This window comes from Lactuca serriola, chromosome 2 (genome assembly GCF_051521515.1).
Source record: "Lactuca serriola cultivar US96UC23 chromosome 2, Lser_US96UC23_V15, whole genome shotgun sequence".
NCBI classification, from domain to species: domain Eukaryota; kingdom Viridiplantae; phylum Streptophyta; class Magnoliopsida; order Asterales; family Asteraceae; genus Lactuca; species Lactuca serriola.
In genome coordinates this window covers 41,173,095-41,245,183 of record NC_136409.1, presented here as the reverse complement: position 1 = coordinate 41,245,183, position 72,089 = coordinate 41,173,095, and the positions used below count along the sequence as shown (strand labels likewise).

General features: G+C 37.4%; 1 non-coding gene and 1 pseudogene across 1 annotated transcript; one reads left to right on the top strand and one right to left on the bottom strand.

The window, feature by feature from the left end:
• The first annotated feature begins 12,397 nt into the window (after positions 1-12,397).
• On the top strand, positions 12,398-12,504 carry LOC145090906 (small nucleolar RNA R71). Its single transcript, XR_013701828.1, has one exon. It is a non-coding gene; the product is annotated as a small nucleolar RNA R71 (small nucleolar RNA).
• Positions 12,505-20,251: 7,747 nt separating this feature from the next.
• On the bottom strand, positions 20,252-45,933 carry LOC145089182 (putative serine/threonine protein kinase IREH1; annotated as a pseudogene).
• Between the last annotated feature and the right edge of the window lie 26,156 nt (positions 45,934-72,089).

The window sequence follows — 72,089 nt, the reverse complement described above, 5'->3', positions numbered from 1 at the left end:
AAATCCGCACACTTCTTACCAATAAAGGAAACCGACAAGATGGAGAAGCTAGCTCGAACATACATCCGAGAGATTGTACGACTGCATGGTGTACTAATATCCATTATCTTCGACAGAGATAGTAGGTTGACCTCGCGATTATGGCAGTCGCTGCAAAAATCTCTAGGGAGGAGACTAGACGTGAGTATCACTTACCATCCACAAACCGGAGGTCAAAGTGAGAGGACCATACAAACCTTGGAAGATATGCTAAGAGCTTGTGTAATCGATTTTGGTAAAGCATGGGATACCCATTTACCACTAGTCAAATTCTCATACAATAATAGCTATCACTCGAGCATTAAAGTTGCTCCATTTGAATCCCTCTATCGCAGCAAGTGCAACTCACCACTGTGTTGGGCCGAAGTGGGTGACACACAACTAGCTAAGGGACAAGTACCCGACACCGCTCTCACAGGCCCGAAAATTATAAGAGAAACAACTGAGAAGATTGTACAAATTTAGGAACGACTAAAGGCTTCAAGAGACAGACAAAAGAGTTATGCGGACAAAAGACGGAAACCCTTAGAATTTCAGGTTGGGGACCGAGTGCTATTGAAGGTCTTGCTCTGGAAAGGGTTAATACATTTTCGAAAACATGGGAAACTATACCCAAGGTATATCGGACCATTTATTATCCTTTCAAGGATCGGCCCGGTAGCATACAAAGTTCGATTACCGCAGGAACTCAATAACGTACATCCTACCTTTCATGTGTCAAACTTGAAGAAATGTTTGTCTGATGATACCCTCGTCGTCCCTCTAGACGAAATCAAAATCAATGAGAGTCTCCACTTTATAGAGGAACCAATTGAGATCATGGATAGGGAAATTAATAGAACAAAACAAAGTCGCATACCCATTGTGAAGGTCCGCTGGAATGCAAAGCGGGGACCTAAATAGACTTGGGAGCATGAATATCAAATGAAACAAAAGTACCCGCATCTCTTTTCCTAACGGGGGGATGATGTGACAACCTGATATTTCAAATCAATGTAATGACCTAAAAAGTCAAAAATTGTAACCTCTTTTGATATAATGAAATTATTGTCAAAAATAAAATGTTCAAAAGTCATCTGCTGGATTTCATAAATGATAGATATCGTGTCCAGGGTTTCATAAATATAAAGAACACTAAAATCCGAGTTATAACGAAGAAGTTATGACCAACCCAAGATTCACAGCAAAAACCATCAGTACGGTTAAACGTAAAACGAGAAATTACAAATAAAATACTTATTAGCCTTAGGCATCTAAATAAAAGTCATAGATATCATTAAACCGTGAACATACATAAAAAGAACTCCCAAATCTGACTTCGTATGAGGAAGTTATGATTTTTCGAAGTTTCGGGGTAGCGGTAGACAGCGAATAACCCGAAATAGAGATCGAGCGATTTTTAGCCGAAACAACCTAAACGAGAATCAGAGATCTCGTCAATAGTAGTACAACGGTAAAAAGACAGACAAAAACGGACGTCGGATGAAGAAGTTACAGATTTTTGAAGTTGGAAAAATCACATTACGCTCCGCGTACCAGAGGATAGGAGCCTCGTCCCATCGGCCAACAGGCTCACCCATCGGACCTCCCATCCGAAGTGCGTCATGCATGATGTCCGGTACGCCTAACATAACCTAGAGGTATGCCACGCGTACCGATGGTTTCCAGCCCCTATATAAAGGGTAAGAGGGTTCCGGGCATAATTGCTCATTTTCTCTCCTTCTCTTGCGTTTTTACCCCGTTTTGGTGGCAAGGAATATCCCGAAGTCCCAGTTTTCATACCCATGTCCTGAAAGAAGTTTTTACGCTCCTGAGATTCCCGAGAATCCTGAGAAATCTACTTTCTCCTGTCGAAGTTTTGCTCGGTTTTCGTCTCACCTTCTTCAATCTATCAAGTGAGTTCATACCCCTATAACTACGTTTTCAAATGTTTTGTAAATGCTTTTATACAATTTTAAGGGGGGGGGGGGGAATAAAAGTACACACACGGTTATCCTCGTGTGAAAACATCAATCCATTGCTATACTTTTGTTATATAATAAATCATATGTGATTTATAACTATCATACGAAAACATTCTCATACAACATATCATGATAACACTTTGTCTTTTCGGAATGAAACATGTTGTTATATAAATATCAAACACTTTATTTATATTTTGAGTATAAATGTCCAATAATGTTATTACAAATGTTATACTTTACATACAAAGTCGACACTACACTAGGGTTTATCATACAAACGAATCACACATTTGGAAAAACTATAATAGGTATAGTTTACTAGATATTCATGAGATTTTACATACTATAAGTACTATATCAAGGAAATACTTTCATATACAAGAATAATTGGACTTTTCATACGTAAATCTATTTGATACTAAGTTTTGTGAGACATTCAACATCATGTACTATCAATTATGCAGTTAAAGTCCTGTATTATATACTATACTCTCTTGTAGGGAGAGTGTGATACTTATGTATAGATTTATATGGGATTGACAATCCTGTACCTAAACTGTTAGCTACAGTTAGACCGGCAGGTCTGGGGTGACAAACGTCATAACATTCCAACGCCTGAAGAACGTTGTTACAAGCAGTATGGGTCAATAGCATGGTTATAAAACTCATATGCAGTATTAATAACACGTTGATTTACGGGGTTATCAAATGCCTTAGTGATTTTATACATACATAAATCAACTATTCTAGGCATGAAAAACACTATTACATTACAGTTTTGGAAGTTTTAAACTACCACACACTTATGGAAAAATATTGGATTTCTAGAAGCAAACATTCAAAAACAGTCTGGTCTTGGTAGAAGACTACTATTATACTAGTAGGAAATATGGAATTTTCTAGGAGTTTTCAAACAACTGCAAACAATTTCATTCGATTTTATACAAACATTGACATTAAATACTTATGAACTCACCAACTTAAATGCTGATATACCCTTTCAAATCTACTTGTATTTCTCAGAGATTTAGTAATACAGGTAAACTTCAACTTTTGGAGAAGTGACGCTAAGGCGTCAGCTTAAACTCATTTTGTCATCATATTGTAATTTGTTTTGAAAAAAGTATCATTTAACAATGTAACTTTTAAATTGTATATATGATGGTTGTTTTACTTTCTTTACTATGTATTCAACCGTTATGATACTACATGAAGTCATCCGCCCTCGAACGATTCCGCTGTTCTGGTTTGGGGGTGTGAGATTAACCGCAAGCCCGAGGTGGTGGGTCACCCACCCCTATAAATATGAGGAGACCCCTGTCATTCATTATTTTCTTCTTTTGGCTGCACACCGCTGCTCTCTCTCTCTAGAATCTTCATCCAAGAACACTCCAAAGGCATAAAAAACATAAGTGATTCCTCCCCTAGCATGTTATACTTGAAAGATTTCCTTGATTCTTCATGTTTTAGGCCTAGTTCTTCATCCTTTGAAGGTGTACGGCCGCACACCTTCATAAGGTCGGCCATACACACCTTAAAGCCCCTCCAAAGTGAGAATTTGGCCTCTATCTTGTAGTTTGAAATGACCATAGCCTTGATTTTGAAAATCAACATTTTCGGCAAGGATGATGAGTATACGACTGCACACTCCTCTGAACGGCCATACACCCCTTGTAACGCTGGACACAGCTCCCAGAATCATAAACACCCACTTTGATGTTCATATTTGGCCTTAAACTTGAAAAACCACTAAGTATGGGACCTAGAACACTCCTTGGATGCTTGTAGAACCTTGGAAACGCCACAAAAGCACACCTCATCATGAGTATACAGCCATACATTCTTGCACCATACACCCATGGCCGCACACACCCTTAGGGTGGCCATACAGCTCCTTTACTCAAACACATAAGGTTTTAACACTTAGTTCAAGTGTTTCCCAAGTCCTTAGAGTGGTTTCCCGTTATATCTAGTCGTGAAATACACTAATTTTTACTACATGTATGTGTTATTACATGTTAAATAGGATCTAATTGTCTTCAAGGCTTCTCTAAGCACTCAGCATCTCATACCGATCATTGTTTCAGACCATCCACTCAAGGTGAGTTCACACCCCTACGTTTTTCCAAGTTTTTCATGTTTTAAGGGGGGGGGGGGAATGCACGTAAAAGTACAAGGAAACTTGTGCTCAAAATATATTATTTTGTTTAAGATAACTATATTTTCAGTATGCTTTTAACATGGAAAACAAGTTTTACCAAATGTTTAAGAAATCAACTTGTAGAAACAGTTTTCAAAACTAGGGTAACTAACTTATGAATCATGTCATAAAAAAATATTATTTTATAAGGGATTCATATTAATCATAAAAGGATTTTCTATATTATTACTTGTAAATTTGTTAGTCTAATGTTGGAGACACGTCCTTGGTAACACTCCCCCGAAATCCGAGTGTAGGACTAGCACTTATGACCATAATATCTTGTAGGGAGAGCGTGACTGTTATGTATAGATCAATATGGAACTGACTATCCTGCACCTGAACTGCTAGCTACAGTTAGGCAGACATGTCTGGGGTGTCAAAGTCATAAAGGATACTGGCCCCGTTACATGCCATATCAATTTAATGTATGGTTATAAAATTTGCAACCTAGATAACATAGGTTTACGTTTGTAATAATGAGTCAACTGAACTAACCTCAAAGTAATAACCGATTTGATTACTAGAGGGTTGATGTGTGTTATACCAACTAATTTTATTCCTACTTCTAAATTGTAAGTTAATCACACAAAAGGTAGTGGACCTATGAATTGGTGGTATAGATCTAATAAGCATGGTATCGAACTCAGGGAACGGCAATTAAAATAATTACTAAAATTATCTAAAAAATCAAAATCACAAATAATAAAAGTGGGGTTTTCTCTAGTTTTACAAGACTAGAAACTTACTAACAGTTAAACTAAATAACTAACTAACAACTAAGCAAGCAAAGACCAACTAAATTCAATATCTAAAGGGACTTTTGTTCAGGTTCGACTCAATTGATCCTATGGTTGATTTAATGGTAATAGTGCAATGGATTAACATTTCAATGGCTACTGATTCAGGTGATTAGGTTCACATTCACTATCGCTAATCCTTAGAAAATAAACTAATTCATGCAATGGCTAGTTGTCTAAATTAATTAATTCTCTAGGTTATTTATTCAGGTTAAATAAGACTTGTAATGGTTAATCAAATTAAAAATTCAATTAGCCTCTTGTTGTTGGTTAATCAAACAAGCTCACACATTAACTTACCCATTCTCTAATTAATCCTAGTTTGACATTCGCTAATCCTAGGCACGTAATAAAGTGTTCACATAAATCACATGAGGTAAAAAATTAAGAGATGTTCATGCAAACTAATTGCCTTCCTATTAACAGAAAACAGTTATGGTTAATGTGTAAGGATCTTTAACAAGCTTAATTGAACAAAATCTCCAATTCAAAGTTAATCCTACCATTAATCAAACCAAAGACTTAAAATTGTCTTGCCCAAACAGAAGCTAAAAAGTTTAGCTCATGATTAAGGCGGTAGAAAACTAAAAAGCGAAATTTAATAACATGAACATGGTTTAGGTACTTAATCTAGTTAACAGAAATCGAATTATGCCTTAATTATCCTTCAAAATTGGACTTAGGTTGGATCTTCACTCTTCCAGATGCCTCTCTTTGTTCTAAATCGCAGCTCCTCTCTCTAAGGTTCTCAGAATTTTCGTGTATCGATCTGGAAGGCTCCTTTTATAGATTCTACTCGACTCGTTGAGTCCCTCATTAAATCCTCGTGTACGGCAAGGCAAGGACTCTTCTGCTTCGCGAATCTTTGTGGGAACTCGTCGAGTCAACGTCAGACTCACCGAGTCCTTTGTGGTTTTTGGTCCTTTCTTCTTTTGTTCACTCCAAAGTTTCTCGATAGCAACTCCTACTTCCTTTTGCATCCGAGCACTTCTTTTGGACTGAAAATATAATTCAAACATAATTAAGTATCTTTTTTCCATAATATACAATTAATTAGCTAATAAATGATAAAAAAAATATACTAAATATAGGGCTAAACATGCACATATCAAAATACCCCACACTTGACTTTTGCTTGCCCCCAAGCAAAACTGAATTTTAAACATACTAGCATCACAGAAGACAATCCCAATCGAACCCAGCCATCATGCCAAGACCGAACGCATGCATTTGTGTCTAAAATTTTCCTAAGGATCCCCCTTAATTCTAAATACTAACAATCCTCATAAACACTCGCCCACTTCTTTTGACAATGCTCATTTTATGCATCCCTCCGAATCCATCCGCAGAAAACCTCCTAACCTCATGGTATTTTTGGTTGAGCAACCCAAGCGTACATAAAGTAGAAAATTACAATTCTTGATACCCTCATACAACTTTTTGGAATTCTTCACTCTTGATAATTTGACTTTAATTTCCTTGAATTCACCATCTTTTGATTTTTCGGTATCTTTAACTTTTGAACTTTTGAGATTTTGATTTTTGATCCTCATACTTTAATCTTCATAACTCCAAAAATTCTAGCAAATTTTTATTGTAATTCCCTCTTTTTTTTCATGTACTCACTTTTTTTAATCAATACCTACATGCTTAAGCAGGGGCGCTCAACTTCAACCCTTATTGGTTAAAAATAATAATTTTCCTGGATACATTTCAAGTACACGATGCTAAACATTTTGCATCCCTCAAACCAAGCGAGGTTGTGTTTTTGTCCCATGATTTCACTAGAGTAAAGGAGGCCACAAATGCATTATAAAGTATATTGGCTCAACTAAACATTTGGGTCTTCAATGAATCATCAAACACAATACCAGCATGATTCCTAATTGCTTGTACCAATATTTCCTAATTTAACCCTAGCAATTTTAATGCAAAAATTTCAAAAATTTCAAAATTTAACTAAAATTTAAAGTAATGTAACCAACCCCTACCTCCCACTTAATTTATACAATGTCCGCATCGCATGGTGTGCATGACAACTTAAAAGTAAAGAGAGAATTGGAACAAAATCCCCTGGGATAGTATTTACGAGGTTGATTTTCTTCTTTAAAAGCTCCATATTCAATTGACTTTAAACATGGGAACAACTCATCCATGTTTTGGGTGTCAAATCTTGTGTGTTATGGCTCCAAATATGCAGGAAAATAGTCTTGAAAAATCTTCGGGAAATAGCTTTGAAAGAAAATGAGTAAACCTATATCAAATATGGTCAAAATCCAAATGATGATAGTGAAATATTGAGTGACTCGCCGAGTAAATACGGCTGCTCGATGAGCATAATGGCTTTAGCAGAAAAGTTATGGTTTCGTAAGCGGACTCGCTGAGCCCAAAATATGCACTCGGCGAGTACATCGCTGAGTGATAAATATGCCTTCTATGTTCGAATCCGTTACTGTTGTGGTTGGGTATAATAATTTAGTGTATTTCCTTCATTTTTATTTAATAAGCAACCCTCTTAAACCCTCTGTTGACAAAGGACTCAACCTTAAACTCAAAAATAGCTCATTTTCTTCCAGAACCGACCCTTACTCTCGCCTTCACACTTGAAACTCTTGCATGCATCCTAGCCTCAATCTGAAAATAAGAACAACCACAAGTGATAAAAAAAATCCTACTTAACGTCCTAAAAGTTAGAGTTCCAAACAACCAAAAGAAGAACAAACAAAACAAATTGTTTTTAAGCATCCAAATTGAACACAAAATCAAACTTCAATCTTCAACTTCCTCTTCATCTCCTTTCAGCCCACTCCCTCCAGCTTGGTTTCTCCTTGCTTGCATTCTTTCGTCCCAACTTGACACATATGGGATAATGGGAATCCGGGTCCCGGCCTTGATGCGAAATTCATTTGTTAAAATAAATAAACAAATAACGCGTTAATATAATTCACGCCTCTCCCAAGGTCATCTTGGTACCTTCTCAACTCAATGTTGTACCAATCCATGGGTAACTCTTCATCCACCAGAATAACCGGTGGGTCTTCCCAGACTCACTTCTCTCCTTTGTCTCACCCTTCTTCCCGGTTCCTCCGGCACTAGTGGTCCATCATCATTAGGGATAGAAATATGCCCCCACCAAAATCCTCAATAATCCTAGCTCTCATGAATAATGTTGTGGTAAAGGGAGGACTAGGAATCACTGTTAAGGCTCATGCCCCTTGTTGGTCCAAAATACCTTAAATCCTTGCAAGCCTCGTAAAAAACATGCCCCTGTTAATCTTTGAAGTGACCCGCTCCTTAAATGCCCCTTTTGCTAAATATTTTTCCATACAATATGGAAAATTACAAAAGACATTAGGAGTGATAATACTCCACCTGTAGAAAATGTCAAGAGTAGGGACTTTATCGTCATCCTTTCACATGTTAATAGAACTTGCGATCAGACGATGTATCAAGCGATGAATCGGGGAACAGATGCTCCCCTCTTGGGCGGATGAAGGAAAGTAAACCCGGTTTGCAATTGTGGTCCACCAAGTTGATGCAACCACCTCTTCAGGCAAGTCTTTATGGCACTGTTCCAAGAATGATTCAAAAGTCTCAGACATTATCACATGTTGATCGTAAATACCAAGCCTCCATGCCAGCTCTGCAATGCTGCACTAACGCAGCTCTCCTCCAAGACAGAATGAAATAACATTCAGATTGTAGTAGTCATTACCACCCCGGAAGGAGATGGTGGCAAAGAACTCCCAGCACAGCTCTTGATACATGGGTTCTTGAACCTTGAATAATCGAATCCACCCGTCACAAATTATTTTTACCCCATTAACCTCAACAGATTTAACCAAATAATAGTTCAACTCTTCCTCCAACCCAGCTTGTCCTATCCATGCCCAATCTAATTCATTAGGAACGTAAATCTCTTTGCGCTTCAATGCCTCCAGCTTGTTTTTTACAAGTGCAAGTGAAGACTTTGAAGTTATTTGAGCAAAATTAAGACACTGAATGTCCCCATGGCTGCCTTCTCTTGAAGTTTGTCCCCTCCTGGACATGTTTTGTGCACAGCACAACCAAGAAAACCATAAAGAAAGAATAGGAAAATAAAAATTGTCAGATTCTGGACATCAACAGCATGGACTCGCCGAGTCCACGAACAGACTCGGCGAGTAGGACGAACATCACGACTCCAAATCTGTTGGATGGAATTAACCAACCAAACCTATAAATTACTCCAGGGGTTTGCTTCAGTATGTCCTAGGAGCATAAATATTCAAGTAATTTTTGTCTAAAATGTCCTAATTTAACAAGAACTCAAAACCCTAAAATCCAAGTTCAGTCAAAATTGGGATTTTGTAGATATTAAAGCTGTAAATCTACCAAAGGTTGCAGCTTTTACAAGATTAAGGGTGAAAAAGATTACCTTTGAGTCTAAATGGCAAGAAACTAGAAGAAATCAAGATGGAAACTTGAGAGGAACTTGCTCGTCATGTAAGGGTGGCGGCTTGATGAATTGTTGAAAGTGTTTTACAATTAGGGTAAAACCCCTTTTACATAATGTAAAAATGAAAGTTTTTTTTTGAGTATATACGTGGACTCGCCGAGTAGTAACGCGATTCCGTGTATAATCGAGACTTAACAAATGGACTCGCCGAGTAAGTTGAGGGAATCGACAAGTTTTTCATTCTGTTAAAGTTTTGAGTGTAAATTTTAAAACTAAATGCCAGCAACCCCACACTTGGGCATTGCTTGCCCTCAAGCAATCATTTATGGATAAAAATGAAGATTGAAATAGGAAAATCCTAAATAAAACTTAAAAAAATGAAAACTAAAATGGAAAAAGAAAAGAAAAGCAAACTCTTTTGTCGGGTTGCCTCCCGTTAAGTGCTTCTTTTTGAGGAGTCGTTAGTTGGACTCCTTCCCGCTCTATGTTTCTTCATTTTCCTTCATCGGGAATTCATGCTTAATCTTTTGTTGTTTATACTTTGTCTTGTAACGTGTATCTTTGTCTTATATGCTCGTCGCAATTCTTCTTTCCTTTTCCTTGTGGCATCGTCTTCAATTGCATACTTGATCTGTTTCCCAACCTTCTTCTTCTTCACCCCTTTCTTTGGACCCATCTTTTGTACTTCTTCTTTGTCAATCTTGATTTCCCGTACAGTTGCCACTTCATCATCACTTGATATGAAGGATTCTTCCTCACTTTCGTCACCTACTAAAGAATCTGGTAGTTCAAATGTAAATACTTCATAATTAGTAGAAACTCGGGCTCGAGTTTTGGTTCTTTTGATTGTAGTTGACTCAATCTCTTACTTAACTATGTATGACTCAATGGATGAGTTATTCATGTCATCATTCCAAGCCTTTGCATTCTCCTTTTCTCCTAAGATTACCTTCTTGTCAAGTTGAATTGCTTCCTCTTTTTGCATCATCGTGTCAAGGTAAGCCAATTGTGCGTGTTGGAAGTCACAAAAATTTTCAACAATTTCACTCTCTTCTATTGGACTTTCCAAAGGATCAGGAAAAGTGTGCCTGTTAAGGCCAGAAAGGGGATTTGTAAGTAGCAGGACAAGATCTTCATCATTTTTGAAGTTGTCGTTTGGACTCGTCGAGTCAGTCGATGCTACTCGGTGAGTCGGGGATGTTTCCATAATTTTTATTGTTTCTTTTGAATCAGCTTCCTCTAGCAACCTTTTTATCTCTTTTAAATCTTTTCCAGCATCAAAATTCCCTCCAGAAGGTAATAGAAATTGATTTGGATTTTCTTCTTATAAAAGCGCAAACTCTCTTTCTAACACTTCATCATCCAAATCTTTTGAGGAAACTTTTCCGTCTTTTGTCCTTTCATGCTTTTTCTCTTGTTCTACTTTAAACACAACTAAATCGTTCTCCACCCTTAGTGTTAGAGTAGATTCGCACACATCGACTAATGCACAAGCGGTATTCAAGAATGGTCTCCCAAGAATGATTGAAACTTTAGGGTCTTCTTCCATGTCAAGCACTACAAAGTCCACGGGGAACACAAATTTATCGACTTTGATGAGAAGATCTTTGCATGCTCCTTTTGGATGTATTATTGTCTTATTGGCTAGATGGATCTTCATATGAATCGTCTTTGGCTCCGGTAAATTTAGCTTCTTTAAGAAAGAATATGGCATTAGATTAATACTTGCAGCCGAATCGGTCAACGCATGAGTAGCAATTATGTTCCCAAATTGACAAGGTATAGAGATGCTTCCCGGATCACCCCTCTTTACTGGCAGCTCATTCAACACTATTTCAGCTACTTCTGCCATATGTTTTTTAGATGAATAGAGACTCTTCAACAAGCTTGCATATTTAATTGTTTGAAGTATCGTTTCAACAAATGGAATGTTGACTTGAAGGGCCTTTACATGCTCCAAAAACTTCCTATACTCTTTAACTTGATCATTAGGTATGGCTCGAATCGAAAATGGCAAAGGTGGCCTAGAAGGATTTAAAGAATAAATAGTTTTGTCATCAGGCCTTGGACTCGTCGAGTCCATGACTGGGACTCGACGAGTCGAGTTAGGTTTTGCTGAATTCGAATTCCCTGTTTCTTCTGCTTGCACCTTTATTAAGGCCTTTTGGGTAGGGGTCAGAGGAGTGAAATTTTTTTCAGAACTAGTTATTATAGCATTCAAATGCTCCATTCATGGATTCTTTTCGGCATTTCTTGGAAGATCACCTGGTTTCCTTTGATTTATTTGTTGGGCCAGCTGCCCTAGCTGTTTCTCATTGTTATGAATAGATGCTTGCTCATTCCTTAGTATTGTTCTTGTATCTTGTATTGTAGCATCATGGTCATTGTGTCTTTTCTCAGATGCAGCTACGAATTTAGTGAGCATTTCTTCCAAGATTGGTTTCCTTTCTTGCACCGGCTCCTCCATTTGGTAAAAACCCCTTGCTTGTTGTCTAAACTTTTCCCCCTTCGCCTTTTTGTACTCATCATATGGTAGCCATTCTTTCTTCGGTTTTCGCCAATCATTATCAAATTTATCTCCGCTTGAATAGAAAACTTGAGCTTTCTTGTTTCCATTCTCATCCAAATCGCAATCTCTAGTAAGATGAGGTCTGTTACAATTCTCACATCCAACCCGAATAGGATGGATTGTTTGATCCATCTTATCCATCCTCCTATCCATGCTTTTCAACATTGCCATCATTGCCGCCATGTCCTCAGAAACAGAATTCACCTCCCCTCTAATTGGATTATTCCTAAAATTATATATTTTCTAGAATGCTTAGAGAATTCTTCAATTAACTCCTTGATTTCCGAGGGTGGCTTCTTTATGAGAGGTCCTTGCAAATCAAGAAGCTGCCTTGTGGTTAAATTCACACCATCATAGAAAATGGAGACTTCTTGTTGACTATTTAGATCATGATGCGGGCAGTTTCTTAGCAAGCCTTTGTATCTCTCCCACGCCTTGTATAATGACTCTCCAACTTGTTGTTCAATGTTGGCAATAACTTTCTTTAGTTTGGCTATCTTTGAGGGAGGGCAAAATTGATCTATAAATTCTTCTTTCATCTTAGCACATGTAGTGATGGGTCCTGGAGTGAGTGACTTGAGCCAATCCTTTGCAGCACCTTTGAACGTGACGGGAAGCATACGAAGCAAAACGGTATCGCAGGCCACATTAGGAAAATTAAAGTAGTCTGCTATTGCGCTGACCTCTTCTAGGTTCTTGTACGCGTCTTCGTGATCTTTTCCACAGAATGTAATCTCCTTAAGTTGGGTGAGTATATGTCTTTTGAGTTCAAAATTGGCGTTTGCGGGAATCGCGGGTTGCACGAGCCCCGGACCGGTGTCTTCATGCATCTTCTTCTTCCATTCGCCCATGGGAACTTCATCGATGTTAGCCATGGTTGTGTCGAATCCGCCTTCTAAATCGCTTCCTTCAAATTCGCTTTCTTCAAGTTCGAATTCGTACTCGATGTCCTCCTTGAATGGATCTTCATTCGCCAAGGAAATGTTGGATCCTCCTAATTTACTGCTCTTCTTCTTGTTGAAAACAAAACTGATATTCTTCAAAGGTGAGTTCTTTGAAGATGTGGATTCTCCAACGGTTTTGCCTTTGTTCTTCTTTAAAGTACCTTCCAGGTCTTCAAGTGGTGGAATTAAAGGTGTATTTCCTCCTCTGCTCATAAAAGTACTGCAAATCAACAGAAAACCACGAGTACAAGGAACAAAAAAGAACTAAAAATGAAAATAGTTGTTCAGCGATTGACTCGTCGAGTCTGGTCGTAGGGACTCAGCGAGTTCAATGCAAAAATAGCAAAAATTGTAAACAAACTTCCTAAAAGCTAAAAACTGAAATTCAATTCTAATCCTAAATCTACTAAAAGCAGTAACTTTGTGCAAGAGAAATCTCACACAAATGATAGATAGCAAGAGTAATCAATATAAATTTAGAACCGTTCCCCGGCAACGGCGCCAAAAACTTGATGTGTGTTAAACCAACTAGTTTTATTCCTACTTCTAAATTGTAAATTAATCACACAAAATACAGTGGACCTATCAATTGGTGGTATAGATCTAGTAGCAGGGTATCTAACTCAGGGAACGACAATTAAAATAAATACTAAAATTATCTAAAAAACAAAATCATAAATAATAAAAGAGGGGTTTTCTCTAACTTTACAAGACTAGAAACTTACTAACAGTGAAACTAAATAACTAACTAACAACTAAGCAAGCAAAGACCAACTAAATTCAATATCTAAATGGACTTCTGTTCAGGTTTGACTCAATTGATCCTATGGTTGATTTAATGGTAATAGTGCAATGGATTAACCTTTTAATAGCTACTGATTCATATGATTAGCTTCACATTCGCTATCGCTAATCCTTAGAAAATAAACTAATTCAGGCAGTGGCCAGTTGTTTAAATTAAATAATTCTCTAGGTTATTTATTCGGGTTAAATAAGACTTGTAATGGTTAATAAAATTAATAATTCAATTAGTCTCTTGTTGTTTGTATATCAAACAGTCTCACACATTAACTTTCCCATTCTCTAATTAATCCTAGTTTGACACTCGCTAATCCTAGGCTCATAATAAAGTGTTCACATAAATCACATGAGGTAAAAAATTAAGAGATGTTCATGCAGCCTAATTTCCTTCCTATTAACAAAAAATAGTTATGGTTAATGCATAAGGATCTTTAACAAGCTTAATTTAACAACATCACCAATTTAAAGTTAATCCTACCATTAATCAAACCATAGTCTCAAAATTGTCTTATCCAAACAGAAGCTAAAAAGTTTAGCTCATGATTAAGGCAGTAGAAAACTCAAAAACGAAATTCAATAACATAAACATGGTTTAGGAACTAAATCTAGTTGAGAGAAATCGAATTATGCCTTAATTTTCCTTCAAAATTGGACTTGGGTTGGATCTTCACTCTTCCAGATGCCTCTCTTCGTTCTAAATCACAGCTCCTCTCTCTAGGTTTCTTAGAATTTTCGTGTATCGTTCTAGAAGGCTCCTTTTAAAGATTCATCTGTCGAGTCCCAGACCGAATCATCGAGTCCCTCATTAAATACCCGTGTACAGCAAGGCAAGGACTCTTCTGCTTAGTGAATCTTCGTGGGAACTCGTCGAGTCAATGTCAGACTCACTGAGTCCTTTGTGGTTTTTGGTCCTTTCTTCTTTTGTTACTCCAAAGTTTCCCGATAGCTGCTCCTACTTCATTTTGCTTCCGAGCACTTCTTTTGGACTGAAAATACAATATTCAAACTTAATTAAGTACCTTTTGTCCATAATATGCAATTAATTAGGTAATAAATGATAAAAATCTATATTAAATATAGGGTTAAACATGCACATATCAAGGGTATTAATAATACCTTCAGGAATTCGTTCACCATAAGTTTATTAGTTTTATATATGTAATAAGGCTAATCTACTTCAAGTAACCAGGGTGTTTCTGGGAAACTATGTTTAATCTATATAAGTATGGTAGATACTTATTCTTTCTGATTTAAATCGAGTAATTCAATAGTTTTCACTTAAGGGAAATGTAGGATTTCCCGGGGTAATCACCAGTATTTTATAAATAGATGGTTTATAAATCAACTAATAAACATTCATTAATAATTCCATGATTTCTTAGTTTATATATCCAGGTTATGTATGAAGAATATTTGATAGACTGTGGAATGTGTGGTTTCCGCCTCATCTCTTGTTCCTTGTTTGGTTGTGGGTTTAGGGTAGATCCACACAATTAATTGTCTATCCGATGTTGGTTTATACATAACTACTATGAACTAAGAAGTCATAGAAGGAATTGGTTAATCATACCTTTAATAAGAAAATAAAGGATTTTCTTGAGGATCAATAGCATCAGATCAATACTGGATAACATTGTATGTACCTAGTGAATACTTCAGGATTATGTACATGATAATCTGACAACCAGTGGAATGTGTGGTCGCCACCTCTTTTCCTGTTCCTTGTTTGGTTGTGGGCTTGGGGCAGAACCACACAGTCGATTGTTTGTTCGATTTGGATTGTATATGATTTGTATACACTAAGTGCTCGCAAGATGAACTAGCAAAAATCATGTTTACCTAACTTTTACCATATCAGAATATGTAACGTTTTCTGGCGAAAACTAATGTACCTTTCGAAAGAATAAAGAATTGTTTTTCCAAAACAAAATGCTTATCAACTCACCAGCTTGACGCTAATACTCTTTCAAAATCTACTTGTATTTTCAGGGCTCAAATAGACAGGTACACCCTCGAAGTTCTGAGAAGAACGCTTAGTACTGGACTACGACTCCTGTTTCCTTTTGTATTTCGTTGATGTTAGAATATGTAATATTTAAAACACTTATGTAAAACATATACCTATTAATGCAATGGTTGGATGTACTATGATTACTATAATGCATGTGTTGTGATACTTACATGATGTCATCCACCCCCGAACGCTTCCGCCATTTTGGTTTGGGGGTGTGACACATTTCAGATCTAGAAGGTGCGTGACGAGGCTACGAAGGGATAAGTTCTAAGCTCACGACGTGAGCAAGGATATCTCATGACGTGAGGAGTCACATAGCCACCTTTCGAAGCTAGAGACGCAAATGGCAAGTCTACGGGGTTATCAGCCATAGCTGACGATGTGAGACTATAAGGCTCACAACGTGAGAGGCCAAAATCCTTCCTATAAATAGCAGGTCCGACTTCAGCCATTCTTACACCTAAATTTATTTCTCCTCTCTACTTTGCTGAAGCCATCTTGCATCTCGAGCCCCGACGACCACGTACCACAGACCGTTTCTGCTTAGATTACATAAAAAGACGCTACTAGGGTGAGTTTAATGGCCTTACTTTCTAATATTTTCGGGGGAAACGCATGCTAAATATTGTATACACGATAATATTATGTCTATATGATAGTGTATTAATATCAACATAGGCAGTTATATTAACCGGGATATAGTTGTTCTAAATATAATATCTTGAATATATAAAACTATTATCAAATTATTAACATGTTAGTATACAAATATAGATCTTAAGTTATACTTAGGATTCTATATATATGTTGTGTGCGATATAGTTCCGAACTTATATTTGGAAGTTCTATACGTTAATTTACAATGTATGTTGCTATTATTGGTTTTATGTCAAGATAAAACTTGGTATGATATATGTTGTTATCGTTATTTTTATGATAAGATAAAAATTGATATGTTATATGTTGTTGTTGTCGTTGGTTTTATGTCAAGATAAAACCTGGTTTTACTTCAAGTTATAGTCGTTATACTTCCTAAATGATATATGAAGTTAGGAGTAATGTTTAAAAGCATAGTCTAGTAAATTAGGGTTTTAGACATGAAAATGTTTTTGTTGTTAGAGCTATAGGAAGTCGTCGAAGTCTACATGAGTAATTGTATTCATCAACTAAGATTGGGGATCTTAGTGGAAATCCTCTGAACTGTAACCATTAATCCCGTGTGAGCGAGGAAGTTGTGTATATTTAGTATATGGGTTGACCACCCCACTTGTGATTGTTAGCTACAGTCAACCATAAGCAAGTGTTGTTCTCATGGAAATCATGAGTGTATTGTTTGTCATGGAAATCATGAGTGTATTGTTTTAACGGAAATCATGAGTGTGTTTTATCACAGTTTTTGTGTCGTAGCAACGGTTACAGGCTCATGGTAGCAATTTGTTAGAAACATTATACTTTGTCGTATACAAGTATTCATCTTAAGTATAAGTTTCCCCCTACTTATACCCTAGGTTCAAGAAACGTTTAGGTATAATACTTATTTGATAAGTAGAATATTAAACATGATATATATACTAAACGTTCGAGAGTCAAAATGCTACTTTCAAAACTATACTTTTGAACTTAGAAAATGTATTATTTTTATATAGAGTCAAAACATGTGGACTCACCAACTTTATATTGACGTATTTTAAAATTCATGTGTTTTCAAGAACATGAAAAGTTGGTATGTATTCGAACAGGAGAAGTTTTACTATTACCTTTCTGTTCATTAAGAAGTATGTTATAGTCGGATATTAGGTAATAGGTTCTAGAAAAACAGTTATGTAACTTTCAATTATCAATAAAGGTATGTATTTTCTTTAGTACTGTTCAATGTATGTTATATAACTGCGATACAAAGAATGACGTTACACCACCTGGTGTTTCCGCCGACGGTCGGGGTGTCACCCATTTGGTATTAGAGCAATTAACTATAGTGAACTAGTACTTTCTTAGGAAATCACATCTTAGTTTTGGGCCTACTCTATTAGGTTTAGGTATGTCACTTAGCCTATATTAAAAATTATTATTAAGTATTCTACTTAAGGACTACTTACGGGAGCGGTGACAGGGTAGACATGTCGATTTGGGTTGTTGGATTCTAGAACGACTATATGCTAAAATGATCCTGCCCTTTCGACTGTCTTGACTAGTTAGTGCCTTATCAGATAGACCTGGAGTAACAAACAATAATTAAAGCGTTAATACAATAAATAATAATATAGAGTCATACATAAAGACTCGGACCCGCGATGAGAATACACCTTAATACTCGGAATGTTTTTCATCTCAAGGATTTAGATCAAATATTCCAACTAAAGTTTATATGTGTATAGATCCTATCACAAGTAGGTGTAGGTGCGAAACTACATTTTATTATGATCAGATCATATGAATTATTTAATTTGGGAGTAATACTTAATAGACTACACTCTTGGTGATCCAAAATGTATAGGAATTCGACATTGCACATTCACGAGAATGGACAATCATCGAGGATACAGATGAATAAGAGGAAGTTTCATTCCCCATGATGGTAGGCGATCCTTACTACCCTATGTATCCAACCACCTTTCATCCAATACCTTCTGACGATGGAGCACCTTTACCTTCCAGGGAATGGGAAGAGAGTGAACCAATAGAAGAGAGCGAACCAATGGAGGAGAAAGAATCAGTGGCATCATCTTTACCACCAATGAACACTCTTTAGCGTCAAGTTCTATGAGGAGCAAAGATGAAATGTACAGCTCGCAAATCGATACCAAGATGGATAAAGATTATAAAGAATCAGAACGCGACATCTTAATGAAGTCATAGAGTTCAAGATGAACCTGCATGGATAACCCAAACCATCGATAGGTGGGTAGCAGAAGAAAGAGCTGCTAAGATGTATGAGACTGGTCAATCATCTCGACCACATCCCCCACATTGTTCTGAAGTGAACACCTTATCTCAATTGTTTGAGAAAAGTTTGAAAATTGAAGATAAGATGGAAATTGTTGAAGGAAGGGCTACTCATCTCTCCGGAAGAGTGCGAAGGCTAGAAGGACAAAGGAAACGAGATCAAGAATCGGTGATGGATGTCCATCATTGTATAAATCTCGCTTATAACGATATGATTACTCACGATGCAAGGATTGCAGAGTTAGAGATATACAATCAAACCTCGAGAAATGAGGAGCACATAGGAGGTCTTGAGCAGAGAACTCAAGCACTTAAGGAGCAAGTGGTTAATGTCACTGACGTGCTAGGTAATCACTTGGGTTTCTGGTAGATAAGCTAAAACTAATGGTTGTGTAAATATAGTAAATCAGTTAAGGCAAGAAGAGTAAATTTTATAGCAAGGATGTAGAAAACCTTGCAAATTTTGCAATGTTTATAGAAACTTTTCTCTTATAAGCCTAAATAAACTGATGTAACCACCAATAATAATATGAAGCATATATTACAGTAATCATTGTGTTATCCTTTATGTTTTACACTTTGAAGAATAATTGAAGTATTTAGTACTTGTGTATTAACTGACTAACAAAATTCATTAAATTCTTATTATTTATAATAGGAACTAAAACAAAATGCCTAGAAGGAGTAGTGTTCGGCTAAACCCTAACCAACGATCAGCACCACAACAACAACTAGAACCAAACCCCCCAAGAAGTACAGCAAAACTTGAAAAAATCATAGCTCAAATAATTGTTGCGGCTCTATCTAATGTCACAAGAGGTGGAGTTAAAAATGAAGGCAATGTAGAGACCGCTAGAACGTGTACCTACAAAGACTTTATGAATTGCAGACCAAAGAGCTTTCATGGAAATGAAGGGGCTGTCAATTTGACTAGGTGGATAGAAAAGACAGAATCTGTCTTTCAAATAAGCTTCTGTCCAGGCGACTGTAAAATACGATTTGCAGCATGTACATTCGCTGATGCAACACTTACATGGTGGAACAGCTATGTGAATACAATGGGAATTGATACTACTAATTCCATGAAATGGGAAGAGCTAAAAATGATGCTAGTTGAGGAGTATTGTTCTAGGGAGGAAATACATAAGTTGGCACAAGAATTGTGGACCCTAACCATGAAGGGTTCAGAGATAAAAGCTTATTCCGGTAGATTTATTGATCTTGTGGTAATGTGTCGAACACTTGTAACCCTAAATATAAGAAAATTTAGCGATATATCTAGGGTTTAGCATCGCAAATCAAAGTCATGGTGATTGCGTCAAAGCCTACAACCTATGACAGCACCAAGAGAATAGCTCATCATCTAACCATCAGAAAGATCCAAGGAAAAGTAGTTGTCTCAAAGGCTGAGTCTCCCAAATCCGGAACAAACAAGCGCATGTTTAATGGGAAGAATCCCAGACAATGATATTAGAAAAGGCAAGAAGTTGCAACCAATTAGCAGCCATGACAGCAGTACCCACGCAACCAAAATCTTCATGGTGCAATCAATGCAACCGTCATCACCCAGGTGACTGTTTTGTTTGCACGAAGTGCAAGAAGAAGGGGCATATTGCCAGTTACTGCAGGAGCACAACACCTACAACAGTCAATCAAAAAACAAATACTGAAACAAGCCACGGTGAAGGAGGAAAGTTTTATGAGTGTTGAAAGGTTGGACATATCAAGAGAGAATGTCCAAAGTTAAGGAGTCAAGGAGGCATAGGATGTGGCAGGGCATTCGTGATCGGAAGCAGAGAAGCTATCCAGGACCCTTCGGTCGTATCTGGTACGTTTCTCATAGTAAATTGATATGCTACCGTACTCTTCGACTCCAGAGCAGATAAAGGTTTTATAACTCTGACATTTAGAAAATTATTAACTCATGAGTCTAGCAAATTAAAAGAAATCTATGAAGTAGAAATCGCTAATGGTCAAACCGAGAGAACACATGAAATCCTAGAAACCTGTCTGTTAACTCTTAATAACTACCTTTTTCACGTCAACCTCATGCCAATGCCTATCGGTAGTTTTGATTTCATAATTGGCATGGATTGGTTATCTTCACACCACCGAAATTCTATGTTATGAGAAAGCCATAAGACTACCCTTACCAAATGGCGAAGCCCTGATTATCTGGTACGTTTCTCATAGAAAATTGATATGCTACCATACTCTTCGACTCCAGAGCAGATAAAGGTTTTATAACTCCGACATTTAGAAAATTATTAAGTCATGAGTCTAGCAAATTAAAAGAAATCTATGAAGTAGAAATCGCTAATGGTCAAACCGAGAGAACACATGAAATCCTAGAAACCTGTCTGTTAACTCTTAATAACTACCTTTTTCACGTCAACCTCATGCCAATGCCTATCGGTAGTTTTGATTTCATAATTGGCATGGATTGGTTATCTTCACACCACCGAAATTCTATGTTATGAGAAAGCCATAAGACTACCCTTACCAAACGGCGAAGCCCTGATTATCTATGGTGATAAATATGGGAAGAACCTGAAAGTCATCTCTTGGACAAAGACCCAGAAATATCTACATAACAAATGTAGCACATTCTTAGCTCACATTGTAGATAAGAAGATAAATACAAAAAGAAATCAAGGGCATACCTCAAGTATGTGATTTACCTGACGTGTGTCCTGATGATCTACGTGGAATACCTCCAGTCCAACAAGTCGAGTTTTGAATCGACTTAATTCCAGGAGCAGCACCAGTAGTGAAATCTCCTTATCGGTTGGCTCCATTCGAAATGCAAGAATGATCTAGCCAACTACAAGAACTTCTTGACAAATGCTTTATTAGGCCAAGTTCCTCACGTTGGGGAGCACGAATCATGTTTGTCAAGAAGAAGGACGGATCCTTTTGAATGTGTATTGATTATTTGGAGCTAAACAAGCTAACAATCAATAATCGTTATCCGCTTCCATGAATTGATGATCTATTCGATCAACTGTAAGGATCCAACTACTACTCATAGATAGATCTTAGATCAGGATACCATCAACTTAGAGTACAAGAAGACGACATTCCAAAAACAATATTTAGAACTCGTTATGGGCATTATGAGTTCTTAGTTATGTCTTTTGGATTGACCAATGCCCCAACAGTGTTTATGGATCTCGTGAACCGTGTTTGCAAACCATACTTGGATAAATTTGTGATAGTATTTATCGATGATATATTGATATATTCACAAACCAAGGAAGAACATGGTCAACACTTGCAAACAATCTTGGAACTACTCAGAAAAGAAAAGTTGTACGGCAAATTCTCCAAATGTGAGTTTTTGATTAGAGAAGTAAAATTTTTAGGTCATGTAGTTATCAACGAAGGATTTCATGTTGACCCATCGAAAGTTGAAGCAATCAGGATTGGGAAGCACTAAAGACGCTAACAGAAGTGTGTCAATTCCTATGACTTGCTGGCTATTACCATAGATTCATAGAGAATTTCTCCAAAAATAGCCAAGCCGCTTACAACACTAACCCAGAAGGATATGAAGTTCAACTGGGAAGACAAACAAGAAGCTGCTTTTCAAAAACTGAAGCAAATGGTTTGTAGTACACCAATCCTATCCCTTCCAGGGGGGACAGAAGATTTCATCATATACTGTGACACATCAAATCAAGGATTGGGATGTGTGTTGATGCAAAGAGGAAATGTTATCCCCTACGCATCATGACAACTTAAGGTGCATGAGAATAATTAGACTACCCATGATCATGAATTGGGAGCTATAGTTTTTGCACTAAAAACCTGGAGACATTACTTATACGGTACTATGTGTACTTTATTTACCAACCACAAGAGTCTCCAGCACATCTTCGACCAAAAAGACCTTAATATGAGACAACGAAGATGGGTCAAATTGTTGAATGATTACGAATGTGAGATTCGTTATCATCCCGATAAGGAAAACGTGGTAGCAGATGCCTTGAGCCGGAAATAATATATTAAACCCCATCGAGTATGAGCATTAAACATAACTATCCATTCTAACTTTGCCTCGCAAATTAAAGAAGCTCAACTTGAGGCTCTGAAAGAAGAAAACATTAAGAATGAAGCTTTGCGAGGAATAGAAAAGCAACTTATAAAAAAAGATGACGGAACACGACACTTTATGAACCGACTTTGAACGCCTAAGTTCGGTGGAGTTAGGGACTTGGTCTTAGAAGATGACCATAAGTCCAGATATTTCGTGCATCCAGGCTCTAACAAAATGTACTTAGATTTAAAAGTACATTATTGGTGGCCAAACATGAAGTCTGGAATTGCTACTTATGTGTGTTGGATTAGTGTCTAAGTCCATAACTATAATTGGTATATACTTGACCCGACTTGGCATGCTCCATTTGGGTTGCATGGCATCATACATTTGGATAGACTAAAATGAAAAAATTACACTTAAGGTTTATTAATATATTATAAGTTCTAATATATTAATAAGATTATTTAAATATTATTGATCAAGAATTAATCTAGCATTAATTAAGTGATCAAAAGAAGACTAATTAAATATATGGGTTGATTGTGTAAATCATCCATACTTGTATAGTGGGCTAAGACTCCATGGATTATCAAGTTGGGCTAAACCCCATAGGATGCTCCATGGTGTATTTGAACCCATGGATCCAAGGAAATGGAAAGCCATGACAATTAGGATTTACCCTAATTGTGACACTATAGAAAGATCATATTCTTGGGAAAAAATCGGCCACTATGATTGATAGAAAGGGCTAGCCGATTTTTCATTAAGTGTGGATTTCTCTCTAATCTATTCCATGTGCATTTGGTGTTGTGTGAACCATTTGAGGGGTCATACTTGAGGCACTAGGCACTCAAGCTTCATGAAGACATTCTACATTAAAGAGGTATGTAATTCTAACTTGATATATTCATATGAATCATTGTTATTATACTGGTTAGGATGAATACCCTGGAAAGTTCATATTTTCATGTATAATAGAGAAAACATAAATCCAAGGTATTTAGGGTTGCATGTACACTTAGGAGTGTTAGAATGCTCAAAACCCAACAGTGGTATCAGAGACTAGGCTTGTTTTCTTGTTATACTTGCAAAATTGGCTGAAAAATCCAATTTTTGTGCTGTCTGCTCAGCAGACTCACCAAATCCATGGAGGGAATCGACGAGTCCAAGGCAAAATGCATCGAACTTGCCGAGTTGGTTCATGCACTCGACGAGTTGGACCCCCAGACATCATACATTCGACTGTTTTGGCTGGAATTGGACTAGGAACATTATTGTAAGTTGTTTTTGAGCATATAAACTTGTTTTTGATGTGGTAATGTTCATGCTAATCCAATTTCAAAGTTAATTGAAATAGATTCATGTTTTTTGTTAGTTTAAAAGTTATTCTAATTACATGAAAAAGTTTTATGTGAATTATCTTTGTTCATATGAGTTACTTAGATTAATAGAAAAAGATAATTGATTTTTTGTCTTTAATCCATTTTAATCTAAGAGTTGATTCTAAAATATGTTTGCGTTACTTGTCCTCAAGTTACATGAAAGGTCACATTTAAGTTTCTTAAAAACTCATAAAATTTTGCAAAGGTTACAAAATGAAGAGTCTTGTCCTCATTAAATGGTTTTATGACTCCATAACTTGTCCTCAAGTTATGGAGGTTCAAGAGTCACTTCATTAAATAATAAAAATGTGTAACCTTAATTAGTTCCATAAGTTACAAAAGAAGATGAGTTACATTCTTTAATACTTTGAAGTCTTCCATAACTTGTCCTCAAGTTATGGAACTTGAAGAGTTTTTAATTAAAAACTACTTTAAACACATAAGTTATGGAGTTGACAAGTTTTTGAATAGTTTCAAAACTTGCCCTCAAGTTTTTGAATTTGAAAAGTTTTCTTTCATGAATACTTTAATTCCAAATTAAGCCCGTAGGATTTTAAAAGTTAAAATTCAACCCTTATACTTTATAATGTTATAAGTTAATAATATATATATATATATATATATATATATATATATATATATATATATATATATATATATAAGAGCAAGTCAGTCTTACCGTTAGTAGGCCTCATTCACGAAGTCGGTCTATAAGGGGGGTATAAGGTTACTGCCTATAAAATGGCAGTTTAATGGGTGTACACTCTCACCCACCGCTTACTTGACTGGTGGAGGGTCGTTAGCTGAACGGGTAGAATAAGCACTATAACTCTCCCTTCATTAAAAGTATTAATGATAAATACTAAGTAACTAAACCTTTTATAAATACCCAATATTAGTTACTTAGGAAAATGTGAATAAGGTGCTAATCCAGGAAATTACACTTTGCACTTTGTTTAACTCGGTTAGTGGAGCGTGTGTGGTTAACCAACACACTAACTCGTATTTAACAAGGTAGGCAAAGGGTAACTTAATGTTTATCATAGTATCGATGGAGCCTGTGTGGTTAACCGGCACATCGATTGAGGGGTAAACACTTAAGAGTACTAAGTAATTTTCATGGTTACTTCACACCTTGTTTTGTGATCCTTGGCATCCCAGTCACAAAACCTGAAGGGCACACTTGAGATTGAAACATGCAATTGATGGTTCAATGAATCTCAAAGATCTAGGAGTTTCAAATCCAATTAAAACCTAATAAATTATTTCCTTTTTCATGGTGGAAATTGGTGAATCATCATTTACCTACCTTCAAATATTCAATAGCTTGGATTACGACATTCCTCTTCCAAGTTATAAAATAGTTTGTTGGGTCCTAGCCTTAATATTTCATATTGCGTGTTATATTAAGGACTTTAGATCAACTATCTTGAATATGTCCAAAAAGATGTCTAGTTTAGACATCAATGATCTTCCCAAATCTCTGGGAACTTCACTTCCTCTACCTCCTCCAATTATTCTCCCTAACCTACAAGTTCAAGGTCACACAATCCCTATTGGCAAGGCCAGGTCTAGGTGTGATCACATCTTGGAGATGAAGTTACATATTGACAAGCCGGGAGAGTTTGGTGTCAAAGTCTTGAGAAATATAGTGGTTCAGTCACTTTATAAGTCACATAGTGAGTTCCTTTGGGAATCCTACGAAATAGATGTAACAACACGAAGTTCGTACATCAATTGTAACCCTTTTCGTAACCCTTTTGTATTAATCCATTCGCCGTTTTCTTTTCGTTTCCGTTTACGTCATTTAATTAAGTCTTTAATTTGAAATTATTAATATGACTTAATGGGTGTCCCAATGCCTTTAGAACTTATTTTATCACCCCATTCTAGTAATCGGAATATTTTTTTAGAATCGACCATATCGGGTTACGGCAACTTAATCGGGTGCGACCAAAAGCCACGTCTAACGTCGGTATCGGGTAGAATTCCACCATGTCCAAATCTTAGACACTATTTAAAGATGATTAAGATTCCATTTGAAGCTTTTTCCCTCTCTCACTACTCTCACTCTAACCTCTCTCCTCAATCCATATTTAAGGTCCAAAATAATTGATTTAAGGCTCCAAATCCTTGAGGTAACTTCCCTAACTTGTTATTCAACCTCCTTAGCCTTCAAATCCGAATTTAAAATTTGATTTTGGACCTCAAACATGAGTTTATGGCCAAGGAGAATGCTTGCTCCGTAAACACCTAATAAGAGGGTTTTTATGCCTTTAAACCCCTCCAAACCAATTTTGGGACTTAGATACGACTATATGGGTTACCATTCTGGACTTGGAACACCTTAAACATGATTTTTGAGGAGTAAACATGAGTTTATTGCCCAAGAACATGCTTGGGCCATAAACTCATCATTCATGGGTAGTAAACTCAAAAACAAGTGTTTAAAAGCCATGTAAACACACCATTAGGCTTGGCATAAATCCTAGAACCAACCAAAATCAATTTAGGGGCCTTAAACATGATGAAATCCTTTCATTTGGGTGTTTACGACCATAACTCCCCAAGAATAAGTTCCAGGGCCATAAACTCATTATCATAAGTCAAATGGTACCCTAAACTCATTCTAAGGCTTGTAAAAATTGTTTGAATCACATGTGATTGTCCTAGCATCATCAAATAAATTAAGGAATGAGTATGGGGGATTTTACGGCCGTAAAATCCATGTTTACTGCCATAAACTCCAATAAATGGTCCTTAAGTGAGTTTAATCCATTCCAAGGCCCTAGATTTAATCCTAGCTAATTTTCCCAAGTGTCATCTTGTCGTTTAGCACCATAAAACCATCAACCATGAGTTCACGGCCGTGAAATCATGCGGTTAAAGTGGTTAGGGCCGAAAACTCCATAAGGAGTTTACTCTTGAAGAGTAAACTCATTTCCCAAGTCCCACACATTCGTAGATGTCACCTGGGTCACTCCAAACACTTGATTTGAAGTGTTTTCGCTCATTGGAGTGTATTATCATATCTAATTAGTGGTTTAAAATATAATTAGATACATTTGGATATTATTTCATATTACATAGGAACCTCGCGTGTTAACAAGCCCCAAACCAACGTTTAGCATCCAATCAGTCGCGTTTTCTCGTCTGGTGAGTTCATACCCCTACCCTTTTTCAATGTTTTTCACTGTTTTCAGGGGGAGAATACAAGCAAACTACAAGAGATACTTGTACTTAAAACTTTTTTTTACATGTGTGTGTTTCATAATTCATATGCTTTTAACACTAATAGTCATAACAGATAACCGTTTGAACATGCAGAACACGTAAACATATTATTTGTGAAACATGTTATAAAATGTTGTATTTTATATTTTCACAAATAGTTTTTCACATTTTATCAATTAAAAGCATGACATTTGAACCTTTAACATAAAGTTTAGTACACTGTTTTGTCCTTGGTAACACTCCACAGAGATACGCGAGTGGGGGATTATTGTATTAATACTAGTAAATTTGTTAATCCTATATAATTGGAGACATGTCCTCGGTGAACACTCCACAGAGATACGCGAGTGGAGGACCGCATCTATAACCAGAATCTCTTAGATAAGGAGGGTGACTTGAGTGTATAGATCTATACGGGGCTGACTACCCCGCACCTGGCTGCTAGCTACAACCGAACCGAAATGGTTCAAGGGTGACGAAAGTCATAAGATGATGTGGACTACTTATTGCCATATCTAGTCTATTGTATGGTTATGGAACTCGCAATTAGGATAACAGAGATTTACTTAATAGTAATAATGAATAAAGTAATTAATTTACTTTGTAAATATTAGTTTTATATATGTGTTAAAACTAATACATCTTTCACAGTTGATAACTAACATTTAGGAAAATATGGGATTTTCTTGGGGAACATTTATACATAACCAGAATAGTGTAACAAACCAGATAACTAAACTTTACATTTCACAAGGGTAAACATGTTTTCAGTGTACATCTTTACATTACATTTTGGGATTCAATAACCAACTTTTAAGAAAATATGGGATTTTCTTGGTGTGTAACATTTTCAGAAACGGAAAGGAACTTGTACATTTTTCACAAAACAAAACCGCTTATGAACTCACCAGCATTATGCTGATTTTTAAACTGCTTGTATTCTCAGGTCTGCATTAGATAGGTACCCGATGATTCCTTTTGGCAAAGACAGAGTGCGCAGAAGGCTCGTCTCACTTTTGTTTATATATACTATGTATCACACTTGTACAACTTTACTTTTGAAACAAATGTAAACTTTTATATGTGTAATGTAATGGTTGTTTACTTTACTTACTATGTGCATTGGATTTGATACTCAATGTGGAGTCAACCCCGGAAATGTTTCGGCCTTCGGTTTTCGGGGTGTGACAAATTGATATCAGAGCCCTTGTTTATAGTGAATAAATTATGCCAAACTTTACATGGTATAAGACTATAAACATTAAGGGGCTTAAGTGCTCTGAACAAAAAGTATCCTTCAAAATATAAGTATTTTAAAAAGTATACAAGTATACCGAACCGTCGAGATCCGTAACTACAAGTAGATCAAAACAAAAGTAAATGGGTGTTGTGTACTGCGGTTAAACCTGGGCAGTTATGTAGTCGTGTCTAGGATCAATATAGCCTGGCCAACTATATTCATTCGAGACACGGCCAACATGTGCTTGGGAGTGACTGTGGTATACGGCATGCCTAAAACTTACCCTAATACCACAAACATCGAGCCAGTGTCGTAGCGAATCATGAAATACTATGAGAGTATTTCTCGAGCCAATCCCTTGTAGAAATCTCCGTTTACGCGTTATTCCTTGATCATTCCTTTAGCGACAATTTACCTGCTTCGATAACTCTTTCCCGCTTTATCGCTTATTCAGAATATATATATATATATATATATATATATATATATATATATATATATATATATATATATATACCTGTCATATCTCTTAATTCAATTCAGAGGACTTACCATCCTCTCTCTTTCTTGATCTTATTAGATCAAGATGCCTCCAAGAAAGAGACGCAGCTCAAATACCAACAACCCTCCGCCACCACCTCCTCCTCAAATAGACCTTGTAACGCTTCAGGCAGCTGTTACTGTCACAGTGACAGCCGCCATGTCACAAATGAACCCCAGTGGTTCAGGAAGTGGTCCCCAGCCTTAAAATCAGGAAAATAGCCAGGGACACCGGAAAGAGGGTTCCTATAAAGACTTCATGAATGCAAAACCTACCTTCATTAATAAAGCTCTGACTTGGTGGAATGGCCGAGTCAAATCCATCTTTGAAATCTGTGCCTGTTCAGAATCCGATAAAGTAAAATTTCAGCCTGTACCTTCATTGATAAAGCTCTGACTTGGTGGAATGGCCAAGTCAAATCCTTGACCCTACCTGTAGCCAATGCCATGGGTTGGGAAGCCATGAAAGAACTCATGTTAGTTGAGTACTACCCTCGGGGTGAAATGCAGAAATTAGAGCACGAGCTCTGGAACCTGAAGATGAAAGGTTCCGATATTGCTGCATACTCTTCTAGATTCGATGATCTTGCACTCCTCTACCCGGGAATGGTTACCCCGGAAAGTAAGAAGATAGAGAGGTTCATTTGGGGGCTGACCCAGCCAACCAAGGGAAATGTCTTAGCTGCATGGCCGGATACGTATGTCAGTGCCCAGAGTTTAGCCCAGACCCTAATTGACCACAGTGATGATGTCGAGGAAACCACCGCCACCCCTAAATCGACCAAGAGGAGTAGTGAGAAAAGGAAGTTCTGGAAGAAGAAGAAGGGTCAATCTTCCTAGGGATCCTCAATGAAACAGCAGACTGTAGCGGTCCATGGTGCTACTATCCCCGTTGTTGCTGCTTCTGTTGTGGGATCTACAACTCAAACTCCTACTAGAAGATATGCTGGTAACTTTCCCCTGTGTGAAAAGTGCAAATACCACCACAACCCCGGCCCCTGCCGTGAGCTATCATGTACCAATTGTGGTAAAAAGGGACACACGATCCGATTCTACAAGGCACCAGCCCAATCTGCAAATAAATCTTCAGGAGCAGGTGTTGGTCAAACCTCCTATAATTGTGGAGAGGTCGGGCACTTCAAAAGGAACTTCCCCAATAAGACGACAGCTGATAACACTGGGATAGTCCTAGCCATGGGACGGGAGGAGGCAGTCGCCGATCCAACTATTGTTTCTGGTACGTTCCTTCTCGACAACTTTTATGCTAGTATTCTTTTCGATTCGGGTGATGAAGAAGCTTTGTTAGTCATACGTTCAAACATAATGTAAAACCTAATCCCCAACCATTAACCGGAACGTTTACCGTCAAGATGGCTAACGGTGAGAAGCAGAGCGCTAGAGATGTATTCATAGGTTGTACCCTTACCCTGAATGACCATTCATTTTCCATCGATCTTATGCCAGTTTCTATAAAGAGCTTTGATGTCATTATTGGCATGGATTGGATGAGTCCCAATCATGCTGATATTCTCTGTTTCGAAAAATCCATCCGTCTCAACCTTCCTGCGGGTCAGACTATCATAATCTATTGTGATAAACTCAGCTCCAACCTCCGCATCATTTCCTGCATCAAAGCTCAAAAACTCCTGCGTAAGGAGTGTCAAACATTCCTAACCCATGTAATCAATGAGAATCAGGAAGTTAGAGACCTCGCGAGCATCCCCGAAGTCTGTAACTTTCCCGATGTGTTTCCCGAAGAGCTTCCAGGAATCCCTCTCGAACGTCAGGTCGAGTTCCGCATTGACCTAATTCCTGGAGCCACCCCCGTAGCGAAATCTTCATAACGCTTAGCTCCAACAGAAATGCAGGAGTTATCCAGTCAACTCAATGAGTTGCTCAGTAAAAGATTCATTACACCGAGTTCCTCGCCCTGGGGAGCTCCGGTATTGTTTGTTAAGAAGAAAGATGGATCCTTTCGAATGTGTATCGACTATCGTGAGCTGAACAAGTTGACCGTCAAAAACCGATATCCCCTTCCGCGAATAGATGACCTCTTTGATCAACTCCAGGGAGCCAGTTACTTCTCCAAGATAGACCTTCGGTCAGGGTACCATCAGCTACGAGATCATGAGAGTGATGTTTCTAAAACAGCTTTCTGGACTCGGTATAGACACTACGAGTTTGTAGTGATGCCCTTCGGTCTAACCAACACACCGGCAGTGTTCATGGACCTGATGAACCGGGTGTGTCGTCCTTATCTGGACAAGTTCATCATTGTGTTTATTGATGACATACTTGTCTACTCCAGAAGCGAAGAAGATCACAAACAGCACTTGAGGCTAGTGTTGGAAACCCTTAGATCCGAGAAGTTATACGTGAAATTTTCCAAGTGTGAATTCTCGATTCGGAAGGTAACTTTCCTCGGTCACATGGTAAGCGAAGAGGGTATTCACGTGAATCCATCCAAGATAAAAGCGATAGAGAATTGTTCGGCACCGCAGACACCCACAGAAATTCATCAATTCCTGGGTCTCGCCGGCTATTATCGGAGATTCATCCAAAACTTTTTCAAAATCGCCAAACCCTTAACCACTATGACACAGAAAGGTGTACCCTTTTGTTGGGGTGAAAAGAAATAAAACACATTTCAAACATTAAAGCGAGCCTTGTGTAGCGCGCCGGTCCTGTCCTTGCCCGAAGGAACAGAGGACTTCGTTGTTTTCTGCGATGCGTCTAATGAAGGCTTAGGTTGTGTCCTTATGCAAAGAGGAAAGGTGATTATATATGCCTCAAGATAGCTGAAAGCACACAAGGTAAAATATACCACACACGACTTGGAGTTAGGAGTTGTAGTCTTTGCACTGAAGATTTGGAGACATTATCTCTACGGAACTAAGTGTACGATCTTCACAGACCATAAGAGCCTGCAACACATCTTTGATCAGAAAGACTTGAACATGAGGCAACGGCGATGGGTAGAACTACTCAGCGATTATGAGTGTGAAATTTACCATCCCGGCAAGGCCAATGTGGTAGCAGATGCCCTTAGCCGAAAGGAGAGTTCAAGCCGAAAGGTGAAGACCCTGACGATGACTATCCATTCCCACTTATCCATGCAAATCCGAGAAGCCCAGTTAGAAGCCCTCAAACCCGAGAATGTGTCAATCGAAGCCTTGAGAGGAATGGATAAGAAACTTGAGATCAGAGGTGACGAAGTCTATTGTTTCATGGACCGAATCTGGATTCCAAAATCCGGAGGATTCAGGGAAATTGTCATGGAGGAAGCACACAAGACCAGATACTCTGTTCACCCAGGTTCGGACAAGATGTACTTAGACCTCAAGAGACAGTACTGGTGGCCCAACATGAAAGCTAAGATCGCTACATTTGTGGGCAAGTGCTTGACTTGCGCCAAGATGAAAGTTGAGTACCAGAAACCCTCGGGTCTGCTCCAGCAGCCCGAGATACCCGAATGGAAATGGGAGATGATTACCATGGATTTCATCACCAAGTTATCCAAGTGTCCGAGTGGGTACGACACCATTTGTGTAATTGTCGATCGTTTGACAAAGTCCGCTCACTTCATTCCGATCAAAGAATCATTCAAGAGGGAAAGACTCGCGCGAATTTACATCCAAGAGGTAGTCTGACTGCACGGTGTACCTGCATCCATTATCTCTGATCGAGATAGCAGGTTTACCTCCAGATTTTGGCAGTCTCTCCAGAAGGCTCTTGGAACCAAATTAGACATCAGCATGGCTTATCATCCTCATACCGATAGACAGAGTGAGAGAACTATCCAGACCTTGGAGGACATGCTTAGAGCATGTTTTATCGATTTCGGAAAGTCGTGGGACACACATCTGCCTTTGATCGAGTTCTCGTACAACAACAGTTACCACACCAGTATCAAGGCTGCTCCATTTGAGGCCCTCTACGGTCGCAAGTGCAGATCCCCTCTGTGTTGGGCCGAGGTAGGGGACACTCAGCTAGCCAAGAGTCGAGTCCTCGACAATGCTCTCATTGGTCCTGGAATCATCCGTGAAACCACCGAGAAGATCATCCAAATCCGGGAACGATTGAAAGCTTCACGAGATCGCTAAAACAGTTACGCAGATAATCGTCGGAAACCTCTGGAATTCCAGGTTGGAGACCGTGTCCTGTTCAAGGTCTCGCCCTGGAAAGGCATGGTACGCTTCAGAAAGCGTGGGAAACTTAATATGAGGTACATTGGACCCTTCGAGATCATCGCCAGGATCGGTCCGGTAGCCTATAACCTTCGTTTACCTCATGAGCTCAGCAACATCAATCCTTTCTTCCATGTTTCAAATCTCAAGAAGTGCTTATCCGATGAAACCCTAGTGATTCCCTTAGACGAGATCGAGATCAATGAAAACCTGAACTTCGTGGAGGAGCCGATCGAAATCCTGGATCGAGAGATCAAACGTACGAAGCAAAGCCGCATCCCGATAGTGAAGGTTCGCTGGAATGCCAAGCGGGGACCGGAATTCACTTGGGAGCGTGAGGACTTAATGAAACAGAAGTATCCACATCTCTTTCCAGATCCATGATTTGTATCTTAATTTTGAATTTCGAGACGAAATTCCGTCTAACGGGGGGATAATGTAACAACCCGAAGTTCGTACATCAATTGTAACCCTTTTCATAACCCTTTTGTATTAATCCTTTCACCGTTTTCTTTTCGTTTCTGTTTACGTCATTCAATTAAGTCATTAATTTGAAATTATTAATATGACTTAATGGGTGTCCCAATGCCTTTAGAACTTATTTTATCACCCCATTCTAGTAATCGGAATATTTTTTTAGAATCGACCATATCGGGTTACAACAACTTAATCGGGTGCGACCAAAAGCCACGTCTAACGTCGGTATCGGGTAGAATTCCACCGTGTCCAAATCTTAGACACTATTTAAAGATGATTAAGCTTCCATTTGAATCTTTTTCCCTCTCTCACTACTCTCTTTCTAACCTCTCTCCTCAATCCATATTCAACGTCCAATATTATTGATTTAAGGCTCCAAATCCTTGAGGTAACTTCCCTAACTTGTTATTCAACCTCCTTAGCCTTCAAATCCGAATTTAAACTTTGATTTTGGACCTCAAACATGAGTTTACGGCCAAGGAGCATGATTGGTCCGTAAACACCTAATAAGAGGGTTTTTATGCCTTTAAACCCCTCCAAACCAATTTTGGGACTTAGATACGACTATATGGGTTACCATTTTGGACTTGGAACACCTTAAACATGATTTTTGAGGAGTAAGCATGATTTTATTGCCCAAGAACATGCCTGGGCCATAAACTCATCATTCATGCGTAGTAAACTCAAAAACAAGTGTTTAAAAGCCATGTAAACACACCATTAGCCTTGGAATAAATCCTAGAACCAACCAAAATCAATTTAGGGGCCTTAAACATGATGAAATCCTTTCATTTGGGTATTTACGACCATAAATCCCCAAGAATAAGTTCCAGGTCCGTAAACTCATTATCATAAGTCAAATGGTACCCTAAACTCATTCTAAGGCTTGTAAAAATTGTTTGAATCACATGTGATTGTCCTAGCATCATCAAATAAATTAAGGAATGATTATGGGGGAGTTTACGAACGTAAACTCCATGTTTACTGCTGTAAACTCCAATAAATGGTCCTTAAGTGAGTTTAATCCATCCAAGGCCCTGTATTTAATCCTAGCTAATTTTCCCAAGTGTTATCTTGTCATTTAGCACCATAAAACCCTCAACCATGAGTTCACGACCATGAACTCATGTGGTTAAAGTGTTTAGGGCCGAAAAATCCATAAGGAGTTTACTGTTGAAGAGTAAACTCATTTCCCAAGTCCCACACATTTGTAGATGTCACCCGGGTCACTCCAAACACTTGATTAGAAGTGTTTTCGCTCATTGGAGTGAATTATCATATCTAATTAGTGGTTTAAAATCTAATTAGATACATTTGGATATTATTTCATATTACATAGGAACCTCGCGTGTTAACAAGCCCCAAACCAACGTTTAGCATCCAAACAGTCGCGTTTTCTCGTCTGGTGAGTTCATACCCCTACCATTTTTCAATGTTTTTCACTGTTTTCAGGGGGAGAATACAAGCAAAGTACAAGAGATACTTGTACTTAAAACTTATTTTACATGTGTGTGTTTCATAATTCATATGCTTTTAACACTAATAGTCATAACAGATAACCGTTTGAATATGCAGAACACGTAAACATATTATTTGTGAAACATGTTATAAAATGTGGTATTTTATATTTTCACAAATAGTTTTTCATATTTTATCAGTTAACAGCATGACATTTGAACCTTTAACATAAAGTTTAGTACACTGTTTTGTCCTTGGTAACACTCAACAGAGATACACGAGTGGGGGATTATTGTATTAATACTAGTAAATTTGTTAATCCTATATAATTGGAGACACGTCCTCGGTGAACACTCCACAAAGATACGCGAGTGGAGGACCGCATCTGTAACCAGAATCTCTTAGATAGGGAGCATGACTTGAGTGTATAGATCTATACGGGGCTGACTACCCCGCACCTGGCTGCTAGCTACAACCGAACCGAAATGGTTCAAGGGTGACGAAAGTCATAAGGTGATGTGGACTACTTATTTCCATATCTAGTCTATTGTATGGTTATGGAACTCGCAATTAGGATAACAGAGATTTACTTAATAGTAATAATGAATAAAGTAATTAATTTACTTTGTAAATATTAGTTTTATATATGTGTTAAAACTAATACATCTTTCACAGTTGATAACTAACATTTAGGAAAATATGGGATTTCCTGGGGAACATTTGTACATAACCAGAAAAGTGTAACAAACCAGATAACTAAACTTTACATTTCACAAGGGTAAACATGTTTTCAGTGTACATCTTTACATTACATTTTGGGATTCAATAACCAACTTTTAAGAAAATATGGGATTTTCTTGGTGTGTAACATTTTCAGAAACGGAAAGGAACTTGTACATTTTTCACAAAACAAAACCGCTTATGAACTCACCAGCGTTATGCTGATTTTCAAACTGCTTGTTTTCTCAGGTCTGCATTAGACAGGTACCCGATGATTCCTTTTGGCAAAGACAGAGTGCGTAGAAGGCTCGTCTCAATTTTGTTTATATATACTATGTATCACACTTGTACAACTTTACTTTTGAAACAAATGTAAACTTTTATATATGTAATGTAATGGTTGTTTACTTTACTTACTATGTGCATTGGATTTGATACTCAACGTGGAGTCAACCCCGGAAATGTTTTCGCCTTCGGTTTTTGGGGTGTGACAATAGACTATGACAAGACCCTTAATGATCTTATCTATTTGCTTGGTGGTGCAGAATCAGCAATGATTTGGAAGGCTAGTAAAGTAAATTTGATTAGAGGATCGACTTCCTAAAACTTTATGGACATTGACAATGGTGACACTGGAAATCCAGAAAAAAAATTCTCTTCCCAATGGAAAGGGATCGGCCATAGTCAACTATGTTGACCAAATGGTAAAGAGAAAGGCTAAGTCTATGATAATCCCATGTACCATTCCCAAATAGTCTATATGTTTCTCTTGCCACAGGAAGGGGCATTGATTGCGAAGCAACCTATTTACCTGAAAGATCATAAGGTTGATCAAGTCAAGAAGATTTACTCTACTTTAGGTAAAGTCCACTATCTAACTCTGTTAAGTTTCTATTCTGATATTCTTTTTACATGATGTGACTGGGTCACATCGTGATGTTTTAAGAATCAAAGAAAAGTGAAGAAACTTAAAGGAAGTAAATGTTGATTCTGATCGCGGAGATGGATTTCGATCGCATGGTTCGGTGATTAGAATTTTGAGTTGTTGCTTAGAAGTTATGATATATTGCTTAGGAATAGATAACAACAAGTTTTCATATGCTTTTACACTGTAAGGATAAGTTTTCCGCAAAGTTTTAAAATAAAAGGAAAATTTTTGTTTTTATTTATTTTAAAATATCCTTACAATGGAATTTGCGAAAAATTGTTGCTTATATGATTCCATTAATAGCAAGAGTGGAAATATGAATTTGATTCTTTCATTTGTGGTAGTGTCTAAATTTACTAATTAAGGAAAGTTTCTCATCACCCAAATTTCAGTTGGACCGAAACTTGGAATCATGCAAGTTGTATAGTATGATGAATGAGAACTTTCAAGTATTGGAAAATTAAGACTAATTACTTGTTCACAAGGATGTGTGAGTCAAGTAAAGGACTAAGGGATCGAATACACATTCTTGTGCACTGATTAAGTCCACCACACAAGATCAATAAGACTATTCGTCATGATTTACTAAAGTTTAGTAAATATGGTTATACTTACAGGCTTAAGTATAATTATGAAGCATTGGAAAAATTTCAGTGTATGGCAGAACGAATGAGAAGAATCAAATTAGGCAGAAGGATAAAAGTTTCTCAAATCTGAAAAGATGGGAGAGTACTTTAGTATCATGTTATATAATCATCTTAATGATTAAGAGACCTTATCACAATTCATCCTCTAAGTGCATTATGATAGCTAAGAAGATGAGCTATGAATTGTTGAAGTGGAAAAATCAAGAAGATGAGTCATACTTCGTTCCAAAAGAAGTCTTAGAGTCGTAATCCAAGACTATAAGTTGAGAGACATATTGTGACAACTATGAATTTCCGGTAAAGTCAAAGTCAACTAAAGTCAACAAGTAAAACCGGTCGACTCAATTAACCCTTGTGTACTAGGGCTTACGTTAGGTAATTACTATACAACTCGCTACACTAATGAGAAATCATCAATCGAAAAGTTCATATATCTAGATTTCCTTAACCTAAAACTATAGTAAGTAACGAACCAAACCGATAAAACAATGTTGCATACTCATCGGGAGTGTGTAAGACCCTTAAACATGGCTTAACGGGGTTTACGGACCATGCGTTGCGAAGCCGGACACTCAAAAAGGTCACAAACGAAACCTCTCCCAATCTCTTTTACTCTATCTCTCTCTATTTAGAATCTCTCCCAAATCTCTCTAAATATGTGAAATCTCTCCCAAATCTCTCTAGGTATGAGAAATCTCTCCAAGTATGTGAAAACTCTCCCAAATCTCTCTAAGTATGTGAAACCTCTCCCAAATCTCTTTAAGTATGAGAAATCTCTCCAAGTATGTGAAATCTCTCTCAAAAGTTCCTTTAACTTTTTATAGTCTTTCGGGTCATCCCGACCCTTAACTGGGTCAAAAACCGCTTAAAACGGGGTAAAAACAGGTCAAATGGCCTTAAGGAACCGAAACCTCCTCTTAAGAAGCAAACCCTCTTAGAGCTGAAGGTCCCCTATGGGGACCGAACCTTGCTGGACTGAAACCACAAGGACCGAACCCGAAGGTCTCATCGGACCGAACCTCCTCTCGGTCTATTTCGCTTCCCGCCTAGGTTCGCTTCTGACAAGCTTGCGTCTGACAGGTTCGCCTTCGGTTCCAGCCTTCTCAGGGCCGAACCCTCGCACCTTCGGTCCCATGCGAGAGGCTTCGCAGACTTCGCCTTTTCTTCCCAGTTTTCGACTAGTTTTGCATTTTAAGCCTGTTTTTGATCATTTTAACGCGGGATTTTCACCCAAAATTATATTTTAACATATAAGACCCCATATTTATTAAATAATCATGTTTTTGGGGATAAATCTTATCCAAGAAGAGTGGGTGAAGTACAAGAGGTGGAGTGTTGACTTTTCTTTGTTTTATGGCACAAGCAACCACCCATACCCACTCCATGACCAACCCATACCCCTCCCCACCATCCCTAGTCATGTCAATGTCCTTTCCCACTCATTTCCCAGCCATACTCACATTCTAAGAGCTGGAAAAACACACCCTCTCTCCTCATTCACACTCATTTCTATCATTTCCATTCAAAGAGCAAACACTTTTCTCTCAACTTCCCTCTTTCAATTCCGATTTTTCCAGGATTTTTCCAAGACTTTTATTCTTCATTGGTAAGCATCATCATCTTTCTTATGATTATTACACTTCATTTTACTCCAATCATAGATTGCTTACATAAATTCCATTATATTAGTGTTAGAATCTCAAATCTACAAGGCAATCTTCTTAGTGTTCTTGAGTTGAACACTCCTTTTCATCAACATCCATCCACTGAAATCACACAAGGTGAGTTCATACCCCTACATTTTCATTTTTTCTTAAGTTTTTTTTTTTTTTTTTTTTTTTTTTTTTTTTGGGGGGGGGGGGGGGGGAATTCAAGTTAAAACACCAAGAACACAACTAAACTTTTTTAACAGCTTTCATCAAGAAAGTTTAACTCCATTCACGGACTTTTTTGGTCAACTTAAACAACTTAGTTTCCAAAAATGTAATAGATAAAAATTGTTCAGGTTTATACCTTTAAAATGACTACTTTTACATCTCCATAAGATTTTTCTATGATTTATGGTGATTTTTACAAAACAGCTTATCATTTCAAGAACAAATCCAGACCACTCTGTGAATATGGCTATTTTCGCACAAGTTAGAGAGCACTAAAAATCATAATAAAATTTATGAAAAAACTACACTCATTTTCCAAACTCTCGGAATTTAAAGATTCTGAATTGTACCTTTAATGATTTTCAATGAATTTTCTAAAAACAGAATAGAAATGGTAATGCTAGCACTACTAGAAAAACAACCTTTTACGACGCTCATTGCGCGTCATAAAAGGCTCAGACGACGCGCAAATGCGCGTCAAGGAAGGCCCCATCATAAAGAGAGACGACGCGCTTTTGCGCGTCGCCTATAGACAACGCGCATTTACGACGCGCAATAACGATGCGCCTTTACGACACGCAATGCGTATCAAGGAAGGCCATGTCATAAAGAAAGACGACACGCATTCGTGTGTCGTAACCTTACGACGCGCGTGTTAATGACACGCAATGCGTATCAAGAAAGCCCCTGTCAAGAAAGGCCATGTCATAAATGAAGATGACACACATTTTTGCGTATCATAATTTTAAATGTTTAAAAAAAATATTATTTATAGATTTACTAATTCTCAAATTAAATAATACATTATAAATCTCATAATACAAAATAAAATACCATAAATAACAAAGATAATTCATTTCACTAATATGTCAAATACAAATAATTATTCCAAAAGTGAATAAATGTTATAAAAAAATGAACTCATTAATATATAATTGCATCATCTAGCTTACTATTTTCCAACAACTCTCTGTGTGTTTACTTTTGCTTGAGTCTCGTTTCCTCCAAAGCTTCTAGCCATGCCAAAATATGATATCTTGAGTCTCGTTTAAAGAACCAAAATCACCTTCAATCACCCAATTAAACTCTAATGTTGGTAGACTGAGAGTTCTAGAATCAAGTTTACATCCATCACCTTCAATCACCCAATTAAACTCTAGATCTTATGTTGTTTGAAAGAAATTGGTGTTTGTAATCTATGAACAAAAAACAGAAAGACCAAGGTTAAAATTTGCTATATAGAAAGCACAACTGGGCATATGAATATATAATACGCAACATAAACATTTTCATGAAAATGATATAGACAAATAAGTAAGAGTGATGATATTGATACCTTAATTACACCATTGGTGAACGAAATTTTAATTGGTTGATAGCAATACTTGACCTCTGAAAACAAATAAACAAAGGATTGCATCATCATTAGCTCAATGGTTTAAGTTACGAAATTACCTTTGAGAACCAGCAGGTGAAAACACTATGTGACCAGCTGCTCTTGTTGTTCATATCTGTTCCTGCCACTTTTATATTTGCAGTACCCTGATAAAGCATGAAAACTAATTTTAAATCCAATATAATCATAAATAAGAAGTAACAAAGTGTAAAGGGGATCCGATTATACAATGTTATTAAGACGTTTTCCCTAACTATATATAACCTAATACTACATTGCTATTAAGGGAAACCTTGTTTAAAGTAACTATGACAGGAATTGCAGTTGTGTCAAATTGTAGAAACTCTTCATCACTAACATCAACTTCTGGTTGTTTGTCAAAAGGAGCAGTTAAAGCAACTATAACAGGAACTGCATACCAAAAAAATTTATATTAACCAAAAAAATACCTGCATTCCAAAATAAAGAACAAGGGAATTCATTAATGGCACATTGTATCGTGTTCCTGCCCTTGCTGCCTCACTTGGTGAAATAAGAAGTTTCTGCTTTAGTTCAGATAGAAAAGAAGTCCCTTGTGGCCTTGTCTGTATAAGTATAACAAAACAAAATTATAAATTAATTAAGAGTCTGAAATGAATAAGAATTGTTAATAGTTTGTTTTAGTTTTAAAGCACCTTTACATACTCGTCCACATCATTTTTCATTCGCTTAGTTTTCAGAGATGCATCAAATTCCGACAGAATGCAAGGTGACCGACTAATCTCAGCTAGCAGATCAATCTGAATAATTAAAATAATAATAATAAAAAATCAATAATGGTCACTGAAAGTTACAATTAATTATACTATGAATAAGAAAAGAAAAAAACAAGGAACCTTTAAGTTGGGAGTTGAAGGGTCAGGTTGTCTCACAGTGAACCACACACAGAGAATGTAGATACTCCAAAGCAAGAACCTGCAGTGCATAATATATCAAAACTCAAACTAATTTAAATTCAACAAACTTCCATTCATTTGTCTGTTTATTATAATTTATGGCATCCTACTTTCAAAAATCTATTCTACCCAATTATATTTATAGCAATATCCCCCACAAAAGAAAAAAATTGGAAGTAATGATACAAATTTGCATTATGGGAGAGGTTTATTATTTAAAGCACTCAAAGGTTGTTAGAATAACATTTTGCATTGTAGGGGGCTTAGTGTTATTTTTATTCTTTCGTAACAACCTATTGACTAAGTTTTTTGGTTAGCAAGTTAGAATAATAGTATATATAGGGTGTTAGGGTTAGGGATTTGGTGAGCAGAAATTGAATTTACTACTTGTTGAACTGTAGACCTATAATTTTACTTTCTTTTAGCCAGTTTATATCATATAATTGCCATTGGATAGATTTTTCAGGGTACGATGTCATGATAAGAAATGAAATGAAAATAAAAACATACCACTTCGGCAATGTATATACGAGCAACATCTTCATCCAAGCAGCCTAGGTTTCTCAATAACGAATATAAATCACCGCCATTTAAGTATTCCATGACAAGGTACAAATTTTCGCGACAAGTAAAAGAATAGAAGAAACGGACCTGTCACAATTTAAGTATTTCATATTTGATTATATTTTCTAAAGAAAGACCAAAAAAATTATATATTATTACCACAAAAGGATTGAGGACTGATATCAAAATATCACGCTCTGCCAATATACTCTCGACCGCATTCTTCTGGATCATGTCAGCTTTCTTAAGAACCTGCCAAAAAAAATCCATAAATATAAATATATAATAAAAAAATGAAGAATGAAAGGGTGAGGTACCTTTATAGCGAAAAGATCTCCTATGGTTCTCTTTTTGGCTAAAAAGACGCGCCCAAATGCTCCACGACTAATCGGTTTTATAACCTCAAAGTCATCAATGGAAGTGCGGTCCTTATTTCCGGAATGTATAGGGCTGGTTCTCAAGCTCCGTACCAGATCATCCTCCAATGGAGCATCTTCATCGATAACCGTGTTTGCGATGTCAACTTTTTCATCATCAACCATCTCACACATCTGCAAATACTTCTCCCTGCTTTTAACAACTAATATTTAACATTTATGATTTATGATTTAACAAACACACACCTCATAAAAAACATGTTTATTATAAAAATGTTATCACCGAATAAGCTTCTCTATGCGTGCTCCAAATGTCTCGACGGTTAGGGCATCAAACTTTCTCCGGTTGATCACGACTCTTAAGTCATCAAGACACGTCAGCAGATACGACAAAGATCGGTCATCATCAGAGGCGGACCCAAGAATTTTCTAAAGAGGGGGAAAATAATTTTTTTATAACATTTTATGGGGGAAAATATTTTTGTAAAGTCAAAACATATAATTTTGAAGGGTTAAAATATAATATTTTTTTAAAAAAATTACTTTTTAATTATTTTTTTTGTTGTGGGGGCAGCTGCCCTCACTGCCCCCACTGTAGGACTGGCACTGGTCATCATCCAATGGCGTATTGCCAGCACATCGAGAAATATCAGCAAGCTCATTCATCTACAAATATTTCAAAATCAGTACCTATATCTCATAACAAATAAGAACCTATTACCTACCTGTGGCAGGTCATCATGTTCAGAATAGGCACCCTTCCCTACCAATAACAAGTCTATCTGACTGGTTTTTGATGTCATCAATGGCGACCTAGGAGTCATGCTGCCAGCAGGTGATGTGGTCATTCCTTGGTCAGATTTAGGACCAAAGCGGGTCCTACATGACATGGAGGGTGAGCTTTAAGTATGGGTTTTTCTTTCTTGGGTTCTAGCATCCCGTGTTGTTCTTGACTGAAGGATTTTCTTGATGATGATGATGATGGTGGTTTTGAGGGTCTTGGAGGAATACGTTTATCTGCTGAATGAAGGGATTGACGGAGTTGAAGAACAAGTTCATCTTCAGCCAATCTGATTTCTTTATGGAACTGTAGGAGCCTTGTACATCTTGTGAGTATGAAGAGCATTCGAGTGTGAAGCTGTTTCAAGATACCCATGGGGAGCTCTTGGTGTCATGGCACACCTCTGAGCCAACACCAGTAAGTCCTCTAGAGTTTCCTGCCATTGCGGTTGACTCTGTGCATTCTTTTCTAGAATGCCAAGTAAATCCCCAGCAAATATATGAAGATCAGCATCCACTTCTTCTTTTGCTTTGTCAAACTTACCCTGTATCATTGACAAAACCTCCTACTCCCGCTCACATAAATTAAATTTAAATCAATCATCTATTTATTTTAATACAAATATACAATACAAGATACATAAATAAATGCATGCCTGCCTCTACGTTATTTAAACCTCGAGGCTTCCAAAGTGGGAAAGGTCGTACGCCTTTCGAGTTTAATTCATGGGATAAACTTTTGATGTCAGTGGGATATCTTTTTCTAGGAGCACTTGTTACCCAGAGTATGGCTTGAAACCGGGGTGATTCAGATTCCTTAGGGTTCTCACAATCATATGATGTCTACAAACACAGAAAAATATAATGTTTCAGTTACACTTACACATAAACAACTAACTAACTAACTAAGATAATGTTAAATTAAGTAACATTATTACCTTCATCTCTGGTGTACAAATCTCTGAGCTCCTCAACCCTCCAGAGTATCCCCTTGACTTCAGACGCCCTATCATCATAATTGATTCAAACAATAATTTATTGAATGATCGTTTTCTAGTAAGTATTAGAAAGCCAGAGTATCAGCATTTCAACAAATGCTCAATAAACTACAAACATATAAAATTATCATATGCTTTAAACCAAGTATCTCTAACAGCTAGAATGTCCACAGCCCATCAGATGTACCAGAAATATTACAAGTTTTGCTGCCCTAACAAATAATACATATTCGCATAAATAATATGAAATAACAAACTTTGTTTCTATTTTCTACTTTTTTTTAAATGATCAGATCAAGCAAAGTTTAATAGTTAATGTATTTCATGCACCTTTTGCCTGGCAAGGGTATCCCAGTTAATATCCCTAAAATATGGATGCTGTTTCACCTACATTTATCAAATTATTCAGCTTCCTGTTCACAATGATTAATGTTGATCAAGAAAAAGAAGAAAGCAGACCTCGGTTGCTCCCCTAGCTCCAAGTCTCTGGTTAGGATCTTCTGTCAGTAATCTGCACAACGATTGAACTCAGAAAAATGTATTTAAATTTTAAAGATGATAATTAAAAAGTTTCTCTTATTGATCAATGAGATCCTGGGCATCAGGGCTCATTTCATCAGGCACTGCAGGCCAGGGTATGTTACGGTTGAGAATGTTGTCAAATATCATCTGAAAAAACAGTGAAGAAAAGGTAAGATTATAGCAACTAACAAAGAAGTGAAAGTAGAACCCCAACCCCACCTGAGGGTGCTCTGCAATGAAAGACGGGAATGCCAACAATCAGCTCAAATAGTATTACACCAACAGACCACCAATCCGCTGATGTACCTGAAAGATATTTGAATAAAACATTTTAATGCATGAGATTTTATAAGCAATTCATGTCATTATTATATCAAGTTAGTTGTGAACAAACCATGTCCATTTCCCAGAAGAATATCGGGTGCCAAATAGTCTGGAGTTGTCCAACAGCAAAGCGGTTTTTGCGTCTTTCTTGCTGAGTCCCAGTGGCAGACAGAGATGGAGATGGAGATGGAGATGAGAGAGATGACTGAGTCCCATTATCACCTAATAGTGATGTGCCACTCACTGTTGGACCAGATAAATTGTTTGTACTGTTAATTAGACCCACCTTTGACAACCCAAAATCTGTTAACTGCTCACAAAACACAAAAAAATTATTACCGAAAAAGATCTTCATTAGAACCCTAACAAGATTGAACAAGTTGAACCCATCAGTTAACTAACCATGAAATCAATAATGGCGATAACAAGTGTGCTGAAGAATAAAACATAAGCAAACAAATCGGGTAAGATAGATTGAAGTTTGAATCAAACATGGATGAAAAACGAGCTCAAATACCTAAAAAAATGAAGAAGATGAATATAAAAATAAATATGTACCGTTTAATTTTCTTATCTTTCTTCAGCCTCATGTTTAAAAACTCTTCCACCTCTTCATCCGCTAACCCTCCTTACGCACGAAACAGGTGACGACGCACTAGAAGTCAACCATCTGATGTAATACCTTCACCATTTTTCCCTTCGGGGATAAAAACCTTAAAATCATTGTTGTTGTGAGCGTAAGTAGTCACAGAGCCCCAATCGCCGACTCTATGAAGGATTTTGTGAGGTCCGATTCCAGGGGTAAAAAGCCCTAGTTATTCGTCAATTTTTTTGATTTTGTGAGAAGGGGCGTTGAAGCGAGGTTTAAGAATTATAAGATGAGGATCGTAAGAACAAGGTTTTAGATGAGATCGCCGGTGAGGGAAGATTAATGGAGATGGAAACTAGGGTTTTTGAGGGAGATAGAAGAGAAGAATAAGAGGTTAGACCTCAAAATGACGTTCTTGAAAAAAAAAGCCCTAGTTTTAGTCCCCATTTCTTAATAGGAACGCGCGTTTGTAAATTATAAAGAGACATTTCTAGACGACACACGTTGAACATAAGCACCCTCCATGTTTTTTTTTTGTTTTGTCAGACACTAATTTTAGGGCACGCAAAAATGCGCATCCTAAATGTTTCAAATTTCTAAAGATCTAACATTATTTATAGGGCATGCCCTTATGTGTATCATTAATCAGTGTGTGTCATAAAAAGCGTGACATTAAAGGTCTGTTTTCTAGTAGTGTAGAAAAATGTTTTCAATTTCATTTACACCTTGTAACTTCTTGAGCAAGGTGTGTACCTTCATGTGACGATATGTTATTACCATATATGTCATTTTTTCTTGTTATATAGACATACATTAGAAAACAAATGAATTCTTACCTTCATAAGTACGGTAAATATATAAATGGTATTACAAGGTTATATCCATTGAAATACAAACATTGGTAGACTATGACACGTATAGTTTATGCTCACTACCCCAAAAATTATATGATAAACTATAATAGGTATAGTTTATGATTCATTTACATAACAAACACATTACTAAAGGTATTACATATACCAAAGGGTTACTACCACTACGAATAATTATGATAAACTATAATAAGTATAGTTAAGTCTATTATACCCACAAAAACGAATACGCTAATTATAATCGGTACATTTAGGGCGTATATACATTACAAACAATTTGATATACTATAATAGATATATTTTATGTTTCATCTACACTACGAACTTATTACAAGAAGGGATTCACTATCACCACCACTTTTGATAAGCTATAATATGCATAGTTCATGTTCACTACCACTATCGCTATTTGATGAACTGTGATATGTATAGTTTATGCTCACCATCGCCATCACATTTGATAAACTATAATATGCATAGTTCATGTTCACTACCACTATCAATATTCAATGAACTATGATATGTATAGTTTATGTTCACAGCCACTACTACTATTTCATACACTACACTAGGATTTGGTTTCGGTCTTTGGTTTTAAGACTACATTCTATCTAGAATTGTTAGTTTTCAGCTATAATTTCTAAGTGTATATGCTAGAGTTATATAGAATCTAGTCGTGATTAACTTAGAATTGGTGGGTCCGCCTTATTTCCTGTTCCTTGTTTGGTTCTGGGCCTAGGGCAGACCCATTACATTCGACGTTTTATCTAACTTTAATTTTATATAACTTATATATACTTGGAGATTATAGAAGGAAACTATAAGAAATTCTAGGATGCACTATTTCATAACATAGAAACTTCCAATTCACTCTTTAAGGAAAATATCGGATTTTCTAGAACAACTTAGTTGCTTTTACAAGGAAAACAGTTTATTTCTCAATTAAAACTCTTATGAACTCACCAACCTTTGTGTTGACACTTTTTCAAACAACTTGTATTCTAAGGAATTCGCTAAACAGGTAATCATTTGCTTTCGAGGATGGAGCGCTAAGGAGTTAAATTCAAAACTTATTTTGTCATCATGATGTAATTGATTTTGAAACATGTAAACTTACTCTATGATGTAACTCTTTCAATTATATTGATGATGGTTGTGTTTGCTTTCTTCACTATTAAATTCGTTATTATGATACTATACATGAAGTCATCCACCCCCGAATGTTTCCGTCATTCTGGTTTAGGGGTGTGACACATATCTTAAAGAAAGGTTTAAAACACTTATCAAATGTAAGAGTAAAAGTGACCTACTCTTGTACATTTGAAATTGGTATGTTGTGATGTTTTGGATAAAACAAATACCAAGTTAGGCCAATTGTGTGAAGTGTTTGTATTGAAAAAGAATCCGCACAATCTCTTGAATATTTGGCAAGATAGTCTTATATGTCAAGAGGACAGTGGGAATCTTAAAGATCCTAAAAAGGATTTCAAGATCTAATCAAGAATAACAACCTGTAGTTTAACACTAGCACACAACTAGAGGTTTATAACCTATCTTGTTGACATTTTTGTGCCCATTCCGGTTAAGTTGGCTATACATTTGAGTTCTACATGTTCTCAATTGTTTGCATATCAACTTGGAAGCAATGGCAGGCCCTTGAGCTGCCAGGTGGCAAGAATTTAAGATTGCACAAGCTCAATCCATATGAATTTGGAATTGTCACTAATCTTGTCTTGTGATTTTGTTTTTGACAAAAAAAATTCACACGGAAAGGAACACATATACGATAAAATCTAAGGTTCATAAGGTTTCTCTCCGATTCATGAAAATGATGGTGAAGAAACACTTCCACTAAGTAGATTTGAAGCTGATAACAAAGGTCTAAACAATTGAGACTATGATTACGACATCCCTTTTCATAGTTCTAAAATTGTTTAGGCACACTTGTGAGCTATGTAAGATAAGGTGTATGCTTTTGATAAAGTCTTATCAAAACAATCTAGTATTGACCTCTAGAAGTCTAGTTGTTTTCTGGATACATGTCAAAGCTAGTGGAAGCATAAGTGTTATGCTAATAATCATCATGTTAGCAGGAGCATGATAATTATGACAAAGGTTGCAAGTTAGCAATGTTAATTATAGAAAACAAAAGTTTCAATTCGTGAGGTTGCAGGGGTTGAAAAAGTTTTTTTGCTATAATTAAGTGAGAGGAAATGATACTTCATTTCAATTCTAAAAGCTTAGATTGAGGTTTTAACCTTTAGTTAAGGATATATATATGTGAATTTTATGTTGGATTGGCTCAATATAAAGAAATTCTATATATGGGTCCATTATTTGCGTTCTGAAATTCGATTATGATTACGACATCCCTTTTCATAATCTGAATTATGAGAACATGGCAAATAGAAATAGAAATATTATAGCAAAATATTGGTCTAGTATGATGTCTTTATGTGAAACATCATGAATCGTGTCCCATTTGCTTTGGGTACAGGATCGATTGCATGTGCTATAATATTTATCCTTTCTAAAAAATTTCAAATGCCTGGGGCATTAAGGACAGAAAAGCTCTAGAATTGGATATGACTAAAATGATTATGCAGTTGTCGAGAACAATCTAAGGTTTACCAAAGATTGGTTGCTCAGGGACAGTTGGAAGTATAGTGTTAATTTTGGGAGGACCATATTAACATATTCTGAAAAGTGGCAGCCCTTGTTTAGAAGTTATAGTCAAAATGGGAATAAGGGAAGGTGAAAGTTGTTCAATAAATCTATGTAAGATTAGGAAACTTAATGCAAGAAGGTTGTTTCCAAGGAGTTGATCTCCTTGGGAATACTCTGTAATGGTTGTTGCCAAGTCTTTGTGGCTTTGTGCATAATCATTACAAGAGGAACAATTCATATAAGTTTAAAATCTAAATAGATTTCGATAAATGTTAGGAATTCTTACATTTACGAAAAAGATTTGGGAGTGTGAAAAGAGAATCATTGAAATTATGTTCAATTGATCTAGTTCACAAAGAAAAGGATCATAGACAAACATAGAGTGCATACTTGGTGTATGGCAAGGCTATTGTTTAAAAAAAACATAGTGTACATGCTTGGAGCATGGGACAACTAGTGTTTTCTAATTCAGGTATAAAGTTGATAAAACTAAAACAATGAATAATGAATAATTAGTATGATGATAAATAAAAGTGGTCTATTTATATTCATAGGGTTTGATACCATATTTGATTCGTTTATTCTTGTGTTTCACTTTGCATGTTTTGACTTCCATAATAACCAGGTTATTCTTCCGGAATGACTAAGTTATTCAAACCATCCACAGTCGGTCATATGTTGGAAGTAGATATGAATCAAGACTGTCATGGGTTGGCTTGTAGAGGTCTAAGTTGGTGGACAAAGTTGTGCTACAACACTCATGAGTGGTCATAAGTTCTGAGTACTGGATTCAACCCGCGCTCATTTGAATCACTTCAAGGATTTTATCATGAGTGATCATGAGACGATAATATCTTATATTTTTCAAACCTAAAGATATGAGTTGTTACTAATAGTTGGTTGTACATTGATTGCACGAAACCGCATTGGTAACTCGATGTTATAAAACCTGTCTTTGTATATGATTCAACAAGTAGTAGATCAAGCCATATGAGTCGAAGTTTATCCATTCCTTTTACCTTCGGGATAAAAGCGATATCTGGGGGCCCCTCAATGATTTGGTGATGACAAACGTAAGTGCTTGGCCGGGCCTGGACTGATTTGATTTGTTCAATTAATCAGTCGTTATAAATCGGAAATCAAGAAACAACAAATGGAAAGAGAGAATGATTTATAATCCATGTCTCAGTCCATATGATATCTAGAATGGAGGAATATATGATCCCTTTTCTAATGGACAAGTCATTGAGAAGGGTTAGAGTTCATCTACAAGGTCAGAGTTCGATAGCGGCTTTTGAGAGCTACCACTGTCAGTTGGTTCCTGAAGTAATACGCAATAATAGTTTTAGACTTATCCAAGTGGGAGACTATTGGATTAGTGTCTAAGTCCATAACTATAATTGGTATGTACTTGACCCGACTTGGCATGGTTCATTTGGGTTGCATGGCATCATGCATTTGGATAGACTAAAATGAGAGAAATAACACTTAAGCTTTATTAATATATTATAAGATCTAATGTATTATTTGAGGGGTTTTGAGCATTCTAACACTTCCTAAGTGTACATGCAACCCTAATAACCTTGGATCTATGTTTGTCTAATTATCATGCAAAGTTGAATTCCAAGGTTATATTCCTATCTAGCATACATGGGGAACAATTTTAACTTGAATCATAGATAGAATAACTTACCTTTGTTGTTGCTTGTGTTCCTTGGAACCTTGTGAGCCTAGCACCCCAAGTGTGATGCCTCAAATGCTTCACACAACACCAAATGCTCTTGGAAAGACTCTTGAGATAACACACACTTGTCAAAATCGGCCAAGCCCTCTAGTTTCCTTTCACTAACTTGTGTATAGCCGATTTTGTGGAGAATATGCTTCTTATATAGTGTTGACACATCTAGGGTTACACCATGTAAACCCTAATGTGTCATGACTCTTCATTTCCATGACCCATGGGTTTGTAACTCCCATGGAGCATCCATGGAGTATCCTATGGGTAGAACCCAACTTGATAATCCATGGAGCCTCTTAGCCCACTATACAAGATATGGATGATTTACATAATCAACCCATATATTTAATTAGTTATCCTTTGATCACTTAATTAATTCCAAATTAATTCTTGATCAAACTAATCAAATAATATTATTAATATATTAGAACTTATAATATATTAATAATCTCCAAGTGTTATTTCTCTCATTTAGTCTATCCAATTGCATGGTGCCATGCAACCCAAATGGACCATGCCGGGTCGGGTCAAGTACAAGCCCGAAATAGTTATGGACTTAGACACCTTATCCAACAGTCTCCCACTTGGATAAGTCTAATAACTATATCTCTAGTACTTCAGGAACCGACCGGCAATCGTAGCTCTTTCAAGGTTTCTCGGAACTGAGAAGATGATAGTACGCCATTTAAGATAAGTGATCATATAATCCTCCGTTCTAGATATCAGCCGGACAAATACATGGAACAATGTCTTACTTATTGTCCAGCAGTTTGTTTCCCGATTTCCGATTTGTTTGACATAGAACTTAATTGAACACATCAACTTAGTTCTGACCGGGCCCGGTACATGGGTCAAAACAAAATCATCGAGGGGCCCAGATATCAGCTTCTAATCCAAGAAGGAACAGATAAACTTCGACTCATATGTTTGTTCTACCACTCATTGAATTACACACAAAAGTACGTTTTATAACATCGAGTTACCAATGCGATTTCGTACAGTCAATGCATAACCAACTTGTAAGTAACAAATCATATCTCTAGGTTTGAAGACTTATATGATATTACCGTCTCACGATCACTCGAGATAGAATTCCATGAAGTGATTCCAGTGAGCGTGGGTTGAGTCCAATGCTCAGAACTTATGAGCACTCATGATTGTTGTAGCCTTGTCCAACACCTTAGACCTCTACAACCCATCATGACAGTCTTGATTCATACCTACTTCCGACATATGACCGACTGTGGAGGTTTGAATAATATGTTATACCAAACAAAATTATTCTGGAAGTCAAAACATGCAAAAGAAATATAGTAAACGATCGACAAGAGATAGCAACACTTTACTCATAAATAAAACTCCTTTTATTCATCATCTAATGTCAATTACACTTTACAAATTTCTGGGTTATCTAACTACTAAATCTAATATCATCCTTCAGCCCTATGCTCCGAGCATGCTGAAGATGCTTAACCCGAGTCAGTCCCTTCGTGAGGGGATCTGCTGGGTTCTCATCCGATGATACCCTCTTTGCCACGAGGAGTCCTTCTTCGATCCGATGTCTGATGAAATGGTATTTTTCTGTCGATGTGTCTGGATCTCCCATGATCCCTTGGTTCCTTAGCTAAGGCAACAGCACTTTCACTATCACAGAAAATTTCCATTGGCTCTTTAATAGCTGGTACAACTCCAAGGTCTCCAATGAAGTTCTTCAGCCATATCGCTTCCTTTGCTGCTTCGCTAGCTGCAATATACTCTGATTCACAAGTAGAGTCTGCCACTGTCTCTTGCTTGGAACTCTTCCAAGAAATTGCTCCTCCGTTTAGGGTAAAGACCCAGCCCGACTGAGAGCGGAAATTATCCCTATCAGTCTGGAAGCTAGCATCACTATACCCAACAACTCTCAAGTCATCACTCCCACCGAGGGTAAGAACCCAGTCCTTAGTCCTCCGCAGGTACTTGAGGATATTTTTTACCGCAGTCCAGTGTGCCTTGCCAGGGTTCGCCTGATACCTTCTAACCATGCTCAAGGCAAAAGCTACATCGGGTCGAGTACACGTCATAGCATACATGATCGATCCTACAGCCGAAGCATAAGGTGTTCGACTCATTTCTGCTATCTCAGCCTCAGTGCTAGGGCTTTGTGTCTTACTCAATCTGGTGTTACTCTGGATGGGTAACTCTCCTTTCTTGGAGTCCTGCATGCTGAATCTCTTCAGCACCTTATCCAAGTAGGTACTCTGACTAAGTCCAATTAGTCTTTTACTCCGATCTCTCAAGATTCTTATCCCTAGAATATAGGCAGCTTCACCAAGGTCCTTCATAGCGAAACACTTCCCAAGCCAGGACTTTACTTCCTGTAGGGTTGGAATGTCGTTTCCTATGAGTAGTATGTCATCCACATACAATACCAAAAAGCTAACTATACTCCCACTAGCCTTGACATACACACAAGATTCATCTTCACTCCTAGAAAAGCCAAATTCCTTGACCTTTTCATCAAAGCAAAGATTCCATCTGCGAGGTGCTTGCTTCAATCCATAAATGGATTTCTCAAGCTTACACACTCTATTAGGGTACTCGTTGCTGACAAAACCCTCTGGCTGACTCATGTAAACATCTTCAGCCAACTTTCCATTAAGGAAAGCGGTTTTGACATCCATCTGCCATATTTCATAGTCATGAAATGCAGCTATGGCTAACAGAACCCGAATAGACTTAATCTTGGCTACCGGAGAAAAGGTCTCATCATAATCCACTCCAGGAATTTGAGAGAAGCCCTTTGCAACCAGTCTAGCCTTATAAGTGTGTACTTTACCATCCATGTCAGTCTTCTTCTTGAAGACCCATTTGCACCCTACTGTCTTACGACCTGGTACATTTTCAACCAAGTTCCAAACTTGATTGTCATACATGGATTGTATCTCGCTATCCATAGCCTCTTTCCATTTAGCAGACTCGGGGCCTGCCATGGCTTCCTCGTAGCTGTTAGGGTCATCTTGACTTACTAGTGTTTCATCACTAATAAGTGTCTCACCTTCTGCAGTAATATGGAATCCATAGTAATGCTCAGGTGCACTCCTAACTCTCGTGGAACGTCTCAGAGGTACAGATTTGTCAATTGGCTCAACAGGAGTTTCCTCCTCAAGTTGAGGGCTAGAGTTTGAAGTTCCTTCACCGCTTGATTCTTGAATTTCTTCAAGATCAATTTGCCTCCCACTGTCTCCTTGGCTTATAAACTCTCTTTCTCGAAAGACTCCTCTTCTTGCTACAAAAACCACATTGTCACTAGGTCTGTAGAAGAGGTAACCAAAGGATCGCTGTGGGTAACCGATGAAAATACACCTCTCGCTTCGAGGTTCGAGCTTATCATGAGTCTCGCGTCTCACGAAAGCCTCGCAACCCCAACTCTTGATGTGGTCTAGTTTAGGTACTTTACCAGTCCACATCTCGTGAGGAGTTTTGGCAACTTTCTTTGTAGGGACTAGATTAAGAATATGGGCGGCAGTCTCTAAGGCATACCCCCAGAATGAGATTGGTAGCGTAGCTCGACTCATCATGGAACGAACCATATCTAACAAGGTTCGATTACGCCTCTCAGCCACACCATTCAACTGTGGTGTCCTGGGAGGTGTCAATTGTGAGACTATCCCACATTCCCTTAGATAGTCGAGGAACTCTGAACTAAGATACTCACCACCACGATCGGATCGAAGCATCTTAATGTTCCTGCCCAATTGATTCTCGACTTCCTGTTTAAATTCCTTAAACCTCTCGAAAGTCTCTGACTTATGCTTGATCAAGTAGACATATCCATATCTACTATAGTCATCAGTAAAAGTCAAATAATAACGATTAGCATCCCTTGTGGCATGTTTGAATGGTCCACACACATCCGTGTGTATAAGGTCCAACAAACCTTCACCCCTCTCACACGAACCTGTGAAGGGTGACTTTGTCATTTTTCCAAGTAAGCATGATTCGCAACTATCATCTGACTTTAGGTCAAACGACTCCAAGACTCCATCCTTTTGGAGTTGGCCTATGCGCTTCTTGCTTACATGTCCAAGACGACAATGCCATAATGATGCTTTATCAAAGTTATTATTAGTAGAATCAATACACAAAACATTATTTCCTAAGTTATCAACAACAGATACAGCTTCATACACACCATCACAAGGTAATGCTTTAAAATAAAGAATATTATTAAAGAAAGCATCAATAGAACCAACTTCATTATTAAATGAAAAGGTAAACCCTTGTTTGTACAAAGCATGGAAGGAAATAATATTTCTTGCCATTCCTGGCGAATAACAACACTTATTCAGATCTAAACTAAACCCACTACTTAGCGATAAAGTATAAACTCCAATCTTGGTAACAGGTATAGCTTTCCTATTCCCCATGATCAAGTTTATCCTTCCTTGCTCCACATCCTCACTTCTTCTTAGTCCCTGCAAGTCACAACAAATGTGAATACCACACCCGGTATCAAGGACCCAAGAATTAGAATGGGGTGAGTTATTAGAAATGATAGTGTAAATACCTGCATGGTTGGGTTTAACTTTCCCATCCTTCACATCTTGCTGGTATTTTGGGCAGTTCCGCTTCCAATGAGTTTTTTCATGGCAATAGAAGCATTCAGCCTCTTTTGGGTCAGAAGAAGGAGTAACGAAACCTTTCTTGGTTCCACTTGAAGAAGAGCCATCAAGGGTCCGAACCTTGGTACCCTTAGAAGAGCTCTTTCTCTTCCTCCCTCGACTTTTCCCGATTGCCAAAACCGGAGTAGAGTTTTGAGTAGGAGTGATAGCAACCGACTTCCCCTTAAGACCTGTTTCTGCGGTCTTGAGAAGTCCCTGAAGTTTGCTGAGGGTGACTTCTTCCTTGTTCATGTGATATGTCATGCGGAATTGATCATAGCACGATGGTAAGGAATGCAAAATAATATCTATTGCAAGATCCTCCGGGAAGTTCACATTAAGCTTCAGCAAACGATCCACATACCTTTGCATTTTCTGCATGTGGCTCGTGACGGATTCCCCGTCCTTCATCATGGTTGTTATCATGGAGCAGATGATTTCATACCTCTCTTGTCGTGCACTTTGATGGTATCTTTCCATCAAATCTTGGTGCATTTCATAAGGGTAGAAATCCTCATAAGACTTTTGGAGTTCCGCTGTCATCGTGGCCATCATGATGCAAGCCACTTTCGTAGCATCCCTTTCATGTGCCCGAAATTCAGCGATCTCCTGAGGAGTTGCAGTGGTCTCATCAATCTCCTTAAGCTCCTTGTCAAGGACATATTCTTTGTCCTCGTAGCGGGTAATCATCCTGATGTTTCTGATCCACTCATTGAAGTTGGATCCATCAAAGGTGACTTTCCCACACAAGTTCATAAGGGAAAAGGAGCCATTAGGATTAGAGCCAGAAGCATTGTTGAAAGACATCTGAAGGAAAGAGGACAAGATTAGTTTAGATATAAGAGAGTCCTTAATAAAACACCCAATTGTAATATTAAGGCTAGGATCCAATCACAATATAATATAACTTAGAAGAGGTATGCCGTAATCTAAGCTATATCATATTTGAAAGGTAGGTGAATGACGATTCACCAATTTCCACCACGAAAACCGCAATATTTTAGTATTAGGTTTTTGAATGGTTCTTAGAAATTCCTAGATTCTTTGAGATTCAATGAACTTTTCAAAGGCATGTTTCAATCTCGAGTGTGCCCTCCAAGTTTTGTGACTGGGATACCGAGAATCACAAAACGAGGTGTGAAGTAACCATGCAAATCACTTGGTACCCTTAAAGTTTATCACTCAATCGATGTGCCGGTTAACCACACACGCTCCATCGATACTATAATAAACCCTAAGTCACCCTTTACCTACCTTGTTAAGTCCAAGTTAGTGTGCCGGTTAACCACACACGCTCCACCAACGACTTAATCAAAGTGTAAAGTGTAATTTCATGGAATAGCACCTTATTCACATTTTTCCTAAAGTAACTAAGATTGGGAATTTAATAAAACATTTAGTTACTTTATAATATTCATCATACTTTGAATGAGAATTAATAAGTCCTTGTCTTACCCGTTCGGCTAACGACCCTCCACCGATCAAGCAAGCGGTGGGTGAGAGTGGACACCCATTAAGTCACCATTTTATAGGCAACAACCTTATACCCACCTTATAGACCGGCTTCGTGAATGAGGCGTACTAGCGGTAAGACGACTTTGTTCTTATACATATATATATAATTATTAAATCATAATAATATAAGTATAAGGGTTGAATTTTAACTTTTAAAATTCTAGGGGTTGGAACTAAAGTTTTAACTTAACTTTACTTGTTCCAAAACTTGAGGGCAAGTTTTGTAAACTTTCAAAACTTTTCATTTCTTGTAACTTATGAGTTTAATAGAGTAATAAAATGAGGACTTTTCATTTTTCCTAACTCTTGTGTTCTTTTAATGGTTTTTTAACCCAAGAGACTTTTGGTTTTTCCATAACTTGAGGACAAGTTATGGACTCCATTAAAACACATTATGATCATGAATTAATCTACCACATAGGTTACAAATAATTCCTATGATCATCTAAACATCACAAGAACAAGAATATGAATATGAACACTTTCAAGAATCAAAATCACATTTAATCTTTGTAATTTTGATAACTTGTTGTAAATGAGTTAGAAAAGACATTACACCTTCTAAAATAAGTTTTCAAGTACCAAAACATTTTAGGGTAATGATTCTAATCCATTTCCAGCAACTCAAGTCGAAATTCTGCACTCTGTCGACCCTACTCGCCGAGCGCATAAACCTACTCGCCGAGTAGGTTGAAGATACACATGAACTCGACGAGTCCTCCCCATGGACTCGCCGAGTCCATCAGTCAGACAGCAGAAATTTCGATTTTCTTCAACTTTTAAGCACAAATAACAAACAAACAAGCCTAGGCTTTGATACCACTGAGGGGTTTTGAGCATTCTAACACTTCCTAAGTGTACATGCAACCCTAATAACCTTGGATCTATGTTTGTCTAATTATCATGCAAAGTTGAATTCCAAGGTTATATTCCTATCTAGCATACATGGTGAACAATTTTAACTTGAATCATAGATAGAATAACTTACCTTTGTTGTTGCTTGTGTTCCTTGGAACCTTGTGAGCCTAGCACCCCAAGTGTGATGCCTCAAATGCTTCACACAACACCAAATGCTCTTGGAAAGACTCTTGAGATAACACACACTTGTCAAAATCGGCCAAGCCCTCTAGTTTCCTTTCACTAACTTGTGTATAGCCGATTTTGTGGAGAATATGCTTCTTATATAGTGTTGACACATCTAGGGTTACACCATGTAAACCCTAATGTGTCATGACTCTTCATTTCCATGACCCATGGGTTTGTAACTCCCATGGAGCATCCATGGAGTATCCTATGGGTAGAACCCAACTTGATAATCCATGGAGCCTCTTAGCCCACTATACAAGATATGGATGATTTACATAATCAACCCATATATTTAATTAGTTATCCTTTGATCACTTAATTAATTCCAAATTAATTCTTGATCAAACTAATCAAATAATATTATTAATATATTAGAACTTATAATATATTAATAATCTCCAAGTGTTATTTCTCTCATTTAGTCTATCCAATTGCATGGTGCCATGCAACCCAAATGGACCATGCCGGGTCGGGTCAAGTACAAGCCCGAAATAGTTATGGACTTAGACACCTTATCCAACATTATTAAGATTACTTAATTAGTATTGATCAAGAATTAATCTAGAATTAATTAAGTGATCAAAAGAAGACTAACTAAATATACGGGCTGATTGTGTAAATCATCCATACGTGTATAGTGGGCTAAGACTCCATGGATTATCAAGTTGTGCTAAAACCCATAGGATGATCCATGGTGTATTTGAAACCATGGATCCAAGGAAATGGAAAGACATGACAATTAGGGTTTACCCTAATTGTGACACTATATAAAGATCATATTCTTGGGAAAAAATCGACCACTATGAGTGATAGAAAGGGCTAGCCGATTTTTCATGAAGTGTGGATTTCTCTCTAATCTATTCCATGTGCATTTGGTGTTGTGTGAACCATTTGAGGTGTCACACTTGGGGCACTAGGCACTCAAGCTTCATGAAGACATTATACATCAAAGAGGTATGTAATTCTAACTTGATATATTCATATGAATCAATGTTATTATACTAGTTAGGATGAATACCTTGGAATGCTCATATTCACATGTATAATAGAGAAAACATAGATCCAAGGTATTTAGGGTTGCATGTACACTTAGGAGTGTTAGAATGCTCAAAACCCAACAATGTGAGCAAAGGGTTGACTTGTTCTAGAGTAAAGGCAGAACATCAAAAGCCTTCAGGTTTACTCCAACAACCGGAAATACCCGAATGGAAATGGGAGTAGATATCAATGGACTTCATCACTAAGTTTCCCAAAACTCCTAGTGGGTTAGATACTAATTGGGTAATAGTCGATAGATTGACTAAGTCTGCCCATTTCTTAGCAATTAAAGAGAACAACAAGATGGAGAAGTTGACTTGAATATATCTTAAGGAAATTGTCAAATTGCATGGAGTTCCAGATTCTATTATTTCTGACCGAGATAGTAGATTCACTTCACGATTTTGGCTATCTCTACAAAAATCCTTAGGAACGCGTCTAGATATGAGCACAACTTACCATCCCCAGACTGATGGTCAGCGTGAGAGAACCATTCAGACTTTAGAAGATATGCTCCGAGCTTGTGTTATTGACTTTGGAAATGCATGGGATACTCATTTACCATTAACTGAGTTTTCCTACAACAATAGTGATCACACTAGCATCAACGCTGCACCGTTTGAGGCTCTTTATGGACGAAAATGTCGTTCCCCTATATGTTGGGCAGAAGTTGGAGATACGCAAATGGCCAGAGAGCATACAAGCGATACCTTACGTACTAGAATAGAAATAATCCATGAGACTACTGAAAATATCGTGCAAATTAAGGATCGATTAAAGGCTGCACGTGATCGTCAAAAGAGTTATGCCGACGTAAGACGTAAGCCTTTAGAATTCCAAGTTGGAGATAAAGTAATGCTGAAGGTATCTCCTTGGAAAGGTGTAAATCGATTTGGGAAACAAGGCAAATTAAACCCACGGTATATAGGACCTTTTGAAATTCTAACAACAATTTGTTATGTCGCATACCAACTTAAGTTACCTCAAGTGTTAAGTAATGTGCACAATGTTTTTAACGTATCATATCTGAAAAGATGTATATCCGATGACACTCTTATTGTACCTCTCGACGATATACAAGTCAATACGAAACTTAACTTTGTAGAAGAACCTGTTGAGATCGTGGATCGAGAGGTCAAACGATTAAAGCAAAGTCAAATTCCCATAGTGAAAGTTCAATGGAAATCTTTACGAGGAATTCAATTTACTTGGGAACGTGAAGATCAAATGAAAGAAAAATACCCCCAACTGTTTAAATAAAATCTCAACCAAAAGATAAATTTCGGGACGAAATTGTTCTAACGGGTGGAGAATGTAACAATAGTCGAAATAGGTCAATAACAATCACATGTGATTAGGCCAATCATGTAATGTGATTAGTAATATAATGAAATTACTATGTAGTTCATGATAAATACTAATACAAATATGAACTTTCTTTACAATACAACTCAAAGTATATGTCCATACGATTCAAAAGATATAGAGAATGTCTAAATCTGACTTCACGTGAAGAAGTTATGATAAACCGAACACTATAAATCTCTATAATAATAGGAATTTAAAATAGACATAGACTTAGCTATCAAGTCTAAAAGAGAGTTATATTACTCGTAAGTACCTACGCGTGGATATAAAGAACATCAAAAACGGAGTTCGTATGTGAAAGTTACGACCTTCTGAAGATTCAGCTGTCAGAAACCCTAATCTGACTGAGCTCACGACGTGAGCACAGAAACTCACGACGTGCGGAGTCATTTTTCCGAATTTCAGATCTAGAAGTTGTGTGACGAGGCTACGAAGGGATAAGTTCTAAGCTCACGACGTGATCAAGGATATCTCACGACTTGAGGAGTCACATGGCCACCTTCCGAAGCTAGGGACGCAAATGGCAAGTCTACTGGGTGATCAGCCATAGCTCACGACATGAGACTATAAGGCTCACAACGTGAGAGGTAAAAATCCTTCCTATAAATAGCAGGTCCGACTTCAGCCATTCTTACACCTAAATTTCTTTCTACTCTCTCCTATGCTGAAGCAATCTTGCATCCCGAGCCACGACGACCTCATACCGGAGACCGTTTTTGCTTATATTACATAAAATCACGCTACTGCCTAAATGATATATAAAGTTAGGAGTAATGTTTAAAAGCATATTCTAGTAACTTAGGGTTTTATACATGAAAATGCTTTTGTTGTTAGAGCTATAGGATGCCGTCGAAGTCTACATGAGTAATTGTATTCATCAACTAAGATTGGGGATCTTAGTGGAGCTCCTCTGAGCTGTAACCGTTAATCTCGTGTAAGCGAGGAAGTTGTGTACAATTAGTATACGGGTTGACCACCCCACTTGTGATTGTTAGCTACAGTCAACCATAAGCAAGTGACGAACTATCCTTTTACTTATTATTGTTTCGGCGTCGATGAAGGGTACCGTGTTGTTCTCATGGAAATCATGAGTGTAGTGTTTTTCATGGAAATCATGAGTGTATTGTTTTCATGGAAATCATGAGTGTATTTTATCATAGGTATTGTGACGTAGCAGCGGTTACAGGCTCAGGGTAGCAATTTGTTAGAAACATTATACTTTGTCATATACAAGTATTAATGTTAAGTATAAGTTTCCCCCTACTTATACCCTAGGTTCAAGAAACGTTTAGGTATAACACTTATTTGATAAGTAGAATATTATACCTGATATATATATATATATATATATATATATATATATATATATATATATACACTAAATGTTGGAGAGTCAAAATGATACTTTCAAAACTATACTTTTGAACTTGGAAAATGTATTATTTTTATATGGAGTCAAAACCTGTGGACTTACCAACTTTATGTTGATGTATTTTAAAATGCATGTGTTTTCAGGAACTTGAAAAGCTAGTATGTATTTGAATAGGAGAAGTTTACTATTACCTTTTTTTTATTAAGAAGTATGATATAGTCGGATATTATGTAATAGGTTCTAGAAAAATAGTTATGTAACTTTCAATTATCAATAAAGATATGTAGTTTCCGCCACCGGCCGGGGTGTGAAAATAACACATTCTTACAACTTCAAAACATAATCTAAATGCATATAACATATCCAATAACATTTTACAAATCTAAATATCACCGAAAGGTCCAAAATACTCTTGATATAAAATATTGCATTCTACGTCATAAATATCCAAAATCACAGTTCTTAAAGTTAGGATTTTTATCTTCCCTTAGCAGAGTTTTCTTACAACAACAGCTACCTTTCTAGAATTAGTGTACTCCCTTCGAGCTTCTTTATGGGAGGAAGCATTGAACCCCAATATGTTGGGGAGAGATTCTTTAGAGATTCATAGGGAGCACATAGATGACGCTCAAAACTAAAGAGCTTATTCATCAAGCTTGACAGATATTTCAAAAATCAGAGGGTCGATAGAAGAGTTATGTTCATAGACGTCGTTCTGAGTTGGAGTTCTAGGTTGGGGACATGGGGTTGCTGAAAGTGTCACCTTTGAAAGGCTTTATCTGTTTCCAAAAGAGGGGAAATATGGGACCTAGATTTATTAGACCTTATTTGAGTAAATTGGTGTATCGTTTGGATTTTCATAAGGAGCTTAGCAAGATCCAAAGTAACTTCCATGTCCATCATCTAAGCAAGTAGATTTTGGACGCGATTTCCATAGTTCCTTCAGAGGACATTCAGATCGATGAGCGCCTAAATTATGTTGAGAGACTCATGGCTATGTCAGAGATAACGACGAATACATTGTGCAACAAGGTGTTTGGATTTGTGAAGGTGCAGTGACATCATTGTCAGGTTTTAGATAGGACTTAGGAATCGAAGGAGTAGATGCGAAGCTTTTATCCAAAGTTTCTTATTATAGTGGATTTCATGGACAAAATCTATTTCAAGTGGAGGAGAGTTGTAACTTCCATTTGTAGCTATTAATTCTTTGGCATTGGTTCAATTTAAGTGTTGAGTTTTGACATGTTGATTAACCATTGTGTGGTGGTGGTGATCCATCACGATGCTACCACATCATTAAACGGTAGCACATTTTGGTGTTGGTTGTGGTGTAGTGGTGGTAGGGTTCAAAAACCTAGTTATCAGGCCTTGGGCCCTAATTAAAGGATGTGATGGCTAGGTTTTCCTACACCCTTAGCCTCCATAATTTACAAAATCAAACCCTAGCCTCCAATCACCTTATTCTATCTTCATCCTTTGAGTGTTTGTGTCATTATGAAGCTTTGGAAGGAAGTTTCCACCCCCTTAAAGTTCTTGGTGTGAATTGGTGTGGGGATTTTCCTTCTTCTACTCTTCTATATGTTGGTATATGATCAATTCTCTACATTTGTATGTTTACTTCATGAGTCTTCTGCTTTATATTCATGTGTGTACCTTTCTATGGATTATGAGTGGTCCCTAGGTGTTCTAGAAGTTTTTATGGATTAGATGTGAGGTTTGATCTCCATTTAGTACCATGCATGGGGATATGACCATTTTTTCCATCTTTTACCTAGATTGGTGTGAGACATGAATGTCAATAAAGTACTAATTTTATGGACCTTAAGTAAGTATAAAACGTTTATGGAAACTATACGACATGGACTAAACGAAGTAAGGGCTTCTTGATTTTAGCACTTTTCAAGAGGAAATACGGCATGGCTAAGGGCTGGCCATGACGCTGTAGACTATGAATCCATGTGATTATTTTGTCCTTTAGCAAGTACAACGCGGGAAAGGAGTTTAGTCTCGGTGTGGTGGTCAGTGATGATTGACGGTTGACTTGGACTGTTGACCGTTGAATTTTTTACTATTTGACTTTGAGTCAGACTTAGGGGTTTGAGTAATAGACTAATATTTGAGCTCATGTTTACAGGTAACATGTGTAGTTGATTTTTGAATATTGTGACAATTTTCTTTTTAGGTTCTAATTTATATGAGTGTTCTCACTATCCTATAGGACACTCAGTTTCATGTTATGTTAATTGTTTTTTGTGATTCTTACAATTTTGTTTATAGGCTTGTTGGGCTAAGCCCCTTTATATGTTTAGTAGGGGTTCGAACTGAATGCATGTATATGTTAGGTTTTGAGCATTCTAACACTCCTAAGTGTACATGCAACCCTAAATACCTTGGATCTATGTTTTCTCTATTATACATGCAAATATGAACTTTCCCAGGTGTTATCATAATCTAGCTTATAAAACAATGAATATAACAAGATAGAATAAATACCTTTTTATGTAGAAAGTCTTCATGAAGCTTGAGTGCCTAGTGCCCCAAGTGTGACACCTCAAATGGTTCACACAACACCAAATACACTTGGAATAACTTGAGAGAAACTTGAACACTCCATGAAATCGTTTAACCCTCACACACACACGCATAGTGCACGATTTCTTGTGCCATGGGATTCTTTTATATGGTGGCTATTAAGGCTACACCATGTAACTCATGACTTTACCCATTCCTTGTGCTCCATGGATTTTAACCTCTATGGAGTATCCATGGGTGACCCCATGGACTTAGTCCAACATAAGGAATCTTGGATCACAAGCCCACATATATAAGAATGAATGATTTATACAATCAACCCATATATTTAATTAGTCTCCTTTTGATCACTTAATTAATTCCAAATTAATTCTTGATCAATACTAAGTAAATAACCTTATTAATATATTAGAACATATAATATATTAACAAACTTTAAGTGTTATTTCTCTCATTATAGTCTATCCAAATGCATGATGCCATGCAACCCAAATGGACCATGCCGGTTCGAGTCAAGTCTTACCAATTATAGTTATGGACTTAGACATTAATCCAACAGTCTCCCACTTGGATAAGTCTAAAACTATTATTGCGTATGACTTCAAGAACCGACTGGCAATCGTAGCTCTCAAAAGCTTCTGTCGAACTCTGACCTTGTAGATGAACTCTGACCCTGTCAATGAATTGTCCATTAGATAAGGGATCATATATTTCTCCATTCTAGATATCATATGGACTGAGACATGGATTATAATCATTCTCTCTGTCCATTTGTTGTTTCCTGATTTCCGATGTATGACGACTGACTAATTGAACAAATCAAATCAGTCCTGGCCCGGCCGAGCACTTCCATTTGTCATCATCAAATCATCGAGGGGCCCACAAATATCACATTTATCCCGAAGGTAAAAGGAATTGATAAACTTCGACTCATATGGCTTGTTCTACTACTTGTTGAATCATACACAAAGGCACGTTTTATAACACCGAGTTACCGAATGCGATTTCGTGCAATCAATGTACATCCAACTCATAGTAACAACTCATATCTCTAGGCTTGAAGAATATAAGATATTATCGTCTCATGATCACTCGTGATAAAATTGATGGGTTTTGAGCATTCTAACACTTCCTAAGTGTACATGCAACCCTAATAACCTTGGATCTATGTTTGTCTAATTATCATGCAAAGTTGAATTCCAAGGTTATATTCCTATCTAGCATACACGGGGAACCCTAATAACCTTGTGAGCCTAGCACCCCAAGTGTGATGCCTCAAATGCTTCACACAACACCAAATGCTCTTGGAAAGACTTTTGAGAGAACACACACTTCTTGAAATCGGCCTAGCCCTCTTGTTTCTTATCTGTAGCCGATTTTGGTGGAGAATGGGACTCTTATATAGTGTTGACACATCTAGGGTTACAGCATGTAAACCCTAATGTGTCATGACTCTTCATTTCCATGACCCATGGGTTTGTAACTCCCATGGAGCATCCATGGAGCATCCTATGGGTGGAACCCAACTTGATAATCCATGGAGCCTCTTAGCCCACTATACAAGATATGAATGATTTACGTAATCAACCCATATATTTAATTAGTTATCCTTTGATCACTTAATTAATTCTAAATTAATTCTTGATCAAACTAATCAAATAATATTATTAATATATTAGAACTTATAATATATTAATAATCTCCAAGTGTTATTACTCTCATTTAGTCTATCCAATTGCATGGTGCCATGCAACCCAAATGGACCATGTCGGGTCGGGTTAAGTACTGACCCGAAATAGTTATGGACTTAGACACCTTATCCAACAGTCTCCCACTTGGATAAGTCTAATAACTATAACTCCAGTACTTCTGGAACCGACCGGCAATCGTAGCTCTTTCAAGGTCTCTCGGAACTGAGAAGATGATGGTACGCCATTTAAGATAAGGGATCATATAATCCACCGTTCTAGATATCAGCCAGACAAATACATGGAACAATGTCTTACTTATTGTCCAGCAGTTTATTTCTCGATTTCCGATTTGTTTGACAGAGAACTTAATTGAACACATCAACTTAGTTCTGACCAGGCCCGGTACATAGGTCAAAACAAAATCATCGAGGGGCCCAGATATCAACTTCTAATCCAAGAAGGAACAGATAAAATTCGACTCATATGTTTGTTCTACCACTCATTGAATTACACACAAAAGCACGTTTTATAACATCGAGTTACCAATACGTTTTCGTACAATCAATGCATAACCAACTTGTAAGTAACAAATCATATCTCTAGGTTTGAAGACTTATATGATATTACCGTCTCACGATCACTCGAGATAGAATTCCATGAAGTGATTCCAGTGAGCGTGGGTTGAGTCCAATGCTCAGAACTTATGAGCACTCATGATTGTTGTAGCCTTGTCCAACACCTTAGACCTCTGCAACCAATCATGACAATCTTGATTCATACCTACTTCCGACATATGACCGACTGTGGAGGTTTGAATAATATGGTATACCAAACAAAATTATTCTGGAAGTCAAAACATGCAAAAGAAATATAGTAAACGATCGACAAGAGATAGCAACACTTTACTCATAAATAAAACACCTTTTATTCATCATCTAATGTCAATTACACTTTACAAATTTCTGGGTTATCTAACTACTAAATCTAATATCATCCTTCAGCCCTATGCTCCGAGCATGCTGGATATGCTTAACCCGAGTCAGTCCCTTCGTGAGGGGATCTGCTGGGTTCTCATCTGATGATACCCTCTTTGCCACGAGGAGTCCTTCTTCTATTCGATGTCTGATAAAATGGTATTTTCTGTCGATGTGTCTGGATATCCCGTGATCCCTTGGTTCCTTGGCTAAGGCAACAGCACTTTCACTATCACAGAAAATTTCCATTGGCTCTTTAATAGCTGGTACAACTCCAAGGTCTCCAATGAAGTTCTTCAGCCACATCGCCTCCTTTGCTGCCTCGCTAGCTGCAATATACTCTGATTCACAAGTTGAATCAGCCAATCTCTCTTGCTTGGAACTCTTCCAAGAAATTGCTCCTCCATTTAGGGTAAAGACCCAGCCTGACTGAGAGCGGAAATTATCCCTATCAGTCTGAAAGCTAGCATCACTATACCCTACAACTCTCAAGTCATCACTCCCACCGAGGGTAAGGACCCAGTCCTTAGTCCTCCATAGGTACTTGAGGATATTCTTTACCGCAGTCCAGTGTGCCTTGCCAAGGTTCGCCTGATACCTGCTAACCATGCTCAGGGCAAAGGCTACATCAGGTCGAGTACACATCATAGCATACATGATCGATCCTACAGCCGAAGCATAAGGTATTCGACTTATTTCTACTATCTCAGCCTCAGTGCTAGGACTTTGTGTCTTACTCAATCTGGTGTTACTCTGGATGGATAACTCTCCTTTCTTGGAATCCTGCATGCTGAATCTCTTCAGCACCTTATCCAAGTAGGTACTCTGACTAACTCCAATTAGTCTTTTACTCCGATCTCTCAAGATCCTTATCCCTAGAATATAGGTAGCTTCTCCTAGGTCCTTCATAGAGAAACACTTCCCAAGCCAGGACTTTACTTCCTGCAGGGTTGGCATGTCATTTCCTATGAGTAGTATGTTATCCACATACAATACCAAAAAGCTAACTATACTCCTTCATAGAGAAACACTTCCAAAACCCTCTTAGCTACAACGACCACATTTTCACTAGGTCTGTAGACGAGGTAACCAAAGGATTGTTGTGGGTAGCTGATGAAAATACACCTCTCGCTTCGGGGTTCGAGCTTATCATGAGTCTCGCGTCTCACGAAAGCCTCGCATCCCCAAATCTTGATGTGGTCTAGTTTGGGTACTTTACCTGTCCACATCTCGTGAGGAGTTTTGGCAACTTTCTTTGTAGGGACTAGATTAAGGATATGGGCGGCAGTCTCTAAGGCATACCCCCAGAATGAGATTGGTAGAGAAGCTCGAATCATCATGGAACGAACCATATCTAACAAGGTTCGATTACGCCTCTCAGCCACACCATTCAACTGTGGTGTCCTGGGAGGTGTCAATTGTGAGACTATCCCACATTCCCTTAGATAGTCAAGGAACTTTGAACTAAGATACTCACCACCACGATCGGATCGAAGCATCTTAATGTTCCTGCCCAATTAATTCTCGACTTCCTATTTAAATTCCTTAAACCTTTCGAAAGTCTCTGACTTATGCTTGATCAAGTAGACATATCCATATCTACTGTAATCATCAGTAAAAGTCAAATAATAACGATTAGCATCCCTTGTGGCATGTTTGAATGGTCCACACACATCCGTGTGTACAAGGTCCAACAAACCTTCACCCCTCTCACAAGAACCTGTGAAGGGTGACTTTGTCATCTTTCCAAGTAAGCATGATTCGCAACTATCATCTGACTTTAGGTCAAATGACTCCAAGACTCCATCCTTTTGGAGTTGGCCTATGTGTTTCTTGCTTATATGTCCAAGACGACAATTCCATAATGATGCTTTATCCAAGTTATTATTATTAATAGAATCAATACACAGAACATTATTTCCTAAGTTATCTATAACAGATACAGCTTCATACACACCATCACAAGATAATGCTTTAAAATAAAGAACATTATTAAAGAAAGCATCAATAGAACCAACTTCATTATTAAACGAAAAGGTAAACCCTTGTTTGTACAAAGCATGAAAGGAAATAATATTTCTTGCCATTCTTGGCGAATAACAACATTTATTCAAATCTAAATTAAACCCACTACTTAGCGATAAAGTATAAACTCCAATCTTGGTAACAGGTAAAGCTTTCCTATTCCCCATGATTAAGTTTATTCTTCCTTGCTCCACAGTCTCACTTGTTCTTAGTCCCTGCAAGTCACAACAAATATGAATACCACAACCGGTATCAAGGACCCAAGATTTAGAATGGGGTGAGTTATTAGAAATGATAGTGTAAATACCTGCATGGTTGGGTTTAATTTTCCCATCCTTCACATCTTGCTAGTATTTTGGGCAGTTCCGCTTCCAATGTGATTTTTCATGGCAATAGAAGCATTCAGCCTCTTTTGGGTCAGAAGAAGGAGTGAAACCTTTCTTGGTTCCACTTGAAGAAGAGCCATCAAGGGTCCGAGCCTTGGTACCCTTAGAAGAACTCTTTCTCTTCTTCCCTCGACTTTTCCCGATTGCCAAACCGGAGTAGAATTTGGAGTAGGAGTGTTAACAACCGACTTCCCCTTAAGACCTGTTTCTGTGGTCTTGAGAAGTCCCTGAAGTTTGCTGAGTGTGACCTCTTCCTTATTCATGTGATATGTCATGCGGAATTGATCATAGCACGATGGTAAGGAGTGCAAAATGATATATATTCAAAGCTCCTCAGGGAAGTTCACATTAAGCTTCAGCAATCGATCCACATACCTTTGCATTTTCTGCATGTGGCTCGTGACGGCTTCCCCGTCCTTCATCATGGTTGTTATCATGGAGCAGATGATTTCATACCTCTCTTGTCGTGCACTTTGATGGTATCTTTCCATTAGATCTTGGTGCATTTCATAAGGGTAGAAATCCTCATAAGACTTTTGGAGTTCCGCTGTCATCGTAACCATCATGATGCATGCCACTTTCGTAGCATCCCTTTCATGTGCCTGGAAGTCAGCGATCTCCTGCGGAGTTGCAGTGGTAACATCAATCTCCTTAACCTCCTTGTCAAGGACATATTCTTTGTCCTCGTACCGGGTAATCATCCTGATGTTTTTGATCCACTCATTGAATTTGGATCCATCAAAGGTGACTTTCCCACACAAGTTCATAACTGTAAAGGAGCCATTAGGGTTAGAGCCAGAAGCAGCATTGTTTGAAGACATCTGAAAGAAGAGGACAAGATTAGTTTAGATATTAAAAGAGTCCTTAATAAAACACCCAAATGTAATATTAAGGCTAGGATCCAATCACAATATATTATAACTTAGAAGAGGTATGCCGTAATCCAAGCTATAACATAATTGAAAGGTAGGTGAATGACGATTCACCAATTTCCACCACGAAAACCGAAATATTAGATATTAGGTTTTTGATTGGTTCTTAGAAATTCCTAGATTCTTTGAGATTCAATGAACTTTTCAAAGGCATGTTTCAATCTTGAGTGTGCCCTCCAAGTTTTGTGACTGGGATACCGAGGATCACAAAACGAGGTGTGAAGTAACCATGCAAATCACTTGGTACCCTTAAAGTTTATCACTCAATCGATGTGCCGGTAAACCACACACGCTCCACCGATACTATAATAAACCTTAAGTCACCCTTTACCTACCTTGTTAAGTCCAAGTAAGTGTGCCGGTTAACCACACACGCTCCACCAACGACTTACACAAAGTGTAAAGTGTAATTTCATGGATTAGCACCTTATTCACATTTTTCCTAAAGTAACTAAGATTGGTAATTTAATAAAACATTTATTTACTTTATAATATTCATCATACTTTTAATGAGAATTTATAAGTCCTTGTCTTACCCGTTCGGCTAACGACCCTCCACCGGTCAAGCAAGCGGTGGGTGAGAGTGGACACCCATTAAGTTGCCATTTTATAGGCAACAACCTTATACCCACCTTGTAGACCGGTTTCATGAATGAGGCGTACTAGCGGTAAGACGACTTTGTTCTTATACATACATATATATATATATATATAATTATTAAATCATAATAATATAAGGGTTGAATTTTAACTTTTAAAATTCTAAGGGTTGGAACTAAAGTTTTAACTTGACTTTACTTGTTCCAAAACTTGAGGGCAAGTTTTGTAAACTTTCAAAACTCTTCATTTCTTGTAACTTATGAGTTTAATAGAGTAATAAAATGAAGACTCTTCATTTTTCTAACTCTTGTGTTCTTTTAATGGTTTTTAACTCAAGTGACTTTTGGTTTTCCATAACTTGAGGACAAGTTATGGATACCATTAAAACACATTATGATCAAGAATTAAACTACCACATAGGTTACAAATAATTCCTATTATCATCTAAACATCATAAGATCAAGAACATGAACATAAGCACTTTCATGAATCAAAACTACACTTAAAACTTTGTAATTTTGATAACTAGTTGTTGTAAATGAATTAGCAAGACATTACACCATCTAAAAAAGTTTTTCAAGTACCAAAACAGTTTAGGGTAATGTTTCTAATTCATTTCCAGCAACTAAAGTCGAAAATCTGCACTCTGTCGACCCTACTCGCCGAGTTCATTAACCTACTCGACGAGTAGGTTGAAGATACAAGTGAACTCGACGAG